The sequence below is a fragment of the Zootoca vivipara genome, chromosome Z2 (genome assembly GCF_965207765.1).
Source record: "Zootoca vivipara chromosome Z2, rZooViv2.hap1.1, whole genome shotgun sequence".
NCBI lineage: Eukaryota > Metazoa > Chordata > Lepidosauria > Squamata > Lacertidae > Zootoca > Zootoca vivipara.
Window position 1 is genome coordinate 13,877,401 of NC_142585.1, and position 72,089 is coordinate 13,949,489.

The 72,089-nt window shown below is 43.8% G+C and overlaps 1 long non-coding RNA gene across 3 annotated transcripts; it reads right to left on the minus strand.

Moving 5' to 3' along the window:
• Nucleotides 1-11,575: 11,575 nt before the first annotated feature.
• Nucleotides 11,576-45,742, minus strand: LOC148686567 (uncharacterized). Of its 3 annotated transcripts, none has more exons than XR_015948786.1 (3): nucleotides 45,372-45,742; nucleotides 20,070-20,227; nucleotides 11,576-13,281 (listed from the first exon to the last, which is right to left on the minus strand). It is a non-coding gene; the product is annotated as an uncharacterized LOC148686567 (long non-coding RNA). The 3 variants fall into 3 exon arrangements; XR_015948784.1 differs by lacking the exon at nucleotides 45,372-45,742 and adding an exon at nucleotides 24,429-24,595; XR_015948785.1 differs by lacking the exon at nucleotides 45,372-45,742 and adding an exon at nucleotides 21,959-22,057.
• Nucleotides 45,743-72,089: the final 26,347 nt, after the last annotated feature.

The following is a 72,089-nucleotide window of genomic DNA, read 5'->3' on the forward strand; positions in this document are numbered from 1 at the left end:
ACCTAAACTTTGAAGAATGAAGACTCTAGTATCTTTCACTCCAGCAAAACTTTAAAAAGGCACCACTGGGACAGCAATTTTCCATTGGAAGGTACCAGAAAACAAGGGCAGCTCCTGGGGAAAAGGGTCAGTTTGAGTGTATGCCTTAGAGTGGCCCTGCATTATTGGCTTAGCTGTTACCTGTTATTTTGTGCTTAGCAGCTTGCTTATGAAACACTCCAAACTACTGCATAATAAGGTATTATCTGAATGCTTGCCACCAAATTATAGCAGGCTTTTCACAGCAGCAAGTCAGCAAAAAAAAACCTGTGGGTTTTTGAAAGTACAACACCAGGAGGGAATGGTATTCACCCAGCATGGGATATGCTTGATCAATTCCTAGCCGTCTAACACCTTCTGCCAAGGTTACCCAAAAGGAACAGCAAGCCAATGAGATTTGCAACAGCTTGTCTGCAGTACCAGTTGCACCATAGTTATACTCACCCCTCCTGGCAAGTTTCATCTTAATATATTAATAGAACAAATGCCTTCTGCACAATGTGTATCGTCTGCAGCAATATTGGCCCAACCTGCCACCAGCCGACAATTAAAAACACAGCAAACCTGCAAGATCAGCTTACTGTCATCTTCACATTGTGGAGAGATCTATGTTTTGTGCTTCATCAGCTCTTTTGCTAATTAATGGCGTTCTGACTATTCTGCAAAACTAAATTGATGGTTTTGTTTGCAAAGCATTGGAGGAATCTGATTTGTCATGTAAACAAGGTTTGTGCAATGGCAGATTTTCATCTGGCTAAGTATCTGTATTCAAATACGTATCCTCTTGAATAGACTCAGGACAGCATAGAGAGGTTCCTTCTTGGGGAGCTTCTGGCAAGAGATGTTTGGTCTGGGACCTGGAACTCTACCTCCTTTCAGGAAGACTCAGAGCCAAATGACACATGGCATTAGAAATGTGGTTTAATATTGCAGGTGTCTTTCCTAAAAATGCAAATGGGACCTATCAGAGACTCTCTTCAGGATTTGGGCTGTGGTGGTAGGGAGTGAGTGCTATGGTACACACACACACACAGAGAGAGAGAGAGAGAGAGAGAGAGAGACACACAGACACACACACACACACACACACACACACACACACACACACACACACACACACTTCCTCTAAAACTGCTACTGAATGCAACCTCTCTGCTCTCAACCTTTTCATGTTTAGGAGCTCCTTTGCGCTAAGCACACAAAATCTGAGGATGGAAAAGGCCTACCCAGTTATTTGGGGTGGAGACAGAAATGTCATTCATACTCAGAGACTTTGGATGCTTTTGTTTACACGTGTCCTGGCTAATTACCTGAAGTAGGTTCTAGTCTTTTTTTTGGTCTTCACATACCATTATCCTATTTTCACTCTGCAACAGGAATTTTGGGCAGTGCACCAGATCTGATTGAATCTCATATCCATAGTTGAATCGGGCTGAATATAACCTACTTCCCCCCAACTCTGACCACGCAACCATACAAGACCCCTGAATTGTTTCAGGACTCTGATCTGGGATTGGGGTCACTCCAAAGCACTGAATCGAGCCTCAAATTGGAAAGCAGGCTACATGCATTGCCCTAGGGGAATTAGCTTGCCATCCATGCTCTCTGAAACCCATGCTGTTCATCAGCCAGGAAGATCGGCACCTTTTAATTTGTCTCAGTTATATGGATTGACACATCTATCTACCCCCCCCCACTGTTCCGTAGTTTTCCAGTCTTCAGATCATTTCGCCACATTTCCACATCAGTTTGCCATAAAAACCCCCAACAACAATCCACATGAAAATCTACCAGCATTTTAGTGCAATGTTCTCCTAATTCACAATTTTTTATAAGGATTTTTTTTCAAAGCTGTTTTCCCTGATATGATGCATGTTGCATGCTTTCCCCCACTAATACACATTTTTATATCACTTTAATTTCATACATGTAAAATTTGGACAAGGGCAGAATTTGATGGACAGCTGCCTCCATCAGAAGCTTACCTAGGCTCCCCTGTCTTCTTGACATGGTGCTGTATGGATGCTCTTGAAGTCAGGAGAGACCATGGACCAGAAACTAAAAAAGAACCAGTGAATTCCTCCACTGCCACCAGGAACAGGTCTGCTCTGCTCCCCCCTCCCCCCCTTCAGTCCATCTGTCTGCCTTCCTTCCTCCACCCACTTGCCACCTTCCCTTCTGCCTCCTTCCTCCTTCCCTTCTTCCTCTTGCACCCTCTTCCTTCTCACCCTCTTTCTCCATCTTCCTTCCCTCCAAGCCCCGCTGGGGGCTCCAATCACACTAATAGTGCCATTGGCCAGCTGGGGAGGGGCCCCTACAGGGCTTGTGCAACAGCCCATGCTAGTGGCTGGATTCCTCCACTCAGCCACCCAGAGTCGCGGAGGAGTGGCCTGGGGAGCAGACAGACAGGTGGCAAGTTTCTAGCCACTCGCAGGCATGATCTTTGTGGGCCACCTCTGAACTGTGCCTTTCATGGAGGCCAACTTGGCCAACTCCTAGGCATTCCCCATGGCCCTGTTTTCAGTTTGCATATTACTCTGGAAAGTTCGGATTCAATAGGATCTCAATAAAATCCAAATTTCTCCCTATCACTTCTGAAACAACCTACCTTAAGAGCAAATCCACATTTAGGATTGTGTCAACACAACCACCAACATTCCCAAGATGAAAATAGCTACATTTCTCACACAAACCCTGCTCCACCATTTTTCTCCCCTTCCCCACTGCAGAGCATTTTCTATCAGAAGGCGGTGAGACAAAAGTCCTGATAAAATCCTCAATCCTGATTTTATTTTATTCTTTGATTAAAGAAAAACACACGCCAACACATAAATTTAAGAAAGGGGCAAGATTAGATGTGGGAACACAAAACATTTTTTTAAAATATAAAAAATCAAGAGTCCTTTCTTCTTGCCCAAGGTGGCCCTGCCCTCTGCTTGGCCCATCAGAGCTTGCACATCACACCACACAGGGCTGGGCCTCAGAGGCCAGAACCTCTCCTCTTTGCCTGCTTTCCAGCCAGGGGTGGGGGAAGGGGTGTGTCTTCCGCCCCAGGTGCCACCACTGAGGGGGGTGACAAAATGCCAGGTGGCACTCACCATGGGGTCTGCAGCACGCCCGAGCTACGTGTCTCTCCTGGGAGAGATGTGGTGGCTTGGGCCCACACAGGCTCCACGCTGCCCAAATGGTCTGCTCCCAGCTGTAGGGTGTCTGAGTGGGAGGAGGCAGGCAGACTCCGGAGGTCCCACAGTACGCCCCGCCCTCGCCCTGCCCCACCCCTATGGATGGCTTGCTCCGCCCCCACCCTGCCCTTATGGATGGCTCACCCCGCCCCTGGGTGCACTGCCCCAGGCACCCGAGCGGCTGCTTCCACTGCTGTCTCCAGCAGCTGTTGCAAGCTGCCCAAGGGGGGAGGCTAGCAGTGGTGGCTATGGAGAGGCAATGGGATGTTCCGCTGCCACTACCTCTGCTGCCATCACTCAGGGCAAGCACCAGCTCATCTTCTTCCCTGAGCTCAGTGGCAGTAGCACTGGTGGGGAAAATAGGGACACTCTGGGATTAAAACAGAAGCTGGGGTGGCTTTTCGTAGGTAAAAAGGTAAAGGACCCCTGGAAGGTTAAGTCCAGTCAAAGGCAACTATGGGGTGTAGCACTCATCTTGCTTTTCAAGCCGTTTGTCCACAGGCAGCTTTCCAGATCATGTGGCCAGCAGGACTAAACTGCTTCTGGTGCAACAGAAACCAGAGATCACAGAAACGCCGTATACCTTCCTGCCGCAGCGCTACCTATTTATCTACTTGAACTGATTAGCTTTTGAACTGCTAGGTTAGCAGAAGCTGGGACAGAGGCAAAGGGAGCTCACACCAGAACTGTCCCTGGAAATTGGGGCATTTGGAGGGTATGCTTGTCTGCATCTTCGAATGGTGTAAGAACTGGCAATATGGAACCAGATACAAGGGAAATAAGACTGCAGTCCTAATCTAACATACCCCATTGAGTTCAATGGGACTTACTTCTATATAGTGGACATGGTTAAGATTGCACTGTAAAAACATTAGTGGAAACCAACTACAGTCTTCTGGGAAAACACGTTCACTTTTAAAATCAAATCTTCCCAGGCAAGATAACAGGTTTCTAATGGCCTAATTAGTTTTATAGCCAGTGTCCTTCTCCCCAGCCCCCCCCCCTTTTGAAAAAGTAATGAGCCAGATAGAAAATTGGTGCCCTTCCGGGTTGAGAAAGAGTGATTGTCAAAGAACAGGCCTTAAAACCCAGAGAGAGTCAGTCACATTGACAGCTCACTCTATTCACTGTAATATTTCAAGTTGTGAGGTGCACACTGGATCTGAATAACACCTTAATAACCAGCGGAGAAAAGAAGAATGTTTTAAACCAGGTTTTGATAATTAAATAAATTAGACACTGCTATTTTGTCTCAGATCAGTGACATCCCATGATTATGTGTGACAAACTGGGAATGTGTGCTACTGAATTAAATTCATTTTAGCGATCATAACAGTTAACAATGGATGAAAACAGTATTTTTTTTTGTATTTTTCCTCTCTCTTTCTCATATGTAATACTAAAAAAAATCTTTCCAAGTGATCAGTCCCAAACAAGGAACAGACAAAATAACTCTTAACTCATTGATCTGGAACATTGCCACCTAGTGACCAAAGGTGAAACATACACATGTAAAAGCTAATTGTGAAAGTGTAATAAAGTGACAACTTGGTCTGCATTTAGAGAGCAATTTATTCCATTTCCCCCTACATTTCCTTATGCAATTTCCACATTTTATGTGGTTTCACACAAAAGCAGAAAGCACTTCAGGAAAGCGAGTGAAATCTAGCATGAAGTTTAGTGCTCATTTCCATGTTAGTGTTTGCTTTCAGGGTGGGGTGGGAGAAGTGGCAGAATCTATTTGCCACCCTGCTAACCTAGACAATCACTGGACTTCTGGATTGGATTTTCATTTGTGCAAATCTGGGACAGTATCATGGTGAACAGTTCTTTCCTGCCATTTAAAATATAGCGTGACATGGTGTTATATCAATGAAAAAGCCACAGTTCCATACAGAGACGTCTTTCCTATTGGGCTTACTAGCGCCTTGCGCCAGGGCGCTGGCCTCTCAGGGGCGCCCCAGCGAGTGGGGGAGCTGCGCGGCTTTCGCAGCGGCCTCCTCTTTCCCTGCACCCGTCAGCTGCGCTTTGCCAACTGTATGGCTGGTGGGCGTGCAGCTTCCTTCCCAAGCCTCCGCGGGAGGAGAGCGATCCTTGCAGAGGCTTAGGATGGAAGCTGTGCCCCACCAACTATATGGCTGGATGGTGTGTGGCACTTTCTTTCTTTCTTTCTTTCTCTCTCTCTCTCTCTCTCTCTCTCTCTCTCTCTCTCTCTCTCTCTCTCTCTCTCTCTTTCGCCCACCCGCGCTGTGGGAAGAGGGAGGCAGGCGATGGCTAGGGGGAAGCGGAGTGCGAGGAAGGAAGGAAGGAAGGAAGGAAGGAAGGAAGGAAGGAGGAGGAGAAGAAGAAGAAGAAGAAGAAGAAGAAGAAGAAGAAGAAGAAGAAGAAGAAGAAGAAGAAGAAGAAGAAGAAGAAGAAGAAGAAGAAGAAGAAGAAGAAGAAGAAGAAGAAGAAGAAAGAGAGGCGCCCCCCACTTGCCCCTTTTGTTCCTCGGCCATGGAGCCTCCGGGCTGGGTTTGCAGCCCTGCTTGCAGGGTCCCATTGCCCGTCCTGTTCAGCTACATCTAGCCCAAGTCATGAGTAGCAGCAGCAGCTGCCCTAGTTTCTCTCTCTACCTGGAATCGTACCCTGTGTTTAATGTAATGGGCAACTCCATCCTGGGGAGGGGAACCCTCCTCCCTTCGCTCTTCCTCCTCCTCCTCCTCCTCCTCCTCCTCCTCCTCCTCCTCTTCTTCTTCTTCTTCTTCTTCTTCTTCTTCTTCTTCTTCTTCTTCTTCTTCTTCTTCTTCTTCTTCTTCGGTGGGCTCCTTCTCCACCCCCCGTCCCACACCAACAAGGTCCCTAGGGGTTGTAAAGCAAAATGGCAAAGTCCTCTTCTGAACAGTGGTTCCGAACTATGAATCAACTGGTCCCTGTCAATCTCCCAGTAGCATCTCAATCTCATTGCAGTTCTCTGTTATCATGCAAAAAGGAGAGCAATCTCCCCAATAGTTAAGAAGATAGTTATTGCCATGTAAGCTTCCTTAAGTGTTTATGGATTTCTCTTCCTGCTGGTTCAAATGAGCCCATGTCATGCATAAACGGGAGTGGATCTGACGAGCAATCGTGATAGCTGGTGTTTCCACGGATGGATAAAAATCTATTGGCTTCATTTTACTCATGTTTGTCAGCATTGAAATGATTTCTAATATGCATGCCACACAGATACACAGAACAAGAGGCTTCAGCTGATGAGAATAACTTCAGATGGAAATGAAACAGCACTGTCACACAGCCAAGAAGGCAGTAGAGTTCCAGATAATACCAGTCTTCAGCATTGAAGGAGAGCCACTGATGCATATAATGTTGAGGAGAAGACAGTTTTTAGTATACAAGAAGCTAAGACAAGTGCATGAAAGCCTGAGAGAGCTGTTAACAAGGCTGTGTGTACCAGAGAGACGCAAAGTTTGGAACATGGGGAACTGCCATATACAGTGTAACTGCCTTATACAGCTAATACAGTGTATTAGCTCAGAACTGTCTGTCATGACTGGCAAAGAGTCTCAAGGGTTACTGACAGTCCCCATGGAAATTGATCCACATTTTAGTCTGCATTTATCATAAATACTTTTTTTTTTTTGCAAAAAATATATAAAATTCCTCTAATATAATTCTGTTGTTGTTGTTGTTGTTGTTGTTGTTGTTGTTGTTGTTGTTGTTGTTGTTGTTTCCAGAGCCGTCTTGAGCTCATCCGGAGCCCTGGTGCAGGGATCCCTCAGGCGCCCCACCCCCACCCCACCCTCTTTAAAAAAAAAGGAAAAAGGAAAGCTCTCACCTTCCCTGGAGGCGCTCGCGCCGAAAGGCCTTGGGACTTCCCGGAGCCCTCCTGCTGGCAGCGGAGGCCAGATGGGTGCGCCAAGGAGCCAGCGGGGAGAGCCTCCCTGGCACAGCGTATGGGCCTGGTGTGCCGGGCGGCGGAGGGAGCCTCACGGTAGCTCCCGCACCTCACAGCGGGGCCGCGCTGTGCCGGAGGCCGCCTAGCGGCTTCCCATGGCCCTGTCTGTCTCCCATGGGGCCGGAGATGCCGGCTTGAGTGGGGGAGGGGGTGACGCTGCTCCGCGTGGCCTTCCTCCCTTCTCCCAGCAGGCAATAAACCAAGTTGCAATCTACTACCCAGTATCAAAAACTGGCTGTGATTTACCCATTGCCATTGGAGGGGTGAGGTAGGGGGGGAGTTTAAGGGGGGGGGAGGAAAAATACTCAAACTGGAGGGATGAGGGGTATGTGTGGGGAAGGAGGTTGCTAAGAGGATGCGGGAGGGGGAAGTTTGAGTGGGAGGGAAGGAAAGGGAGGCAAAAGTTCTCTCCCCCTACCCAAGCCAGCCCCACCCTCTCTCTCTTCCCTGCCTGCGCGTAATTGGCACAGCAACACAAGGACACAGCAGCAGCAGAGCATGGAGAGGAGGGCTGGAGCCTGCGTGCAGTGTGAGTGCCCCCTTTCCCCAGCTCGGGAATGCGGCACCTGCACTGCCTTGCCTGGACCTCGCTTGGGGTTGCTTGGGGTTGGGCTTGGGACAGGGGGAAAGGAGGGAAGGTGAGGGAAGATCAACCTGCCCAATATAGTTCCCCCACCACATGTCCCCTCCCATACTGCCCCTCTGCGTGCTGGGGGAGAGTAGCCAACTTCGAAGTCTCCCTATTCCGGAGTCACATTCCGAGGAGCTGCCCAACTCCACTTTGTGCCAAGGAAAGAGGCGCTTCCCAGCAGAGGGAAGGGAAGGGAAGGAAGTGAGAAGGGAAGGGAAGGAAGTGGCAGCAGTCACTGCTGGGGACAAACCACTTGCTCAAAATGGAAGTGTGCACTCAAATCGGAGGACGTTCGTCTTCCGAAAAAAAGTTTGAAAACCAGAACACTCATTTCCAGGTTTGAAGTGTTCAGGTTTCAAGTAGTTTGAGAACTAAGCTGTTTGAAAACTGAGGTACCATTGTAATTGGTATTTTTTGTTTATTTTCCCCTTTCCTCCTTCCTCTCCTTCTTCGCCCATGCTCAATCCAAATATTCTCTTCATTGTTCTTGAAGTAAAATGAATGCTTACAAGAATATTGGAATAAAATAAATTCAACTGAAGAAAATAAATTGCTTGGTGATAGTATTCCATTTTTTCCTTAGTTCCAGTAGTTGATAAACACACACACACACAAACAAACAAACAAACAAACAACCTGCTTGTTGATTAGTAGAAACTCTTCTTTGGTAAGTTTCCCAAACTTTCTGTAACAAAACAGATAGCTTTTCACTCTGTTTCTGTTCAAGTTGTCAGGCACTACTGACTGACTGACTTTTCAAGGTCTGTGTTTTTAATGCTGTTTGTATTATTGTTGTGATCATTATTTTATTATTTGAAGGACATGTTTAATTATTATTTTGATTGCTGGAGTTTTGGTAGCCACCTTAGGAAGGTGAAAAGCAGACAGAATTGCTAATAGAAATAGATTGCAGCCAGTAATTTTTTACTCAGAGTAGAACCATTGAAATTCATGAACTTCACAAAGTTAGTCATGTTTGTTAATTTCCATTAACCCAATAAACACAATCTGTACCCTGCCTTTTCATTTAAAAGAAAAGAAAAATCTTTACAATATGGCTTCTAAAGAAAACAGAGTAAAACATTAGAATGACATAGCATTACAAATTCAGTCAAACCAATAAAAACAGAATTCAGTTTCAAATGATAAAACAATAAAACTGCCTACTGATGAAAGGACAGATCGTGAAGCTGAGGCTCCAATACTTTGGCTACCTCATGAGAAGAGAAGACTCCCTGGAAAAGACCTTGATGTTGGGAAAGATGGAGGGCACTAGGAGAAGGGGACGACAGAGGACGAGATGGTTGGACAGTGTTCTCGAAGCTACGAACATGAGTTTGACCAAACTGCGGGAGGCAGTGGAAGACAGGAGTGCCTGGCGTGCTATGGTCCATGGGGTCACGAAGAGTCGGACACGACTAAACGACTAAACAACAACAACAACAACAACAACTGATGAAATCTAAAACAACTGTATAATCAACCTCAGGATTGACTTGGCCTGAGCAAACAAAATAAGCTGGAACCTATTCTGATACACCAAAAGCATCCATAAAAGGTGTTTGGAAAAGGTATCCTGAAACTGAACTGTAGATCAGTGGTAGAGCATCTGCTTTGCATGCAGAAGGTCCCAGGTTTAATCTCCAGCATATTCAGGAAAGCCTGGGAGAGAACCCTGTCTGAAATCCTGGAGAGCTCCTGCCAATCAGAACAGACAATAGTGGGGCAGATGGACCAATGTTGTAACTCAGTACAAGGCAGCTTTCTGTGTTCCCATATGTATAAAGATGTTTCAGTAGCTCTGAGTAGAATGGTGAAAATGAGATCTCAAACCTCTGCAAGGTTTATCCCATGTTTTATATATGCAGCCCAGGAGAGAGCACAGTTAAGAAGAGAAAGTGAGCGAGCTGGTGGGGAGAAATGTGAAGGATTAGAGATGAAGCCCCGGCTAGTATCTTTAAGTAGTGACGCTTTTAAGATGCTCTTCAAAGCAACGTTCCGTGGGCTGCGAGAATGCAGCATAAAGATAAACTGCCTATCAATAGCATAGCATGGAGAGGCAAAAAAAAAATTAAAAATAATAATTGACAAGTAACTTGGTAGAGTGGATTATAAATAGCAGGAGGTAGTGGGGGTGCACAGAGTGATTCCAACTACTGGGTAAGTCAGATATTAGCAACACAAAGGAAGAGAGGCATTGTTATACTAGAAAAAGTGAATAACCCTGCAAGATGGAGGGCTGTGCTTATTGACCAACAACAGAAACAAAATCCTGCATCATCCCAAACTGGCTCCTACTGACTTGCCTTCCCCCCTCCTTTAAATCCATAAAGAGTTTTAACAAACCAGTGCATAGACACTATTCTTGTTTTGATTTTGTAAGCTGTCTAAAAACTTCAGGTGCCTCCAAACTGTTACTATTTTTGCAGAAGGAATCCAAGGGCATGCTGGGCTCGTGCAATTAAAGTGGCTTAAAATTGTCACCCTAGCACAACTGTACCACTTTAAAGAGAGAGATACTTTTTGCAGTTTTGAAACTGGGAGCGGAGAAATACACCAGAACATAGCAGCAACGGAAACTCTTTTACTTTGAGTAATGCCATTGGTCTATCTAGATGCAGCACTTAAGGGTTTCAAGTAGGTAGAACATAGTTATCATAGCTAGCAGCTATTGATGGCCTTTTCTTCTATGAATCTGATAAAGCTAACATAGAGTAAGATAAAGTCCTGGCACCCAGCTCATTGAGAAATGGAGTCCCTTAAGATGCATTGGTGTCATGTAACACAAGAAATTGCTGAACCATACATATAATTGGAGACATTTGAAAGTTTTTATATAATTGTCCTCCTTATCAAATAGGTCTGTGAAATGTCTTATGTCGTCTTGAATTACTTTGCTTTCACTTTACAGTCTTTGTTAAAAAGCCAGTACCCAAATAACTCTCTCTCTCTCTCTCTCTCTCTCTCTCTCTCTCTCTCTCTCACACACACACACACACACACACACACACACACAGAGAGAGAGAGAGAGAGAGAGAGAGAGAGAGAGAGAGAGAGAGAGAGAGAGAGAGAGAGAGAGAGAGATGTTTGTCTAATCCTTTAAAGCCATCATTTGGACTGCAGAACAGCCACCTATTTATTCCACAACAGATCCTTTAGGCTGTGGCCCACCATACTAGTCTCATGCCTTCCTTCTAGGATGTGCGGACAATGCACGGTAATGCATTAGTGTATGTTTTATTTTATTTCATTTCATTATTTCATTTCATTGGTAGATTTCAGAGTGAATTGAAGAAAGCTCCCAATTGTCTTCTTGCTGGCAGGATAGCTTTTCTGAGATGCGGAACAGAGTGATTAATGTTTCTGCAGCAGACCATCCACTGTAGATCTGTTTGTTCAATAATTAGTTTACCATTTGTGGAGGCTGTTTGCAAAGAATGCATTTTGAAAGAAGCATAAATTATATCCAGTCAAAGACAGACACCCAACTTGAGTCTACAATAAATGCCCTTAAGTTCTGTTCTTTTTCTTTTAATGAAGCATTAAATAGGAAAAGAGAGTCGTCATTTTTTTCTGCCACAGCATGCTGCCAACATTTTACTTTACACACAAAGGAATATACCATACAATTATATAAAAATAATGTGTAACTGCTTCACATACAGCACTATCAAAATCTATCAGGCCTTTCCCCCTTGCTGTGAAAATATTACTGCCCTCTTCCTGCACAAAAGATCCTGTGGAGCCTTTGTTTCTCTCCACCCCCACCCTTACCCCACCCTGCTTCCCTGCCCATCTTAAATAAAATGCTTGAGATCTCAAGAGTGATTGGAACCCAGTGGAAATCAGAGAAGCTTTTACATATGAACTGCATTTTTAATTATGACTTGATGGGACTTTTTTTTAAAAAACAACAACAACAACAACAACAACAACAACAACAACAACACCCCTGCAGTGAGGAGAAAGAAAACCAGACAATATTTAACCTGGGCTTTACAATTCCAGAGAGAACAATGTCATGCAGTGTCAGGAATGGGGAGAAGAAAGAAATAGGGAAAAAAGCTACAAAGGGTGAAAGGCACAGAGAGAGATGGAGACAGGGACTGTTCAAGAGAGATTTTTAAATGTAGCTAATTCATGTTTCCTAAAAGCAGTTCCCAATTCGCATTGCACATTTTCTGGGAGAGGAGAAAACAGTACCTGATTCATGTTACAAACCTCTGGCATGGACCAGAAAGGGATGAAATGTTATGGACAGTAACAGAATCTCAGTCTGCAGGGCTGCAATGAACCTCATATTAAAATAATGAAGAGCTCCTTCTTGTTGGAATAGACCAGGAGTAGTCAATCTTTTTATACCTACCACCCACTAATGCATCTTTCTTGATGGTAAAATTTCCTTACCACCCACCAGTGCTCGATGGAAGGAGGATTCAACTTGTTCCATAGAACCGCTGAAACACCCACTAGGAGGGACCAGGTTGACAACCCCTGAGGTAGACAATATTGAATGAGATTTCAAGGTTGAAGTAAACGAATGCCCAACTAAGAATGAAACTTAATATAGCAAGATATTTATTCTCAATGTTGTATTTGTGGGGGAAATCAGGAAATAAGATATTGCACATTAGAGGAGTCCCTCTTGATATGCAGGGCTTGGGCAAACCAGTGCCAATGTTAATAGATCAAATGAATGGGAATGCAAGTTTTAGGCCTGATTCTGGGGTATGGCTGTGCACTGGATTTGGCTGAGCCCCGAGCCAATTTGGAAGGATTGGGCCATTGGTTGAGCCAGCCATGGATAATTGCAGGTCAGGTTAGATGGTCCAGAGTGATCCAGGGCTGTCAGGGTATCAGGCAGGAAGAAGAGGCAGGCATTGGATGGGGAAACCCACAAAAAAGAAAAGGGAAAAAAAGGCTGAGATCTACATAATCACTGACTGTGTCTTTTTGGGAGATGGTAGGAGCTCACTGTCACCTGATTCAGGATTTCCTGCAGAGAAACAGCTTGAGAAGGAGCACCATACAGAATTTAACCCCCCTGTTCTTGTTTGGGTGTGGAGAAGGTTCAGCATTTCCTTGCCCTAATTAAAACTGTAATAAAACATAGCCCTGCCCCAAACTGATGTGGGGCCATTTATGGAGTGGGGTGAGTTGTCCCTGGGTTGGCCCAGGGTAGTTCAGGCTGATTGAGGTGCCCATATAGTGGCCATAGGGCAGATCAGAAGGCTTTGCACAGCCCTAATGGTAAGCCATCTTTCAAGACAGATGCTACAGACTCTTCTGATCCAGTGTGGAATCTGAAGGGATGTACTGTCCAATCCTTGTGTGATTGTTTCAAATCAAGACCTAACCAAGATTAAAGGCATACCAAGAAGCAGAGGAACTGGCATGTTGTTCCAGCAACTGTCTGGAGCCACCTCAGAGCACAAATGATTGAACATCTTGATGTTCGGTTGATGCCAGCATGAATGGGACCTGGCCAGGCACGTCTGTGAAGATGAAAACATAATGGGTCAGTGCTTCTGGTTGTTAACCCACCCAGGAATGGCTGTGGGAAGGATTCCTGCATTGCAGGGGGTTGGACTAGAGGACCCTTTGAGTCTGTGATTCCATGAAAACCTGTTTGACGGATGTTACTCTCCCCTGATACACTGGTGACTATTCTAGGTACAAATGCTGCCTGCTCTGGTTCAGGCTCCCCACCCCTACCCCACCCCTGCGTGACCAACAGTCTTATCTCACCTGATGAAGCCTTGCATGTGAACCATGAGGAGTGGAAACACTGTTTTGGCGTACTTTATCTTTGTAAAATACAGGTGTACTTCTCTGGGATAGTCAAATCTTGCTGTGCCCATTTAAAACAGTTACACCATGGGGAAATTGCTTCTAGGTACTAGGGGTGTGTGTGCATGAATGTGTGAAGGGTGCTTAAACGACAGTGCAGCCTCAACCATGTGAGAGACCTGACTGGGACTTTCCCATCCAATCTGTATTCTCAGGGGGAGCAAGAATGCACACCAGTGCTAGCTGGTGGCCATTGTGACTGATGGGATGGATGGAATAGAAGCCAACAGGTGCAGCCAACAGGTAGAGTCAACTAATTCTAGCTTTGACCTCATCCTCCACTTCGTTGAGTTCTACAAAGGCCAGGTATCTTCAACTTTTTAAGACCCCAAACCCCATTTTAACCCAAACAAGCATTTTAGGATGCATTTGTTAATATTTTACCATACTATATTTGCATGGTAGTAGTGCTCCTGTTGTGACCCACCTTAGATCAGGACACAGCTCACTAAAGACTAAGGAGGACAAGGAGGACAGGATGTAAGTAATAAGGCAGGCAGGTGGGTCCTGGCTAGTATTGCAGGAGAGGTGTTCAATTCACACTAACAAATCAGTCTGTACAGGTACTAATCCTATAGGAAACAACCATGTGAATAGTCCCACAAATGTAACCAGAATGTTCATATGGAACCTGAGGATACATGGGGAAGAAGCTCAAGGAAGCAACCTCCATATGGATCATTGTGCAAAAAGGACCTAATTCAGAAGAAGGGCTAAGGACAAAAATCTATGTGGTCTGGATTTAAAGGTAAAACTCAGAAGCTGAACCAACGGCTAATATTCACTCTACAAATAAAACAACACCAGCAAAGCAAGACAATGACTGTAAAAGTAATTGTACTAAATAATGAAGAACCAATAAAGAAGGCATTTTAATATCAACAAGCATTTATTAAAAATAAAATAACAGTTCTGGCGATGGAATCTGGGAATAGGAGATGGAGATCATATTTATTAGAATCTCAACCTTGCTTTGGTTGTTGTTAGCAAGGAGAGCTGTGGTTGCCATAACAATATGATAAAACTCCATTTTTGTAATCAGCAATCATCCAATTGTATCCACCATTCTGCCCTTTAAACTTAGAAGTTAAACAGCAGTTGTGTTTGTCCAATAAATCTTGCTATAAAGCACACATAAAGGTGATGGCAAATGCTAGGTGAAGTATATCATAGCTGAGAAACTGAGTGTCCTTCACTCCATTACCATGACAATTTCCCTGTTTGAAATGTTTTCACTCTGACCATTAATGAACATGAATTTATTCTGGGACAATTATACTGCTTTTTTTAAGAGAGAGGGAGGGAGGGAGGGAGGAAGAGAAGAGAGGAGAAGAGAAGAAAAATAGAATGGCAGGGATTTGTTTAGAGGAACAAAGGTTCATGGAAGGCAAGTAAATCCAAACACATCTGCAGTGGGTTTAAAATGTCAAGGACGGTTGGTACTATAAATGAAACACCATTTTGGAACATGGAGTGTGCAAGGCACAGCTGAAGAATTAGGATCGACCAACAGCAGAATGTTGTGATTTACTTTTTGCTAAACTGCTCCATTTCAGACTGCAAAAGGGAGCATGTATGCTGCCTTCCACTACCCCCCCCCCAAAAAAACAGAACACTTTCCTGCATATAAGCAAACAATTCAAAGTTGGGAAAGGGAAAATTCATATATGCTACACCAGGCATCCCCAAACTTCGGCCCTCCAGATGTTTTGGACTGCAATTCCCATCTTCCCTGATCACTGGTCCTATTAGCTAGGGATCATAGGAGTTGTAGGGCAAAACATCTGGAGGGCCACAGTTTGGGGGTGCCTGTGCTACAACCTGCCTTGGTTCCTTCCCCCAATCTGCAGAAAGCTGTATTTTTCATGGTAAATGATTGAGGAAGGCTTCCAACCTGTGGTACAATATTGGCAGTGGTACAATTCAGGCAGAGATGCACTATAGTCATACCTTGGTTATTGAATGGAATCTATTCCAGAAGTCTGTTTGACTTCCAAAAACGTTTGACAACCAAAGCTCAGCTTCCAATTGGCTGCAGGAGCTTCCTGCACTCAATCAGAAGCCGTGGAAGCCACATTGGACATTCAGCTTGCAAAGAACATTAGAACACTCACTTCCGGGTTTGCAGCGTTTAGAAGCCAAAACGTTCAAGTCGCAAGGTGTTCGGGATCCAAGGTATGACTGTATACATATAAGGCATGCAGCGCTGGTGCTAGGGCTTTTTGCGCCCTAGGCTAAATCACCTTCAGGCGCCTCCCCCCGGCACATGCGTCATGACGCCGCTGACGCCGCTGCGTCCCCTCCATAGGTGGAAGGGCGCTGAGCTCTCATTTTGGCTCGCACGCCTCCTGGCTATGGAGGGGACGCTGTGAGCTCTTCAGCGGCCGCGGCAGCAAGTGAGCGGCGGCGGCGGCAGCAACAGCGGCTATAGCTGAAGGCTTCGGCTACGGGCGCTGCCGCCGCCGCCCACCCGTTGCTCCCGGCGCTGGCAGCAGCGCGGGCAGGCGGCGGGCAGGCGGCCGGCGGGCTCGACAGTGCCCCCTCCATTTCGGCGCCCTAGGCCATGGACTACTTTGCCTAAATGGAGGCGCCGGCCCTGAAGGCATGGAACACCTATGTTTCTCCAAATGTTGTTGGTTAGTAGTTATAGATGCTAGGAATAGTAGCCAAATAACAGGTTCTGCAACCCTGAACTACATGATTCTCCTGATTTGAGTAGCACAGCTCTAATCTGGGATTAATATATAGTGGTCTGTACTGTGTTGTACTACAGACGCACGCACACACTAAACCGGATCAAAACCACAACACTGGAAAGCTTTAATTGTTACTCAGCAAGCTTAATAAAATTGCCCTTTTGGTCTCTTCTATGTCATATAGCAATGATTGTGATGATGACATTGATGATGTGGGGATACTGAGGTTGAAAAAAATGGTGCAATGGGCCAGATCTAGTTAGGCACTCATAAGAACATAAGCAAATCCCACCTGAATCAGTCCAAACGTCATTCCAGTTTAGCATCCTGTTTTATGCAGTAGCCAGTCAGATACCTATGGGGGGCCCACAAGCAGGACATGAAGAAAAAATGCTCTTTCCCAACCTCCTGTCGCTTCTCAGAACATGTTGCCCTTTTCAATGGAGGTAGCATTTAGCCATGATTACCAGGAGTCACTGACAGCCTTATCCTCCATAAATTTGTTTAACTCCTTTACCAGGATGCCTTACAGAAGCAAATTCCATAGTTTAATCATGTTCTCTGTGAGGGCAAACTGCCTTTTACCCAAATCTCCTAGCATTCACTTTAAATGGAATCTAACATCATGAAAGAGGGAGAGTGAAACATTACTTTTCTCTGTGTGATGTGCACTAGGAGCTATAGCCCTGCTTGTTTTGCTCGCCACCCTTGCTTACCCTGTCTTTCCAGCCCTGCAACTCTTCATCAAACCCATTCCTTTATACCTCGCCAAACCCTCCTCACTTTACACTTCGTGAACCCCATTGCCCAGGCAAAGCCCCCTTACAGCTTGTCCAAACTGCATCCCCTTACAGCTCTCCCAAACCATGTCTCTCTCCCCATAGAGATCACCCCCAACAGAGACTACCCTTCTCAGTTTGCCCAAACGTCAGCCCTAGGAACAGCCAGGATACATTTTTGGAAAGCAATGTACGCCAATATGAAATGTTTTTGCATGTTGTTGTTGTTTTACTGATATATACATTCATTCACTTTCCCCTGGTATATGCATGTTTGTACATATTACTTGGGTGGAGGACTGCATTGCACAATTTGGAAAAGTGTGAATTTTGAAGGATGACTTTGTTTCAGTTTATGTATTGTTTTAGAATGTGTAAATTTAGAAAGTTTGCCTGTAAATATGAATTGAATTTCCCTCTCATTCCTTCTCCAGATACCTGATTTTGTCCCTGCTGGTATCCGAAGTCCAACGTTACTTGGGCCAGAGTGTTAGAGGAGCAAGCAGTGAAAGGGAGGTTAGGACCCTGAAATTCCCCACTCTCCACACACTCTGACATTGAAGCTCTGTCCCTAGTGTCAGAGGCATAGATTCAGTCTTTTCTATGACCCTTGAGATGCCCATAGTAATGCACCCTAAGGCTACTGAATGAGTTCTGCTTTTAGATTAGATTTAAACCAGGGGCCTCATGTGCAAAACCAGCACATTATGCCATCTTCCACAGAATATGGACCCCTTGCATTTATTATGAAATTCATTAAAGGCCAAAGCCTAGCATTTTCTACTTTACTGTTCCTTCTAAACATTGCAGGGTGGGGGATGATAACTTTAGCATCTGAAACTTCAAAGTATAAACAGCTGAAGGTATACATAAGGCAATTATTTTCAGAAAATGCAGTAAAAGAAGAAAATCAATGTCTTCTTTTCTAATAGTAACATCTCATAATGTCAAGGGTCAGGTTTTCATCTCAGTTCATTAGATGTAGATCTCATCATACCATGATGTATTTATCTTTAAAAAGTAATGCCCTTTTGATTATGTGTCATGGATAAAATCTTATCTTTGTCTTGGAAGCATGAGAGTAATGGTGACTGCTTTATAGCCCCCTGATCCTTGGCAGTAGTTCATCCAATTACCTGATGGTGATTAAGATGGGTCATTTTCTTGGGCTCCTCTACCACCATTTTAACTAAGAGCCATAACTTGCAAACATCTAGTGGAGTCATTGCCTTTCAGACGCAGCTATAATTCGGAAGTTGAGCTGTATCGCTCGGGATGTTTGAATATCTCTGTTCATTGCTTGTAATAAGTTTTCTGGAGAGAAATGACCTTATCAAAAAGAAGCTGCCATCTGCCTATAGCACGGCTGTGCTGAAACCTGTCCCCTAATTTCTCATAGATTTTCTCTCTTCCCCCCCCCCCCTCCACAAACAAGTTTCTGGGGCTTTTCTCCCTCATTTGCAGAGCAATTAAACCTTTCTTTAAAATCTCATAATTTTGTTGGGTGAGGAATTGAAATTACTTTATTATTCTGACAATCTGGGTTTCTGTCAGCTGAGGATCTACCTGGTGGCAGCTGCTATAAATGGCCATTTCAATTTTGCACAATGACCCCAACATAGCAGCATAATTCAAAAGGTAAGGTAAAGAACCTTTGGACGGTTAAGTCCATTCAAAGGCGACTATGGGGTGCCAAGCACATCTTGCTTTTCAGGCTGAGGGAGCTGGCATTTGTCCACAGACAAATGTGGCAGCCTGACTAAACCACTTCTGGTGCAACAGAACACCGTGATGGAAGGCAGAGTGCACGGAAATGCCATTAACCTTTCCGCCACAGAGGTACCTATTTATCCACTTCTACTGGTGTGCTTTTGAACTCCTAGATTGGCAGGAGCTGGGACAGGGCAATGGGAGCTCACTCCATCACATGGATTCAAATCACCAACCTTCCGATTGGGAAGCCCAGTGGTTTAGACCAGTGGTCCTCAACCTTGGGCCTCCAGATGTTTTGAGACTACAATTCCTATCATCCCTGTCCACTAGTCCTGCTAGCTAGGGATCATGAGAGTTGTAGGCCAAAAACATCTGGAGGCCCAAGGTTGAGGACCACTGGTTTAGACCACAGTGCCACCCATGCCCCATGTAGTAGTCTAAGGCAGGCCAGTCTGCCAAGAGGATCCTCAAACTGTGGGACATGCCTTGGTTGCCTTCAAGCTTCCCAGAGACAAGTTGTTGGCCACTTTGAAGAACAGAATCACTGGACCCAATAGATCCATAGTCTGACCCAATAGGGCTCTTCCTAAGAGTCATCACTACAAACATCTTGGGAGAATGGAGTACAAAACATTGCAAAATACACCTTTCTAATGGAAATTGATACTTTTGTGCTATCCTCCTGAAAGTAAGTGTTAGAAACAGAACAGCAACCTGAATGGAAGCATAAAGTTGCCACTGTACTTTGCTATTTGCACTCCTTCTTGGAACTGGTCATATAATACTTAGTAAATAATTCATTCCACCACATTATTCTTCTCACTGCGCACCCATGTTGCAAGAAGCTGCGTGAGTATTCCCCCACCCCTGTGTGTGAAATCGTTTCTTAAATAATTGATACCACATCGTTATATATTTCTGTAAATAAAACACTGGCCTGTGTGTATTTTTACCTTTACTTCAGTGCTTTATTTTAACCATGCCATGGTAAGGATTATTTTCTTCTTATCCAGCCTCTGTGAGATTCTGCAGTTAGACACAGTCTTTTATAGTTAAGGGGGGGGGAATCTTTTCCAAGCTGAGGTTAGCTTGCCTATTTTGGCAACTTCCCAAAGCTCACATGCCACCCTGTGACAAAGTTCTCTGTGTGACTTACAATAAATAAGCACAAAAAACAATGTAAATACAAAATTAACCATAAAAGCATAAAATCAAAAGCAAGAAATACAAGAAATCAAAACTCACATAGGAAACTGCCTTATTCGAAGCTGCCTTATTGGTGAATATAGCTCAGTATTGTCTGTACTGATTGGCACCAACTCTGTCATCGGCTTCACCCACGTAAAAATTGATAGCTGAAAGATTTAGAAGAAAAGATACGTCCAAATTCAGCACTCTTGCCCCTGAAATGGTAAATAAGAGCAAAACTGAAAAGGGAAGATCTGGCTTTCTCGAGCCCACATGTCTCAATAATAACAACAACAATAATAATAAATCAATGAGAAAATGTAATGAGTGGTTATAAGAATCAGAATACTGCTTTGTTTCATGTTTAGTTAAAACAATGTTTTACTCTCAATACTGTATTTATTAAGATGAATGCAAAATCTCAAGAGGAAAAGCAGTTAAGAATAAAACAGCTAGGAGTTCAATCACACCCACAAAAGGGTGCTGAAAGTTGGCCCTGTAATATTTCACTGTGGGGAAAATGATTAAGGGGAAATATGTTGGCAAGTTTCTAATATCTGAAAAAGATGACAAAACCAATAGGGGAATCAATTATCCGTCCTTAGACACCAGGAACAGACCGAGAACTTATGAGTTTCTGACTACAGAAAGGGAGGTGTAACTTAAACCTTTAGGATAGATGAGAACAGAATCAAATAACTGAAACAGAACTTCGTACATGTTGGGTGATCAAACTGCACATGCGCATGTCAAATGAACAGCAATCATGCTGATCGGTTGTTTGGTAAGGAAAGGAGGACATGGGTAACTTAATTTCAGTCTCCACTTGCCTTTCCATATAGCTGATTTTCTACACAGAGGCTTTGCTCTGGAAGTTGCCTTATACTGAGTCAGATAGTCCAGCTACCAGTAGTTTGGTATTATCTACACTGACTGCCAGTGACTCTTCAGGCTTTCAAGCAGAGGTCTTTCTCTGTCCTACATGGAGATGATGAGGATTGCATGAAAGGCAGATGCCCTGACCTTTCCAAGTAGCTTGATCATGGAATGAACCACACATAAAATATGTTTGTGTATGTATTTCCTTATCCAGCTGGCGCTGTGGGCTAAACCACTGAGCTTAGGGCTTGCTGATCAGAAGGTCGGCGGTTCGAATCCCTGTGACGGGGTGAGCTCCCGTTGCTTGGTCCCAGCTCCTGCCAACCTGGCAGTTCGAAAGCACATCAAAATGCAAGTAGATAAATAGGAACCGCTACAGCGGGAAGGTAAACGGCGTTTCCATGTGCTGCTCTGGTTCGCAAGAAGCGGCTTTGTCATGCTGGCCACATGACCTGGAAGCTATACGCCGGCTCCCTCTGCCAATAATGCGAGATGAGCGCGCAACCCCAGAGTCGGTCACAACTGGACCTAATGGTCAGGGGTCCCTTTACCTTTTTAAGCTTGTTTCATCACACATCTAGGTATGGTAGATTCTATAGGCCCTGTCTGTGAGAGGGTTGCATCATCATGCATGACATAAGCCCACCTCACCCCATTCTGCCCCTGCCCCACCACTGTTCCATCCCATCCCATGACCAAAAATTGTGTACTCGTTGGTGGTCACGTCCCAATCAAATGCACGCAAACTGGTAATGTAATCCAGTACAGAGTTTATCAGTACATGGATGGTATTCCATCTTCTACCTGGATTCTCCCAATGCCTCTCCGTTCAGCAGGTCATTTTCATACCACCATATAGATTCTGGGACACAAGGAAGGCAGGAATAGGGCAAGGGCAAACTGGCATGTTTCTTGAGAACAGTAAGGTGTTCTCAATAGAATAGTAACAGTGATGGGCACCAGTGCTGATAGGTATTTTCTACCTCCACGGTGGCACGCAGTATGATTTGGAATACTAGATGTTAGAGAACATAGCAGTGCAGATTTCTCTTGCACTTGGGTCTTACTTAATGGCTTCCCATAGGCATCCAGTTGACCACCGTGAGAACAGGATTCTGGACTAGATAAGCCACTGGCCTGATCCACCAAGGGTCTTCTTGGGTTCTAAGGAAAAACAGCATTTGAAGAAGCCTGTCCTCTCTTTCTCTCTCCGTGAAAAAGAGAAGCAAACATATTGCTTCTCCCCACAGTCACCATTTTTATTATGTCTGGAATCTACTGTTTCCTTCTCTCCCCCCCCCAAAAAAAATCCCATAATGTTTTGATGTTAGTTCAGTGCAAGTCTTTGAAAAATTAAAATATGTTCAGTGTCAAGCAGTTCTGTTTCCTGTCTGATCTTAGCAAGGTTATAAATCACTCTTCCCCCTGGATACAGCATGAATTTTAGTACCTGAATAAGCACACATTTTGCTTGTAATATGCAAAGTAGAAAAGTTGGTGGCGGCGGGGGGGGGGGGGAGGAGGAGTTGATGCTGCTGTACATTTCTCTTTTCTTTTCATTATGCAGTTTCTGAATGGTGTAAATCAAACCTGCCGTTTGCCCCCACACCTGGAATAAAGAGGCAAGACGCATGTCTTCGGCAATCTAAGGCCACATCTTTTAACATTAATGCAGGAGATCTGCAGGTTATGTCAGCTATGCAGAAATGCAGATAGGAGTGACCTTACGACCTCCGCTGCAATGTATTTTGATGCTAGGGAGGAACAGCATTTGATGCCCCTCCGTCCCTCAGAGCCATGGTGCAGAGTATCGAAAGTCAATCACAGGTAGGTAGCCGTGTTGGTCTGAGTCGAAGCAAAATAAAAAAATTCCTTCAGTAGCATCTTAAAGACCAACTAAGTTTATATTTTGGTATGAGCTTTCGTGTGCATGCACACTTCTTCAGATACCTTCTTCAGAAAGTCAATCAATTTATTTTGGCACAAGGCAGAAAATCCCCAAAAGCACTCCTCTTCCTCCCTGGCAGTAAAAGTAACTAACAATTGGTTGTCCTATTGACATACCCAAAACTACCTGCGTGAGGCAGCCACCTCAAACTCATTAAAGGTAGTTCCAGCCTGATCAAGTTTGGCTACAGATGAACCTGCCCGTAGTTGGAAGCAGTTTTTCGCCTGCTTCTGCTACAGCTTGCCACACCTATGGGGATGGAGATTCTCTTGACGCATGATCCTTGCCAAATTCCCAATATTCTGAGTGGGTGGACAATATATTAATAATGCCCCACCACCACCACCACCACCTGAGGTCACTAGAAACAGAGGACAGGATCACACTTCAAAATGACCTTAACAGATTAGACAACTGGGCCAAAGCAAACAAGATGAATTTTAACAGGGAGAAATGTAAAGTACTACACTTGGGCAAAAAAATAAAAATGAAAGTCACAAATACAGGATGGGTGACACCTGGCTTGAGAGCAGTACACGTGAAAAGGATCTAGGAGTCTTGGTAGACCACAAACTTGACATGAGTCAGCAGTGTGATGCAGCAGCTAAAAAAGCCAATGCAATTCTGGGCTGCATCAATAGGAGTATAGCATCTAGATCAAGGGAAGTAATAGTACCACTGTATTCTGCTCTGGTCAGACCTCACCTGGAGTACTGTGTCCAGTTCTGGGCACCACAGTTCAAGAAGGATACAGACAAGCTGGAACGTGTCCAGAAGAGGGCAACCAAAATGGTCAAAGGCCTGGAAACGATGCCTTATGAGGAATGGAAATTGGTCCTGTCCCAAAGAGGGGGGCAGATGGTTTAACCAAAAGCCTAAGCCAACACTCAATTTAAATTGTATTTAAATAAAGTTGTGGCCAAAACAATGCCAAAAACCCAAACCTAAAATATGTGTCTGTTGTGAGTTATTTGGGGGATTTCGGTCAGCCTCGTCACACAAATTAAAAAATGATGATTGTTATGATGATGCCTTCTTTCTTACTTCCAGTCCAAGGGGTGACATGTTTTGCAGGTTCTTCCTCCTTAGTCTCAGTGTTGCCCCATGTGGAACCCAGCAGGGAAGATGAGGGGCAAAATTAGAATTAGTTATATCTGCCTGCCATTGGTTCTGGTACCACCTACAGTTGTGCTCCCTGCTTTCCACCCCAAATGGGCATCAGCCAGCACTGCCTATTGGCTGGGATGCATTCATTTTGGAGCACATGCAAATCAAACCGGTTCATTAAATGCTATAAACACATCTTTGCCACACATACAGTTATCAAACTTGCATGGGTTCTCTCCACTGATGCTGCTGTTGGTTGGGTATTTTATTTTAGGTGGAGGTTTAATCACATACAACAAGGTTGGCTAAGGGAGAATAGGTGATGGTTTTTCAGTGCTGAAATTGGTGTGATTAACCTGCACTTGGTATGAAGCTTAAACTCAAGTGGCCCTTTTGAGCCCCCTTAATAGCAGTACGATTCTGTGAACTGGGAAAACCGGAAGACCAAAAAGCTAATTCAAACTGCCAGTCACTTTTCTCACCTCTGACTCCCATTTGGTTCCTTGCTGAGAGAAACACATTTATTTGAAGCTGCTCCTTGTTCTGGAGAGATTTGAGGAATTCTTGGACGTCCAAGCCGCAAAATGACATTCAGTAAGTTGCTCAACAGCAGAGCATCAGTGACAAGGTTGGTCCAGTAGAAGTTAAATCCTCCATAATTCAATGTGCAAAAATTAGGAAAGTGTTAATCCGCCCCCCTTCCCAATGAATTTTGTAAGAATATTTCTAAAAGTCACCACATCTGATTTTTTTTACTGGATTAGGGTTTCTCTTTCTCCAAATTACATGGTTTTATATTCAAATGGAACAAAATGTTCCACTGCTCCAATTATCTAGTCCCTCCCGCAACAGAACATTGTGGATGAGTAGCATGTAGGATTGCAGCATGGCTAGCCCAAGGCATTTGTTTCCTGAGTCAAAGGACATGAGGCCACCTCCACTGGCAGAGGAAGAGGAGTGCGGGGGAGCACATCGCCCCCGGCAGAATGATCCTGGTGGGGTGCCATTGCGGCAGCTCCCCACCCGTGCTGGGCACCACGCCCCCCCACAGGTGGAGCACCACACCCCTGGGACACACGTCGGCCCCTCCCCTGCCTGCTCTCCGCCCCCCAGTGCCAGAGCATGTAGCTCCACCACAGGCCACCTCATATCATTCTATGTACAAAAGCCCAGTAATTTGATGGCTGAATCTTAGTTCAATGTTGAAGACTAAAACTGAAACTAGGGGCAGCAGGAGTTCGGTAGGCGGCTTGGTATCTCACTTTGCCTAATGAAAGGGTAAGCCCTGATTTTGTACATGGCAGGCCCGGTATCAACAGTCAGCTCAACTATGCACTGGCTGAGAACTGCATGGACCCAGAAGGTCCCTTACCAGTCCAACTAGCAGAAAATGCAATGCCTCGACCTAGTTTCATAAAACTATAGATTGCATTTTGGGTAAACGAAGTTAGTGGACAGCCACCACACATGGGAGCCAATCTCTCTCTCCCTCTCCCTCTCCCTCTCCCCCCCCCCTCTTTCACACACACACACGGGCATCTGGGGACACAGTGGAAATGGTGGTGAGTTGTGCTGCTGTCGCATATAAAAAATGCATGTGGCTGCACTACACAACCCCATTGGAGGGACAACTCAAGGGGGGAATTGCTAGCACAGTGCTGGCACCCCCCTTTAGTTTTAATCATAATTTTTACTGCTGTCCAGGAAGACACAGATAAAAATGAAACACTGCACTAGCATTGTGATGCACTCATAAACGGTTGCATCAGATTTTTTTTTTCCATTGACCGTGTTTTGCCAATTTAAATATATGCAATTTGGACATATGCACCAATCTGCATGTATTAGATGTAGACAAGGCAGGTAATGCACAGTTTAACAATGGAACAAATAATTCAGAGGAGTATGGACTTTGTGGAGAGGCCAGGCACTCATCCATGGGGGATGACTTGGCTCTGGGTGTTCTAGATTTGATGCCTGAGAAGTTCAACTATAAATCCCACAGCGAACTGACCTGATCTGCATCTTCTGACCTAATGAGAAGATTGAAACTTAATTACCTTTCAGTTTTCACACTTCTTTTGTGATAAAGTTTTCAGCTCAAAAACATGCCCAAATTCATAGGGTAAAATACATTTATAAACATATGCATCAAGATAAATTCCATATTTAAATATGTATTTTGTGTTACATGCATTTTCTTCTCTATTTTGCCTTTCTGCTACTACTTCTCCTGCCAATGCCAACAGTCTTGTTCATGAGACAAAAATGGGCACAGCGGTGAACCCATAGAAAATCTGAAATGTTATAATTTAGTTTATTGTAGGGTTATCTTTCTAATTGGGGCAAAGTTGACTATGGAGAATCTTAACATTTGTTTTGTTTTTGCCTCTTATTACTGGCTCAGAACCTCTGACATCAGATGGGTTAAAAATATAACCCAATTAAACCAAATAGTTTGTGAATCAGTCTTTCAATATCTGCTGAACAAAACTTTTATGTGTAGTTAAGTGGTGGAATATTCCTCAGATGGTATTCTCCCACACAGAACTCTCATTTACAAATGATCCATCTTCCTGTTCAAAATAAATTATCTTCTCCTACTATTGTCTTGCTAAACCATTGTCTCTAGGGAAGGGCTAATTTGTGTTAGTGGAGTGGCTGTCTGGTAGAGTAAGAATAAGAAAAGATCTTAGCCTCTTCTCGCCGTACCTTCAAATCATCCTCCTATTTGTTGGCTGGGGCATCTGTCATGGAGAATATTAGGCTCTCTGAGACAAATGTCTCAGCCATTTGTTCAAGGTAATCACTTGTCCAGTCTAATTTTATCCAGATTGCAGCAATTCTGAATGAAAACTATTAGCCAGAGACAGAAAAGGTAATTGTTGTAGTGGAAAGTATGTCAAATTCGAGACTGAACCTGACAACAAGGTGGCCATTATTCGTACTGTGTTGAGTTGGGAGGGGGTAGATTTTAGCCTGGTGTGCGCAATAAAATACAAAATAGTGATTTCCCCCCCCCTTATGTAGCTTCACTCTTCAAACAGATAGCCTTCAAAGATACAAACATTTAGGTTTTAAACACAATAGATACAAAGCATAATTTAGAAACACATGGCACAAGCCAGCTAATGTGTATACTGCCTCCCCCCCCCCACTTTCTCTGCTCACATGTAACTGTCCTGAGACCCCTGGGTATAGGGTGGTATAAATTATAACAATAACAATGATAATAATAATGTAGAATACAGAATTCTGAGAGGCTTTTCGTGCACACTTTTTATGCAATACAGTCATACCTTGGGTTGAGTATGCTGCGGGTTACATACTTTCGGGTTGCATACTTCTGCCACGTGTGCATGCGCAGAAACATTCTGCGTGTTTCACGTGTGCACAGAACCGTGCTGCGCGCTGTGCGCATGTGCAGAAGTGCTCTCTCAGCACTCCGCGGATGCGCTAAAGCGCCACTCAGGCTGTGTACTTTTCAGGGTGCGAACGGCACCCCGAAATGGATTGAGTACGCATCCCGAGGTACCACTGTAGAACAATTTTCTTGTCCCTGCGTGGCAAAATGCTTCAAGCAAATTATAACCTCTATGGTTATTTTAAAGGCACAGTAACAAAGTTCTCCTTTGTCTGATTAAAGTCCCTCTAGTGGTATGTTGAGAGAGAGAGAGAGAGAGAGAGAGAGAGAGAGAGAGAGAGAGATTAGCATGAGGCATCCTGAAGCCTTATTCCTGTTTCTGCTGCTGCACTGAAAATGTCCCCTGCAGTTGCCTGTGTTGGAGAAAAGCAATTGCAATTCCTTTTCTTAAGCTTTTATTTAATGCTTGTATTCCTTTAAGCCACAAGAGGATACTGTCTGTCTAGCAATCTAGCCAGCACTCACTTGTAGCTTCTCTAAGTTAACTCCACCCCTAAAAGCTGAGCCATTTTGTTTGTTTATTTCTCTCCAGACAAAATGTCTGCTTTTTCTTTCTTTCAGTCCTTTTGCTCCTGTGAATTGTTCCTGCTTCTGCATGAACAAAGCCTTTGAACTCCAGAAACTGTAACTGATACTGTAATTACAATCCAATTCACACAAGCCACAAGCTGCTTCTCTGGGTGCCAATGAAAGGACTTCCTGCAGCCACCATTCTGCTCTTCATTATGCCCTGTGCTATCATCAACACAGAGTGTCACAGTTTCCTTTCTCTGTTAGAGAGGTCCACCAACAATCAGCAATGTAGGTTACTTCAGAACCCCAAGCCTGCTTCAGGGTTGTACAGGAGAGCTGGCAAGGGTGTTATCTCTGCAGGAATTGTCAGCAACTTAGTTTGCAGAATATATTGCTTGGGCACCTTATTTAATTAATTCTTTTGCACTCCCAAAGTTTACGCTGTCTCTCTTATTGTCCCCCACTCTGCCCCTACAGAGATGTGTAGTTTTTATCACTCACAGTCTCTGCTGAACAGTCATGGCTTCTCCCAAGCAATTCTGGAAACTGTTGTCCTTTATGGGTGTTAATAGTTGTTAGGAGACTGCTTTATCCCTCACACAGCTACAATTTCCAGAAGAGGAATTGATTGTTAAACCACTCTGAGAATTACAGTTCTGTGTGGGGAATAATAGTCTCCTAACAACTCTCAGCACCCTTAAAAACTACAGGACAGAGAACTATTCGTGCCTAAAAAGAAAAAAAAAAGTATCGTCATTCTTGATTGTCCTTTTACTAAACTGAAAAAATGTCTCAATGTGCTCTCCTGTCCTTCTAGGCTCTATGTTACCCATTTTGAGTTGGGGTGGGGAGAACTGTATTCAACATTCCAACAGATCTCTCGTGTGCAGCTGCATGATAGATTTATGTAAAGGCAGTAGGATACTGACAGTTTTATTTTCAGCCCCTTCAGACATCCCATCTCAGTTCCCTCTCAACACAAGTTCATTTACTGTTCACCCTTTCTTCTCTCCCCACGCTTGTCTCTAGAACACTGCCTAAAAACCCCATCTCCTCTTTATTGTGGCAGTATTCTCCCTTGGAGTCTTAGACCAGACTGACTTAGTTGCACCTACATCTCCTTGAAATTAATGAAGCTTAAGTCACAACTTCTTCCATTAATTTCAGTGGGACCCAAGGTAATCTAATTTAGTATGGATCTAACCCAGGGGTATATAAATTGTATATTGTACCCATAGGAATAGTTACAGGTAGGTAGCCGTGTTGATCTGCCGTAGTTGAAACAAAATAAAAAAAATTCCTTCCAGTAGCACCTTAGAGACCAACTAAGCTTTCGTGTGCATGCACACTTCTTCAGATACTGAGGAATAAATAGGAATACTGAGAGTTTAAAGAGAGAATAGTGATTTCTCCAAGCATGCCCCAGTTTGCACAGATTTTACACCTATATACGTCAGGGACACAGCCAGTTGCGGCATTTCAATACGTCGAATCTGTTGGCTTTTGTTTGTTATTTCCTTACTTGCAATAACAAAAAATAGAGAGAGATGAAATCAAAGAGGGACTTGACTCATAATGCTGTGATCTGCAAACATGAAACCAGACTTCATTAATACCCAAAAATGTATTCCAAGCATAAACCATTACATAAAATGACAGAAAGAGACTAAGAGGAAAAAATGAGGGGGGGGGCCTCATCTGAAGGTAAGCAGCTCTCAATTTACCTAATTATCTGTCTGGGCGAAAGAAACCTTTCAATTAAACTTAAGGGTTTGGAAGTAGATGAGAGAGAATTTTCAAGGGCAAAACATATCAGCTCATTTATCTTTAGAAAGGAAACAGATATAAGTGAAAAAAACTTGTCATAGTATTTTCCCCCTTTTACGTTTATTCCAGATTTACCGAGGCCACCACCATGTCATGTCCATCACAGATCATTAAGGGTTTTTATAATACCCCTAAATTTTATGAGCAAGGTGGATTATTGCAAGCGCAGTAACCCATTTTTAACTTTGTACTTTCTGAAATAAGGGTATTATCTGCAATCTATTTTTGATTGAATTTCAAGATTTCTATTATATATAAAAAAGCCTTACATCACTGAAACATGTATTATCAGCATTTCCCTGACCCCTTCTGCCCCTCTATTCTCGAGCAGGAGATTTGTTAGAAAATTCCCAAATAATTTTATGACATTTAGCAAATCATCTTGCTATTAAAGGGCACGTTTCTTTGTTTGGCAAGTAGGTGGATGAAACTGGCATTGAAAAGGGCACATTTCTCCAAAATATTTAGGCAATCATAATGAAAAGAGAGCAGAGCCAACACACACACATCCTTAAATGTGTAACAGCAAATTGTATAAAATGAGAAACAGACAGGTATAAGCTATCAGTCAAGCAACATACAGAGATGTTGAGCACGTCAGTGTAACAGCAGGTATTCTAAGATATGCTTCCCAAGATCCCTTGCAACAACCAGGAACATTTATTGGAGCAACTTGTGTGGTTTTTTGGGGAATGTTTTTAAAAATATTGACCCTGGATATGAGACACAACAATAAAACTGCCACTGAAATTTCTAAGACAAATCCTGACCTCTCTCACCAACAAAGAAACACGAACAAACAACAGAGAACCTGCACAAACGACGCTGACGCCGAACCCCTACACATATCAAGAAAAACAGAAACATCGGCAATCCACCACACCCAACTCCCCATCCCACCCACCTCTTTCCCCCCCTTCCTCATAATGTCTCATTCAACAAGTAAAATTGATGTGTAAAAATGATGCATGGAAAAATGAGACATTGCACTACCTTTGTAACCCAAAAAAATCTTTAATAAAAATAATTATGAAAGGCTGCCTAGGGTCATGTTCCTCAAATTTGGTTAGGGCAGTTTGGGATTTTCCTGGGAAGTTCATCTAGCCCTTTGCTCTTCACTTACATCATATGAGGTTTGCATGTCGAGGTCCCCAAGCCACCCTCAAATAAATCACACATCACACAGAAATTTAAATTTAAGGTTTTTGGCATAATTTTGGCCACAACTTTATTAAAATACAAATGTGAATGGTTGCTTAGGCATTGGTTCCAACTATCTGTCCCCGCTCGGGGACAGAACTGACATCCGCCCGCCCGTGGAAGTCAGTAAAGGGAAAACATTTTGGGGAGAGAATGGAGCTGGGCGTCAGACCCTTTGCCTCTCCCCTAATGCTTCCAGGGGCTCTTGCGTGGCCCTAACCCCTTGCCGGGGATATGGACAAAAGCATGGCGAGCCCCTGGATTCCTTTAACGGAATTCCCCGTGCAGCAGCAGCATTGGAGGGGCAGGCACAGCCACCCACTTCCCCTCCAGCAACCAATATTTTAACCAATGCCTAACTGCAACCTTACAAGTTGTGATGATTTGCTACACAATAGGCAAAAACCAAAAGGCACCAGCCAATCAGCAAAATGGAAAAATTCCGACCAGGCCCCTGCCCCAAAAGCAGATGACCCCATGACAGGCACAGCAAGGTCAAACGCAAAAGCCATAAGTATAGGGAGGGTGGGAATGTGATCCGATGCACACAGCGAAAAGAGGAAGCTCAACACTGCGTGCAGAGAATGTATAGCCTCTGGGCTGTCCATCAAAATTGGCAACATTGAAATCTCCCCAACAACCCAGAAGAACCCAATCACAGTCATGGCCATCTAAATGATCCTGCCCAGCAACAGAGGGGTGTCTTGTCAGACCCCACCGCAACACATGCTCTCCATGAAGGAGAACACACTTTGTCGGCACATTACACTGAGCACAGATAAAATCTGCTTCTACAAATGTACAAGTGTTTGTGTGAAAGTGTGTATATATGTTTATCTGTGTAGCTCTACTGTGGTGTGCATAGGTTGGCTGGTATCCGTATATCTCAGGAAACAGCAGTCATTGAATGTAATATATGAACAACACTATAGTCAAGATGTGTTTGTTCCATCAGGGATTTGAGTGTTCATTTGAGCAGATTTACTTACTTACTCACTCACTCACTCACTCACTCACTCACTCACTTACGGTACTACCCTTCATCTGTGGATCTCAGGGCAGTTCACAACATAAAAATTTATTAAACAGCACCTTTGTTGCAGACCTTTATCTGCTACACCTTCCTCTCTTTCTTTTTTTCTTGTCATGTCAACATTGTGTAACCAGTTACAGGGTGAATTCAGTACAGTACAGTGGGAGAAAAGGTTTTGGAACATTTTTATCCACCCTGGAATAGCTCATTCAATAGAGCATAAGACTCTTAATCTCAGGGTTGTGGGTTGGAGCCCCATGCTGGGCAAAAGATTCCTGCAGTGCAGGGGGTTGAACAGATTACCCATGTGGCTTCTTCCAACCCTATAGTTTAATGAGTCTATGATTTATACACACTTTTGCCAGCTGTGACCATTCACAATCCTGGCCACCAACCAAAGAATGTGATCTTGCTATTCTCTATGATTTAATGGGTTCTCCAATCATGGAGAACACGCGTTGCGGGAGGGGAATCAGGATGACCCTGGGTTGCTAGGCAGATTAGGCAAGATGGCCATGGGATGACTGGGCATTTTGGTGCTGTTTTTGGGTAGAAAGGATTGTTGCAGGTTGGTGTATGGGTCAGCCCCTAGCCTATAAAAACCCACTGTGTGCCTATATTGCTTTCACTTTTGCCAAGCGCTTCGGATCTCCTGCCCGGTCACCTCCTTTTTTAAGGGTGTTTTGCGAATTGACATTGCTGTGCCGGTCATGGGGTCGCCTGTCTTGGGATAGGGGCCCGGTAGGAATTTTGCCATCTGGCTGATTGGCTGTTGCCATTTGGTTTTTGCCTACTGCATAGCAAATTGTCACAACTTGTAAGGTTGGCAGTTAGGCATTGGTTAAAATTGGTTGGTAAGAGATTGGCTGGAAAGGGGAGTATGGAAAGGCTGGAAAGTTACGCTAAATTGCTGCTGCTTATAGAGGTATTCCGTTAAAAGAATCCTGGGGGTTGAAGGGTTCTCTTCAGTACCCCATTAGGGGATTGGGCCTAACACAGAGCAAATTGAGCCTCGGGGAACATTCGATGGAGGACAAAAGAAGGGCCTGAGGTACCCGGCTCCGTCCTCCCTCAGGGAATGTTTTCCTACTGACTTCCACAAAATGCCTAGAGGAAGTCAGTGCAGAATCTGTCCCAGGGTGGGGGACAGATGGGTTAACCAATGCCTAAGCAACCACTCACATTTGATTGTAATTTAATAAAGTTGTGGCCAAAATCAGGGCCGGCCCTACGGCCAGGCTGGGTGGCGCACGGCGCCGGCCCGCCAGGGGGGTGCACCGCAGCTGTGCCCGCCCACCCGCTGGCCGCTCTTCCGTGCAGCAGCGCCCTCGGCAGTAGCGATGCACGCTGAGCCCGCCTGCCCATCGTGCAGCAGCGGCCTCTGCAGCCGCGCTGCACCTGCCCGCCCGCCAGCCGCACTGGGAAACAGGGCAGGGGAGCGCCAGAGGGATCCGTCGCACCACGGCGCCAGGACGCCAGAGGTGCTTAAGACGGCCCTGGCCAAAATAATGCCAAAAGCCTTAAACTTAATTAACGTGTGTGTGTGAATTTATTGGGGGGAATCCGGTGACCTCAACGCGCAATGTTTATCCTGGGTTGAAAGACAGAGAAATGAATAATAAAGGTAAAGGACCCCTGATAGTTAAGTCCAGTCACGAATGACTCTGGGGTTGTGGCGCTCATCTCGCTTTACTGACCGAGGGAACCGACGTTTGTCCACAGACAGTTTTTCTGGGTCATGTGGCCAGAATGACTAAGCTGCTTCTGGCAAACCAGAGCAGCGCACGGAAATGCCGTTTACCTTCCCGCTGGAGCAGTACCTATTTATCTACTTGCACTTTGACATGCTTTTGAACTGCTAGGTTGGCAGGAGCTGAGACCGAGCAACGGGAGCTCACCCCGTCGTGGGGATTCGAACCGCCGACCTTCTGATTGGCAAGCCCTAGGCTCAGTGGTTTAGACCACAGTTCAACTTGAAAAATAAAGTTAAGAAGACTGAGTTCACTTGAGTCTTGATGATGTATCAAAATCAGAGGTTTTTGCCTGGAGACAATTGATGAATGAAACAGCAACAGCAGCAGCAGCAGCAGCAACAACAACAACAACAGCCTTGCGCAATCATTCTAGTTGGTCTCAAGGGCTACAAACAAGTGGAAGGGAAGGAAGCACACCTACTTTTTACTGTACTCCTCATGGAATGCACAAAAACAAACAAATTTGCACAGGGTGGAGTGGGAGTGGGACAGGATAGCATATGAATGCTGCTTTTGTATCTAGAGATGGCACCTCTAGTTTCAACATGTGTTCTTTTTCTTTGTGTGTTATAGTAGAACATAACAACAACAAAAACCGTGTTCTGTTAGTTCTCTAATGCTTCCTCACCCCACCCGCCCCCGCACACCATTGTAATATGAAAAACCACCCCAATTAATGTTTGCTGAGATTCTAGGCCCCTCCAGGCTAGTTGGTTGTGTGTGTGTGCTCAGCAACATGTCATCGATCAACTGTATCAATTTCTGTTCCAGATTAATTAACCCTGAGTGTTCTCTGAAAAGAAATCAACAATGAGTAATACATAATCACATTGCTTGACTTTAAATATTCTTTGAAAGAAAGGGGGCTGGCAGGCAGTGCACAAGTTTTTATATTCAAATGATGGGTTGCTAATGCCAAGGTCCATCTAAGCCTGTCACAGATGATATCTCAGAAAGGATTCTTATTTTATTCTTCATTATTATTATTTTTGCAAAAAGGGATTTGATGTCTTCAGAGGTTGCACTTTTAACTTTCTTTGAAAACAACTTAATTAAAAAACCTTTGCATTAAAAATAGAGCTGTCAGATAAATCCTTGTTAAAATAGTTTCCAGGAGATAAATAATTAATGAATTTCTCCTCTCCCCCCCCCTCGCCCCCCGAGAACTCATCATCAACCATGAAATAAACTTCACAGTTTACTATAAAAATGATCAGAGAGGGATTAGGTAAGTATTCAATTTACTGGAAAACTGTTACAGTATATCTCTGAGACAGAGAAAGCAAGCAGACAATGTGACTATGGATGTAATGAATCCGAACAGTGATAGAAATTCAGTGAGTGTAGCATCATTAATGTTAATTTAGTGAATGTTAAAATCACCAAGGGGAACAAATTTGCCAGCATTAAAGCTGATAATGGATAAATAATCGAAAGAATTTTATACTAAACATGACTTGGAACGGGGCTGTTCTATCTTTCCCCTAGCTCCCTGTTCTCTGTGATCCACTATTAAATGAAACAATATATAGCAATATGGATTTTTTTGCCCTCTCCCCCCAGAAAAACCCTTAGAGAAAAATGTTTTCCATACCCACTTGATTGACTTGATTTCTAGCAGTAAATTTGTGTTGTAAAATGTATTTTAAAAAGAAAAGGAAATGCACAGAGAACATTTCAAAGGCTGTATCTCTACCAGCTTATTTCTTTCACACCCCCAGGGAGGCAGAAAGAGGGGAAAGGATGGAAATGATGGATGAACAAGGAGGTATAGCTCCGAATGCAGGGTGGAGGAGGCAACTAATACTGGAGACTGCCACCTTCATGCCCTGCTTGGAAACAGCTGTAACTGTTGAAAATGGTTACTGGACCATTGATTGATCCATGAGGACCAGGAATGGGGGGGGGGTGGCTCACTCCAGATGTTTGCTGGGATTCAGCCCCCATCACATCTGATTACTGGCCGTGCTGGCTGGGTCTCATTCCATTCTTCAGAGTGCAACTCCTCCTCCAGTCTTTCTCAAAAGGACAACCACAATGAAAACTGTCTAGCTAGGACAAGGATGATTTATTTATTTTATTGCTTTTATATCCCACCTTTCCTATGATGAGGTCAAGGTGGCATGGATGGTTTTCTCTCCCCCCCCCCCATTTAGTACTCATAAGAAATTAGGCGTGGTTGCATCACTGGGAGCATCATATTATGGTGCTGCACTAGCACGTATTTCCCTTCTTAGTAACCAATCAGGTATGAGGAGTCAGGAAAGCAGTGCAGCCCCACCCTGCTCTACCCCACCCCACTCACTGCTATGTTATTTCAGGCCATTTGGTTAATGCAATGTGTGTGCTTACAAAGGAAGGAAGGTAGGAAGCGGGGCTTGGCCCAATGGTAGTGTGGCTGATGAAATCATCGCTATAGCCCCTCTTGTCTCTGGAGCCCAACACTAGAGGTTGTCTCCAAGGACCCAGTGAGAGCCATTGTAGTGTAGTGGTTAGAGTGCTCATTAAAGACCTGGAACACCGGACTTGAAATCCCCATCCAGCCATGGAGCCCACCAGATGGCCTTCAAACACTCACTGTTTCTCACCTTAGCATGCCCTTATTGTGAGGATAAAATGGGTGAGAGCAAACAATATATGCCACCTTTTCAGGAAAGGTAAAATATAAATGCCTTAATGGATTTTTGTCATGGGTGACCTTACTAGAGAGACTGGAATAGGTAATTGTGCTCTGAAGAATGAGGATTTTAGCCTCTGGCACTAAGGCTGCAATCCTATGCATACTTAAAGGTAAAGGGACCCCTGACCATTAGGCACAGTCGTGGATGACTCTGGGGTTGCGGTGCACATCTCGCTTTATTGGCCGAGGGAGCCGGCATACAGCTTCCGGGTCATGTGACCAGCATGACTAGGCCACTTCTGGTGAACCAGAGAAGCGCACGGAAACTCCGTTTACCTTCCCGCCGGAGTGGTACCTACTTGCACTTGACGTGCTTTCAAACTGCTAGGTTGGCAGGAGCTGGGACCGACCAACGCGAGCTCACCCTTTCGTGGGGATTCAAACCGCCGACCTTCTGATTGGCAAGCCCTAGGCTCTGTGGTTTAACCCACAGCACCACCCGCATACTTACATAGGAGTAAATCCTGTTGAATCCAGTGAGACTTACTTCTGAGTAAACATACATATGATAGCACTGTAGATATACAGTATACTTTAAGCAGGGAATAGCCAATAAGCAAAAATTAGGACAAAGTAGGTGCAGTGATTTACCGGAGACAGGGACCAGAAAACAAAAACTGTTACTGTAAATGAATTCCACTGGATTAGATTTGGACTTTCCCTCCAGCACTACTGTTGTAACACTCAACCATCTCTACTGGATTAAAGAGCAAATATTACCAAAAGCTCCAGTGAAACATTTGGTAACCAGTGGCTACAATTAAAAGCAAAGGGATTTTCCCATTTTATGAGCACAGAAGATTACTACAAAATGCCGTGGTAAGGAATCAACCAGTTAGAAGTTGTGCATGGCTCAAGGTTAAAGAAGCAATAAATTCCACACCCGTAATATCTCACCTGTTTGACTGAGGGTATTCTGCAATTCTGCGCAGTAAGAAGAGAAAAGAAAACACGGTTGCCTCACTTGTCACCATATAACATTTTTCAGAGAGAATTTCTCCATTAACAGCAGTGGAGACCTAAAGTCTGAAGGACAACAACCAAGTATTCCAAAGGAATACAGGAACCTTGCTTATATTGAGTCAGACAACTGCCCCAAAGTTTCAGGCAGGAGGTATTTCCCCGATCTGCCTGGAATTATCTGGGATTGAAACTGGGATTTTCTGCATTCAAAGCAGAGGCTCTACCAATTCCATTTTATAACTCCGTTTCCCCCCCCCCCCACAACAACAACTGAGGCTAGAACAGCACACTCTCACATTACTAACATTTCTCTCTCTCACACACACACCCTTTTACAAGCTAACGCATATAATGTAAAGGTTGCTCTGCATGCTGACTGATTGTGTGCCCCTTAACACCTGAAACGCCCCCCCCCCACTCATTTTCCACACTGGTCTCACATCCCTTATATAAAAGAATCTCAGTTAGCTTCCCCTATGGACCTGTAATATGCCCACAATACGGGCAATAAGGTCTGTAATATGGGAATACTAATAGGCTTAGTGAGTTATTAGAAGGATTCATAAAGTAATATAGATGAAATTCTCTGAGCACTGAGGTAAAGCACTATATAAATATTGGATATAATTCCAGGTATCATTATGTTATTATCGCTCTCCCTCCCTCCCTCCCCCCCATCTTTCTCTCTAGTAGACTGCTGCAGTAATCTGGCATTATTCCTTGACAAGCCAGTAGGTGACAGTAGAAGGCAGTGATAGGGCCCATTCCCTTGGCTTGCCCTGTGGTTTCTCTGGGGTATCTTTTCAAACATGGAGATGGAATGCTATCGGGTTGCCTGAGCAGTGACAGAGACATGGGTGTCGAAAAGAATAGAAGAAACTCTCTGTTGCTTCAACTGTAAGGTAATCGCTCTTTCAGGATCAAAACAACATATACACCCTGCCAAAAGGTTTAGAAAGTGCCATTCCAAGCTGAAAAGGTGGGAGATGCTTTTAGTTCACACTTCATTTATGATATCTTGACTTGTCAGACAGGGGCATACCCAGGATCAAAACTAGGGGGCGGGGCAAAGCCATGGCCGTTAGGTTGTAACATTTCAGCATGGAAAAGGTGAATGAAACCAAAATTTTATTATAGATAAGGAAAAACGGGAGGGGAAACAAAAATTAAAACACAACTACCAATGCAGCAGAAAAGAAAGATAGGAAGAAGAGGGGTGGGGATGTAGATATTTGCTTAGATGTCAAAAATAAATTTAAATGAAGCACCAGGGGGAACAGGGCCGTCTTAAGCATATCCGGCGCCGTGGTGCAAAGATCTCTTTCCCATTGTTGCCGACCTTTCTTTTTTGGGGGGGAACCCCAAGGTTCCCCAGAGTTGTTGACTTTTTTCGGGAGCTGACACCACGCTTACACTTTATCTCTGCTTGGGAAAAGAAAACAGGAAACATAAACAAACCTCAGTCAGTAAAGCATGAGACTCTTAATCTCAGGGTTGTGGTTTCAAGCCCCATGTTGGGCAAAAGATTCCTGCATTTCAGGGGGTTGGACTAGATGACCCTGGTGGTTCCCTTCCAACTCTGTGAATGGTTCTGTTGTATCTGAAGGGTTGTTCACAGGGAAGATGGAACAAACTTGTTTTGTGAGATATGCTTGCGCTGTGATTCCTGCACTGGAGGGGGTTGGTCTAGAGGACCCTCGGGGGTCCGTTCCAACCGTCCAGTTCTAAAGATAGTGGCTCGCAAAAGGCACCTTTTGTTTATTTGAAACCAAAGAATGTTATGGATTTTCAAGATGCAAATTTAATCCCTGCCCCCAGGCAAATCTACTGTACTTGGGGTGCAAATTGGATTTGAGTTCACAGCTCCTTCTTTTATGTGGCTGGGCACAGGAGGAGGTGCTGCTAAAAAGATATATTAAAAAGCAAAACTTTTGAGGCCATTTATCGTAATAATTTTCACAACTTGCCAGACGGAAGTGAACTAAAGGCTGGGAGGCTTTGAGGTTATCCACATGTATGGGGGTTGGGGCTAGCTCTGGAGAACATATGTTCAAGCAGAGAGAGCCTGCCCCCCCCCGTTCGCCGCCGCTGGAAGCGGGAAGTGATGACACCTATTGGTATGGTCAACGCTTCCCCAAATACCCCAATCTTGTTGCCGCAAGGGGGTGAGGTCTCTGCCTCACGCCCCTCCCTCTAGGAAAACCGCCAAAGAATTCCGCCCAAGGCCTGAAACTGCCAAAGTTGTGAGGTATTGCTACCGGAAAGGCAAAACCTGCCAATGCAGGAAAAATCCTTTTCAACCTGCAAAAGAAACTTGAATGAGGGTGTGGAGGGTGGGAGAAGTAAGATTTAAATTCTATTGTGTGAGCTGGAAAGTCCCTCCCCTTACCTGGCCATCCCCTGGCAACACCTCTCCAGGCAGGATTGGACGCTAGGCCAGGGTAGGCGGAGACCCCTGGCATCCTACCTGGGAAGGCGGTGCCAGACCTGAACTTCCAGGGAGCGCCCTCTGGGATTAGGGGGCTGCGCGTGTCCACACAAAGGTCGCCCCCCCCATTTGATGTGTGGAGTGGTCATTTATGAGACACAGCAGGAAAAGACCTGCATGGGACATTCCACACAGCTGGAGAGGCAAAGGTTAAGTCCAAGGTTTATTGCTTTTATTTAAATAATTCAAGTTACTGAAAAAGAAAAACCCACTACTAGGCAAAAATAAGGAGGAAGGAACAGAAGCTTTTTGATGGATAAATGATCATTATCATCAGGCTTTTTTGAGGCATAGGTAGCTGATTCATGACCATAACCAACCCTTTGGGGACTGTCAATACATTACTCTTAAGACTCAACAGAGTATACTTACAGATATCATGGTTTTTCATGGAAGCAACCTGTCTCAATTTAGTTTTCCTTAGATGCATCTTTAACTAGAGACAGGAAGGTGCCTACACTTTGATTTCAGCAGACATATTTATGGCTAATGCAGTCATACTTGTAAAAGAAGAAAACTCTAGAGAGAGAAGGAGGTGGAGGGAGAGGAAGTTACAGTGTTTAACTGAAACCCTCATAAAATATATACCAGGAGAGCACAAAACCTTAGCACTTTTCCTCCTATATTGCTAATGTTGATGGGCACACTTACATTCTATAGCAGAGATAACCAATCTGGTGCTTTCCTATTGCTGATAGATTCCAACTTCCATCTGGCTCTGTAAGCATGGCCAACAGCTAGTGTAGTGATGGCAGAAGTTGCAGAAAGTAGTGGCCAGTGTGGTGATACAGGTGGGGCATTGCTTTCTCCTGGTTTCTCATAGCATGGGGAGCTCATAATTGTATGATGCAGCTTGGTGCAGCCAATCTGCTACTCTTGTAGCTATGCACCTGCACATCAATAAGCTCCCTCTGGTAAGTGCCAGTGGCACTTTGTGTTTGGAAGTTGGGAGAACAGTTGTGCCCTGCCACCAACCAGTTGCTACGGTACTGGTTGCAAGATGCAGCTGGCATGGCTCACGCTGGCTAAATGTGTTCTGCAGTTCTTTCTAGTAAAGACACACAAAAACATATTTAGTAGAACTTTAAACATTCATGAGTCAACCAAAGAAATGTGCAGATCAAACAAGGCAATCTTCTGTAGATTAGTTGTACACTGGTAGCTTCATACAGAACAAAGGAACTGCCCAGCTTAGGGATGCAGCAGGAATCTATTTTAAACAGATTTACGAGCAGGGCTTGGTGGTTCTGACCCAATCGAGTGTTGCCTGCACTAGATTGCTTCTTGTCAGAACCCAACAAAATATGTGCAAATTTATACCAAAAATGTGGGATGTGTCAGTCAACTCCAACATTCCAAGAAGGACCAACTGTCATCTCTGTGTCTGTTTGTTTGGACCGTTAGAGAGTTAAGCTTCTGCTGCTGATAGATGCTATGAAGGAGTAGTTAAGACTCACTAATATGTAACATGGGACCCAGGTGGCGCTGTGGTTAAACCACTGAGCCTAGGGCTTGCTGATCAGAAGGTCGGCGGTTCGAATCCCTGTGACGGGGTGAGCTCCTGTTGCTTGGTCCCAGCTCCTGCCAACCTAGCAGTTCGAAAGCACGCCCAAAAGTGCAAGTAGATAAATAGGAACCGCCACAGCGGGAAGGTAAACGGCGCTTCCATGTGCTGCTCTGGTTTGCCAGAAGCGGCTTAGTCATGCTGGCCACATGACCTGGAAGCTATACGCCGGCTCCCTCGGCCAATAATGAGAGATGAGCGCACAACCCCAGAGTTGGTCACGACTGGACCTAATGGTCAGGGGTCCCTTTACCTTTACCTTTACCTAATATGTAACATATGGTTTATTTTGTAACCTAAGTATGAATCTGACAGTAAACTAGTTTGTTTTATTATAACACAGATTCATGTGTATTGTTTTAAAGAGGGATAAAAGGGATTCACAATTAAGAAAGACTCTAACGAGTCAGCAAGCCGTTTTGCTGCTGTGCAGACCTCAGTAGGGAAACGCTTGACTCTGAAACTAAACTAAACGTTCCTGCAAAAAAATACATATATGTATACAGTACTATCCACAAAAGAGTGAAGTCCATGTTGTACTATGTTCTGCAGGATAATTCTAAAAACATATATTAAATAGATTTACACAATTTCATGCATTTTCATATGAATATGTAAATGCTCTAGTTACTTTAGGAACCATGAAGTGTATATGCATTTCATATGCAAATAATGGTATGTGTATAATAATGTTTATAATAGTGCATGTAATTTGAAAGAATTCATCATGTTTTTAAGTGGGTATTGCTTCTTGTAGAGATTAAGAAGTGAGACAAGAATTGGCAGGGGATCCTGTGTGGATAAGCTTGACTCCAGGAGTTTCAGAAAATTCCATCCCTAGCCCAGCTGGATCAAAGCAAAGGATTATCTAGTCTGACATTCATTGTTCAGAGGTGGTCAGCCAGATGCTTCTTGAAAATTCAGAAATGGAAGGTTAATGCATTTTCCTTTGATTTATCCCCAGGATCCGATACTCAAAAGGTATATTTGCTAGGAATATAGTTTTCCCATTTATTTCAGTGGGACCCAAGTTCAAGTAACTTGGTTTTTTTGTGGAACTACTAATGTTGGGGAAGATAATCAATTACATTTGCATTTAAAGGTAAATCTATCAGATTCAAACTTTCTGAAAGAGTGCGAGAACCAAGATATAACTTTCCTTCAAAATTTGCATCATCTAAGTTTCGTGATGCAGTTCCCTAGCCAATGGGGGGGGGGTTGGGGGGAGTGGTGGAGGGAAGCCTATGTTAGGGAAAGTTTATACAAGTGAAAAAATACAAAATATGGTACATAATATGAAGATAGATAGCAAAAATGTGTACATTCATTGAAAGGTTGTTGAAAAATGTGCTTAATAGCAAGAATTGGCACTAAAATTCATTTTAAAAAATTCATGAAAAAAGTACAAATTCCTGCAGAAATGTCTTGAATGAAATCTAAGATGGGGAAAATGAGAAACTGGATGAGTAAAAAATGTCAGATCCTTCTATCCTCAGTGGCTGCTCAAGCATCTCATTTGGCAGCTGTGGCTAGTAAAGAATAGGACAGATCTAGGCTGCTAACTGGAGCATCTTCTCATTTAGTACCATAGCTGCCAAGTTTCCCCTTTTCTCGCGAGGAAGCCTATTCAGCATAAGGGAAAATCCCTTTAAAAAGGGATAACTTGGCAGCTATGTTTAGTACCTCCCTCAAAAGAGCTGCACTGAGTGACAATATAATGCCAGCCATCCAAAGTTTAAGTTTTCATTCGTACTTATAAAGTCCTAAATAACTTGGGAGCAAGAATCCTCAAGAACTTGGGAGCAAGAAACTCCAAGGAGCACCTTCTTCCTAAAGGACCTGTTTGAACATTTAGGTTTGCATTTAAAGGTGAAACCCTCCAGTGAAACCCTCCTGTAGGTGCAAAACCTATAGATGATCTTTCTGGCAGAGGTAAATGCTTCCCCACTAAAGCAAGGAAGGCACCAGCCCAGGGATTATTTTGGCATCTGCTAATAATTTATTTATTTTCTCAGATATTTGCTGGACATCAGGATGCTATCACTGGCCCCCAGCTGGTTGCCCAGGAAAGTATAAAGACAAGGAAAAGTTTCTTACAGTCCTTTTTATTTCAGACTTTACAGAGAGAGGCTATAGAACCCAGCCTCTTTGATAATGGCATTGTCCTGAATGAATCTCCACATTTGTCTCGCCCCCTTCCTCATTCATCATCATCATCACCTCCTCTACGGGTGCCACTAAATGCCCTGTCTTTAAGCTCTTTGCTCTCCTACTATTAAGGCTCACCGGGTTCTGGGAGATGGTGGGTCTGGAATACTTTCTAATGACAGCATGTCAGCCAGCTGCTGCTCCGGCTCTGCTTGTTCCTCTTCTCCCACTACTTCCCAACTTCTCCCTTCATCTGCCTCAGAGCTGTAACCTTTCACAAACAACTGTTGTAACTCTATACTGTCTTCCTCTTCCTCCTCCCTGAAAGGATCAGGATGGGGAGGTGGTCTCTACCACTACTACTCCTCTGCCCAGCCCCTGACACATAGTCACCAGTAGACTGTAATAACATAATATGTAACATAATATGCCTAATTTTGGTAGCTACTTTGTCCTGTAAGACAATTTTAATGCACTTTTCATGTATTGTCAAATACTGGGACCTTCTGTATGCAAAGCAGATGCTCTGCTACTGAGTATGACCCATTCCCTATTGCTTGGCCCCAGAATCATAATACAGTTTGTACTACTTCTGAACATTGCATTCCTACCCTTAGTTAACTATAACAGTCAGTGCAATGGGCAGACTTTTTGTGGACAAGATTTACATAATGGCCACTGATTTGATCTTTTTCTGAAGTCATTTATGCTAATGTTCCTCCTAACATCCTGAAGCAGCTCTTCCCATCAATTTATAATGTGTTGCATAAAGCAATTCCTTTTGTCCATCCTCTTGAAACTAATGCTTGTCAATTACGTTTGATGATCTACATAGGTTCATTATTATTATTATCAATCCCATTTACAACTGTAGCATTAAGGATGTTATTTATATATGCTACTATACCTGACTCCTCCCTTCGTTTTGTTCTTGAAGATGGAAAATATATTAGTCCTGAAAGGAGGAACAACAGGGCCAGACAACTGACCATTCAGCTATAACATATAGTGTCAGGTGTGAGGCAGGTGGGCATGGTTTGGAGGAAAGAGTCATGTGGTCCAAATAGGAACCCATAGTGGGTCTAATAAAGCCCATGGGACAGAGATTCCCATTCCTGAACTGTGAGCACTCAGGGAAGAGAGATGTGTTGAAGTGAATAACAGCTACCATGACTTAATGCAGAAATGGGGAACCTGTAGTCCTTCAGATGTTGTTGTAGTCCATCTCTTATCAGCAGTTATCAATGGTTAGAGATGTTGGCAGCTGTAGACAAGCAACATCTGGAAGGAAACAGGTTGCCCACCTATGCCCTAATGAGAGTTAAGATTTTGAACATAGGGGGTGCCCCACTCCAACCTATGCTATATTTCATAGCCGATAGAAGTAGCCACAATTTTAATTGCATGCCATTTTATGTAAGCCACTCCTAATGCATACATACCCCAAAAAGGTGGGTTCAAAAAAAAAAAAAACAAGAACAAACAACTGACTGATATCCCAACAGGACTGGAATTTGAATTATTTCTTAGACATAAGTCTAATATTGACCCCAGATCACACTAGATGGGGGCCTCACATAGTATTATACATGCAAAATAAGAAAGAGGTCATGTTGTATGAAGAACTGTTACTCCTTTCTGCTACTATTCATTGTGGATGCATAGAACTCAGTATCTCTGTGGATGCAGGTTTAGGGAAGTTTTTAATGTTTGATGTTTTATGGTGTTTTTAATATTCTGTTGGGAGCTACCTGGAGTGGCTGGGAAAACCCAGCCAGATGGGCAGGGTATAAATAATAACATTATAATAATAATTATTATTCATAGTCACCTTTTTCAACTGCTGGACTTTTGCTCAAAGAACACTGGTTCTTGAAGTACGTCTAAGTCTTTGTCTTTGATGGAGAAAGAGCTATGGAGCTATTTAGGATGGTTGCAGACTTGGGTAAGCTGTTGGGAAACAACAGAAAACAGTGAATACAGTGAATGCTCCCAGACCCTCCAAAGCAGGTCCCAAGATTCTAAGGTTCCCACAGAAAAGTCATTTATCCTGCAAATGGTGGGGTGGGGTGCAAACCAAGTTTCTTCTAACACTGCCTCTCACCTTGGCTGCTATGTACAAATCAAGGCTGCTGGTGTCATTTGGGCAGTGAGGTCTTTGCTCAGCTATGCCACCTTCTGGAGCCAGATGTGCTTGGAATTCATCAATGGGCCCACATCCAAATGGTTAGCATTTATTTTATTCTCAGTATTATTTAATGCTTTGCAGACATCATCACCATCATTTATATATAGGACAGTTTGCAACAGAAAAACACAAAATACATAACATAATACCGGTAGCAAAAAAAAATAAAAAATCAATACCCCCGGACAGAGTTGAAAGGCCATAGATTGTTTAATCAGCCAAAGGTCTGGTTGAAGAAGAACACTGAAGAGGACTTAGATGCTTTTAGATAAGAACATAAGAAGAGCTCTGCATTCTGTTATCACAGTAGCCAATGAGATGCCCTTTCAAAGTCCACAAGCAAAACCTCAGTGCAGCAGCACTCTCTCCATTTGTGATTCTCAGCAACTGGTATTTCAAGGCGCTCTCTCTCTCTCTCTCTCTCTCTCTCTCTCTCTCTCTCTCTCTCTCTCTCTCTCTCTCTCTGCCTCCAACATTGGGGATAAAGCGCTTTATATCATATAATATAAAGCGGATTGTGGTAGGGCTGTTAAGAAATTTAGCTTAGGGTTTGGTTTGTGTAAGGCCACAGCTCATGCTGAGTAATGGGGGGCGTGTGTATGCAAATTCCTTGGATCTGATTGGTTGTTGGGGCCCCTCTTAAAGCTGCGTCCACCATTTTCTGGTCACATTTTTGCCTGGCGTTTGAACCCCTCCCACCCGCCCTTTCTTTCTTGCAGGTTAGCACGACATTGCTATTGCCTTCGGGGCCGCCTGTATTCAGGGGTCAGTAGGAATTTTTCCAATTGGCTGATTGGCTGTGCCTCTTGGTTTTCGCCTACTGCGCTAGCAAATTGTCACAACTTGTTAGGTTGGCGGTTAGGCTTTTGGTTGGTTAATCGGTTGGTAGAGGGGGTGGCACACGGATGCCTACCCTCACCTCCGTTTGCTCCATATAGAAGTATTCCGTTAAAGGAATCTCGGGGCTTACACTCTTGTCCTTACCATCCCGCCATTGGCGGGAATGGTGGGCCCAATTTTAAGAGCAAGAGCCTTGAGGAACATTCTTGGTGAAGGTGAGGAGGGAATGACTGGGCGCAGCCACCTCCTCACTCCCAGGTATGTTTACTTGACTTCCATGCGGAAGTCGGAGCAGGAACTGTCCAAGCGGACAGTGGTGAGTCCTGTCCTATGGTGACAGCTGATGTGAGTCCTGCCACGTGGGCAGATGAGGTGAGTCCTGTCCAATGGTGACAGCTGATGTGAGTCCTGCCACGTGGGGCAGATGAGGTGAGTCCTGTCCTAAGGGGACAGCTGATTGAGTCCTGTCCTGGATGGACAGATGGGGATAGTCCTTCTTTAGGAAGGACGAGTGAATAACCAAAAGCCTAAGCCAACACTCGGATTAAAATTGTGTATTTAATAAAGTTGTGGCCCTAAATTATTTGCCAAAAACCAAACCATAATTCTGTTGTCAGTTGTGAGTTATTTAAGGTAATTTTCTGGGAAGCCTCGACACACAACTTTATGCTCCATACATTTGTCTTTTAAAGCCATCCAAGTTGATGGCCATCACTAGTGGATGGAATGGTTAAGTAATTTTCTTCTCTGGGATTCTATGAGTCTGAGTATTGTATCACAATATCCATACACCCCATTTTTTCCTCTTATGCATGAACAGTCACTTTCTCCCATAACCAGATCCTGGTAAAATTGTCCTTTTTTCACCCACCCACCCTTTTTCTACTTTTGGGGATAGCTGGCTATTGTTTTGTTTGTATGAGCCACTAGACTTACTGGAAGCACGTTCCTCTAATATAATGTGTTTATGTTGGCCATTTCCCCAATATATGCATTTATTTCCATACATCCCTCTAATATAAAACTTCCATACACATTTTGGGTAGCAGAACTGCATTGCAAAATTCAAAGACCTACAGATTTCAAATGGTAGTTGCATTTCAGTTTTCATATTGTTCTGGGAAGTGCAAAGCTTCTATGGGACCTCTAAAAGGACTGCAAAATGAATCTATCTGCTCCTTATGATATTGGGGGTGGAGGTTCTATTGCTATATTGGTGAGGTCTGGGGACTGGACTACCATCTCCTTAGTGGGGGAAGTGGGGTTTTGCTCCATGCAGGTGGATATGTGTAATGGGAGTATCATTGGAATAAATAAGACAAGGGTAATCATCCCTATTGTCAGCTGTGTATTGTTTGATAGCACCAGTACCCTTTATTAACTGTGGCCATTGCAAAACAGGGGGGGGGGGTGGACTTACAGTATAGCAATCACTGAACAATGTGCAAAGTTTTGGGGGGAAATCACACTAGCTACACAATTTTCAATGCAAAAGAAAAACCGAAATAATCAGATGGTAGGCTGGCCTATACATTAGATGAGATGCCCCCATAGCAGCTATTCACATTTTGTGCAGCAAAATTATTGCTAACCTCTTGTGCTGCTATTGCAGAGAAGGGCTACCATAGTCATGAGTCACATATTTGTCTGTCTCCATTAAAAACTAACACAGTATCATAGCCTCCCCTGTGTTACAATACCATCTGTTTCCCTTAATCATTACTTCCTTCTTTAAGATACAAAATAGACTTGGGGTTCCAAAGTTTTTCTTGGCACTTGTGACTTACTTAGAGAGAATTTGCCCATGTGCTTTACTCACATATGTAGTGCATGATACAGCTAGCGAATTGGGGGGGGGGGTAGGAGGTGTTGGAGAGAAAGTGGGTACATCCTGTAGCCTAGTAAATCACTGTATACCCTGGGCTTCTAGGATGCCTGTGTGTAAAGAATTCTTTGGTGGTGACAGTAACAGCTTAGCCTCACCTGCAGGCAGAATGCCATGGAGAATTCACGACACTTTAACAGGCACATTATACAGCCATGGAAAGATTAGATGATGAACTGGCTGTAAAGCAGAAGGAAAGAAGGATAAAAGAAAAGAAAGCAATGGAAAGGGAAAGGAAAGACAAGATCAGGGATGCCTGTGAGCTACACAGCCTTCCACATTTACCATGCTGCTAGCATACACCAGATAATCTATTACCCATCACTATCATCTCCATGACCCTGGATAAAGTACTGCATATCCTACAATTGAGTAGGATGAAGGTAATTCTGCCACCGTACGTTGTGCCACGGAGTTCACGCTGTGAGTGGGATCTCAGAACAGAAGCTACTTGTCAATGTGCCAATGCAAAATTTATGATATATTTTTAATGTAAGCTATGCCATCTCCAATGAGAGGGGATCTACTTCATGATACCTTACTCTGCTTTGTATGGGTCCAGTTGCTGGCTTTTCCAGTTAAAGGGATCTCATGAAGTAGGTAATTGGTAAGATCTCCACCAAGCTGCTGCCAACTATAGCAGACAATATTTGGTTAAGATAGACAATTAGTCCATCTTGCTATAAAGGAGCATTTCTGTGACTTCCTGAAAGTTTCAGAAGATAATGGCAATTGCATTACTAGCTATGCATCTGAAATTTTTATGGCTTCATTTGAGCCAATGTTCACCATTGTTTCCTCTTGTAGGGATGCAGGTGGTGCTGTGGTCTAAACCACTGAGCCTAAGACTTGCTAATTGGAAGGTCGGTGGTTCGAATCCCCACAACGAGGTGAGCTCCTGCCAACCTAGCATGACCCAGAAAAACTGTCTGTCTGTGTGTAGGCTAGACTGGCAGTGCCCCCAATGTAATTACTTGATGAGTCTTCAACTTCCACAACATTGTTAAATGGTAGAACAATGTTGCTATGATTGTAGGTTGCTTGAAGGCAGGACACATTTTTGGTGGCTCAGTGTTGAATGATTGGTCCTCTGCATATGCTTAAACATTCTGTTTTGTCATTCAGCTGTTTCTCAGCTGAGCTCTAGCAGTGAATGCAAGTTCAGGGGATAAACAATGGTGGAAAAGTAAAATAAAGGGACCCCTGACCATTAGGTCCAGTCGCCGATGACTCTGGGGTTGCGGCGCTCATCTCACTTTACTGGCCGAGGGAGCCGGCGTTTGTTTGCAGATAGCTTTCAGGTCATGTGTCCAGCATGACAAAGCCACTTCTGGTGAACCAGAGCAGCGCACGGAAATGCCGCTTACCTTCCCACTGGAGTGGTACCTATTTATCTACTTGCACTTGATGTGCTTTTGAACTGCTAGGTTGGCAGGAGCAGGGACTGAGCAACAGGAGCTCATCCCGTCGCAGGGATTCAAACTGTCGACCTTCTGATCAGCAAGCCCTAGGCTCTGTGGTTTAGACCACAATGCCACCCACTGTATACTCCTTGATATATGTTGTTGTTGTTGTTTAGTCATTTAGTCGTGTCTGACTCTTCGTGACCCCATGGACCAGAGCACGCCAGGCACTCCTGTCTTCCACTGCCTCCCACAGTTTGGTCAGACTCATGTTCGTAGTTTCAAGAACACTGTCCAACCATCTCGTCCTCTGTCGTCCCCTTCTCCTAGTGCCCTCAATCTTTCCCAATATCAGGGTCATTTCCAGGGAGAATTCTCTTCTTATGAGGTGCCCAAAGTATTGGAGCCTCAGCTTCACGACCTGTCCTTCCAGTGAGCACTCGGGGCTGATTTCCTTCAGAATGGATAGGTTTGATCTTCTTGCAGTCCATGGGACTCTCAAGAGTCTCCTCCAGCACCATAATTCAAAAGCATCAATTCTTTGGTGATCAGCCTTCTTTATGGTCCAGCTCTCACTTCCATACATCACTACTTGGTATATGGAACTGCCTTATTTCCAGGTGGGGCTTCAAAGAAATAGAGAATCACTAATTGCCTCATTACTAACAAAAAAACCCCTCTCTAATTTACTTACCAAGTTGATCCATCTGTATTTTAGTGTCTACACATTATTAGCAACCAAAACATATAAGCTGAATAATTAAGAACAGTTATTTTTAACATCAGACACTTCTACTTGCTTATAATGAATACTTTCTTCTTGTATAAATAACTTCTGCTCAATCCCCTCTTTCCCCCTTAAGCACCTTACTAAGCTCACAGTAGCTGAAGGAGGATTTGTTTTAGGACAATTCCAGCAAAACAGTGGGGACAATGGAGGGGATTCTACCTTAGAAGAAGAGTTTGGATTTGATATCCCGCTTTATCACTACCCGAAGGAGTCTCAAAGCGGCTAACAATCTCCTTTCCCCTCCCCCCCCACAACAGACACCCTGTGAGGTGGGTGGGGCTGAGAGACTTCAAAGAAGTGTGACTAGCCCAAGGTCACCCAGCAGCTGCATGTGGAGGAGCAGAGACGCGAACCCGGCTTCCCAGATTATGAGTCTACCGCTCTTTAACCACTACACCACACTGGCTCTCCAGTGTAATCCAGAGGAAAGCATAGTTAGCAAGTGAGATGAATTGAGCTTTAAGAACAACCACTTAAGGGTGGAGAATTGACCACCACTGAATACTTTTTAACTAGAAATGTTCCTCCCCTGCAGACACCAGCCTTGCACGGCTTGCTTTATATTGCATTAGAACCCTAAAATCCACAAACTTGTGCCACGTGCAAAATACATGCACTTATGATGAAAGAACATGGTACCTCTGAGCTGCTATGTATAGAGCACTGGAATTTGTTTTGAGCAGCAACCCGAACTCACAGCCCTTTCATGTACAAATCCATTTGTTGTTTCTTAATTTAAAATTCATTTTGTTGTTTCTGTTGTTAAACAACTGAGAATCAGAAATCTTTGCTGACCTGCTCAAGATCACTCGGACACTTACCAGTAGATCTAGATCTACCTAGCATAGAGGTTGCAGGGCAGGCCATGTGACATTCACAGCTCTGGCCTCTCCCCATACCTCAGCATCTGCCACCTGGGGCAGCTGTCTCATGCTGCCTCATCTTAGGACTAGCCCTGGAATACTCCACCATAGCTATATAGCCCTATCTCTCCTGGAAGCTTTTCTTCACTGGCAACACTCAACACTTCAGTCCCGTTTCTATCCCCACCCCTGCTCCAAACTGCAAAGTGTTTAATAAGCTTTAAGACACATTCAGGTTTAACTCATTTCTTAGGAGTCCCCAGGGCTTTTTTCAACTGCAGCTCACAGGAGCTCAGTTCTGGCACTTCTCAGGTAGGCAACATTGGCGTTCTAAGAAAACAAATGAGAAGTTCATGGTGAGTTCTGGCACCTCTTTTTCTAGGAAAAATAGCATTGCTTAGGACAAATAATTCCCACCAAACATGCAAAAAAGTAGGAACAGGACTTGGAATTAAGAACATCATTCCTCTGAGTAACTCTGCAGCACAAAGATTTGCTTTGAGCACCATAATTGAACCAATTTCACAGTCCTTCTATACAAAAAGAACCATTCCTGATTACCACAAGCTTTGTTCATACTTAGCAGTTCTAAGATGGATTCTGGAAAGTGGAGAGACTAATTTTGTTCACTGCAAGGGCCTAGCAAGGAACCTCTGAAATGGACCTGTACCAGTGTGGCACAACTGTGGGAATATCAGACCAGGAACTGGGAGATGCAGGTGCTTCAAGATCACATTCAGCTACAAAGGTGTCCTCGGGACTATCATTACCTCTTATTTTATGCTATCTTAAAGGGTTATCACAGGCTTGGGGAATCTCTCTACCTGGCTCTCAGAACTCTCCCCGGACCACACCCTTTCCTCAGTCACACCCCTCACCAACACTTCTTCGTCCCTTCCTTGAGTGACCTTACCTAGATAGAATCTGTGCTTGAACTCTGCCCAGGGCCGGTGCTAGGGTTTTTTGCGCCCTAGGCAATATCACCTTCTGCCCCCCTCCATTTCCTAGAGTTGTTGACCTTTTTTAGAAAAAATAAAAGTGGAATAAAAAATAAAATAAAAATAGAAAATAGAAAAATAAAAAATAAAAAATAGAAAAATAAAAATAGAAAATAGAAGAAATAGAAAATAGAAAATAGAAAAATAGAAAATAAAAAGAAAAAAACAGCTGAGAGGTGCAGCGAGGTGGCCCCAGGCTTGCGCTCCCCGCATGCCTCCGGAGCATGCACATGCCTTGGGATAGCGGCCTGAAGCCGCTCAACAGCTGACAGGTGTGGAGGAGGCAGCCCCAGGCAGCACTGGGGGCGGCGGGCAGCAGGCAGGCTGGCCAGTGCCCCCTCCATTTTGGCCCCTAGGCAGCTGCCTAGTTCGCCTTAATGGACACGCCGGCCCTGACTCTGTCAATGCTTCTTGCTTGCTTTAATGGAGGACAGAGAGGGGTATGCAAGTCTGTATAAAAGCTAGCCTACTGTACAAAGGTATAACTTTAATTAATTTCACCAGGAACTTTTTCCTCTGGCTCTGCCTGTCACTGGCATATAACCTCTGGGAAATTCTCCCAAAGGAAATGCACCCCCCCCTGGGCTCAAAGCAGTTCCTCAGCCCAAATCAATACCTCAGGCCATTAATTTTAGTGTGCCCTGCTACTTGGCAATTGCTTCCTATTGTACATCCTTTAAATATTCATGTAAGCTATTATTTGCATTGCGCTGTGTGTCCCAGATTTTCCCCACCCACCAAAAAAAAAATCATATTACTCATTCAGTACTTAGAAGATTGACCCAAGGTGCCTACTTTAAACACACAGTGATATTGATTGTGAAAATACACTAAGAAAATTATGTGGTTTATATGCATGCATTACATCTCCTGAGTCATCCTAAAGCTTATAATTTAAACCCCAGTGTTTCAGGTAAAAAAATAATGAAATGAAATGAAATGAAAATGAAATGAAATTGCTTTGCTAAGTAACACAGCTTTGATTTCAGCTTTAAACCAAGTCTTGTCATGCAACCAAAAAGAAAAGGATGAAAGGTCTCACTCATATCAAATGTACAGTCATGCATTACAGAAAAATTGTACTCCATCCAAATACATCATGCCACTGGCCGAAGATTGTTTTACAAAAGACTTCTCTTGCATTATGTCAACAATTCAGTATGCTGTATCAATGGAAGATGGCAATAAATGAGCAAGTAGCTGTCAATTTTCAGAGAGCTTTTTGCCATATCTGGGTCCCCCTCCCTTTCATTATGCCTAGTTCTCTAGATGACAAGGGACGAAGATGGACCTTTTTCAAAAAAGGGAAGAGATAAATGTAACCTGAAAGAGGTGATAAAATGGCTTTGTAATGTGTTGCCTTGCAACACAGCCAACTTTTCTTGATTCAAGTTACCGTGTTTCCAAAGATGAATCAGCCAGGTGCAAGGAAGATGCCATGACTAATAAATTGGCAGCTTTCACAAAGCCTAATTTGAGGCAAGGGCCCACCAGGAGTATCTCTACTCTTGCTAACCAGTAGCCAATTATTAAGACAGTGCACCAAACCACATATGCTAGCCTCATGTGCACACATTGATTATGCCTTTGTGGTGTCCAGCCATATGGCACTGGCAGGAAAGGATTCTGGGCTTGTACAACTGCGCAGTGTGCTTGAGAAGAGGCAGCCAATCAAGATTTCCATCCCTGGTGGCAGAGCAATAATAAGACATTTATAGTTGCAGAGAGGGGTGGGGCAATAACCTAGCCACCAGGGATTCCACACATATGGTGGATGTGTGGACTTCTATGTGGACTTCGCTTCTCGGCCTTTTGGCTAAGATCAAGTGTACTATGTCCACATTAGATGAGGGCCAGCACCTAAAATTTCTGGAGGGCTGTTTGGAAATAAAGTCAAGGCACTGAATTTTTCCTCTATCAAGCTGTTAATTCTTGTTCCCATAGGTGCCACTTGTTCCACTCTCAGTTTTTACCTGAGTCAAGAAGGAACTGGTGTTATTTTCCCAGGGGGCTGTGTATGACCCAGGGCATTATAATTGCTGGCCATTATCTATACCTAAATGCTATCATAATTATTGTGATTATTAAGCAAGCTTGCAGAATGAGATACATTTTTATGCAACACTATTTATTTATGATAAGAAAAAAGGGAAGGAAAGTAACTTGAAAAGTAATGGCTATGAGCAAATATTTGTAGCGGATTTTCTTTCTGGCTTCCCTGTGAAGATCAGCAGTAATTCCAGAGACAGCAATGGAGGGGTAACAGTGTTAAAAAGGATGCAAATGACAGACCCACCAGGGCTTCTTTGTCTCCCAGGCCTATCGCGGTATCAATAATTAGGATAGTATCCGTGCTGCAGGGTTGTCTGCCTAGTTGCTGAACAATTAGAGAAAATGGCTCTTGAAATTGCAAGTACTTTGTTTCTGAGATATCTGTATCCTCTAGAAAAAAAGGGGGGAGGTTCTTAGGCTAATTCACTTAATATGTAATTATAACCCAATCAGCCTTGATGTTCCCAATATGACGTCCATGGAATATCTAGTTTTCACACTGTTATTATGACACATAATTTATTTTTGTGATGGCACCACAAGCAATATGACATCTGGCAGCCTTCCAAGCATATTAATGTGGGGATTCTGTAGTCATCTGTAGAAGAATAGCTTCACATTTTTAAAAAATAAATAAATAAAGAGCATTAATCCATTGATCAACATGATTAACCAATTATGAGCATTATTGCAGCCATTTAGACTCCAGCAATATAAGGGGAAAAGAACTTTTAGTGTTGGTCTATGTACTGCAATTGTGTCCGAACTCATTGGACCCCATCTTTCCTATGCACTTAAAGCAGCAGCATCCCACTTTAAGCAGTCATGGCTTCACCCAAAGAATCCTGGCAACTGAAGTTTGTTAAGGGTACTGACAGTTGATGGGAAAGCCCAACAAATCACAGAGCTAAAATTCTCAGTGTTCCCTGGGGAGATGGCTTGACTGCTAAATGATTCTGAGAATCATGTGATGATCATCATGTCTTTTGAATGCTCAGATAGGGCTACTATTAATCAACTTCTGGGAGTCAGGAACCTTTGCAGATCTACTACAAACCACTCAGAGATCTGTTAGTAGATCCCAACCAACCTTTCAAAGTTCAGATGAAAGAGCAGAAAGCATATCCATGCCTGCTGTCATTACCTTTATTTGCACACAATTCTCACATTCTGATTTTTGTGCATTCCTCAGGAAGTTGGAATGTGGCCCCTAAGCATATACTGTGTTGGCATTCCTTTCCAACATTATCCTCAAGTTGCTAATATTGTGTATGCATGTGTGATGGAGTAAACCAAGAGGTGTTTGCAATCAGAGCAGATCACCTGCAAACATTTCCTATACTCATGGGGGGTGGGGGTGCTCTTCTGAACAGCCCAAGGGAAAGATCAATAATGGTTTTCAAGCTTCCTCATCTTCACCTGAATGTATAGAGTGTTCAGTGTGTTCTAGGTGACTAAGCTCAAGCAAGGCAACACTAACATGAATGAAATTATTGCCCCAGGGAAGGAGATAGTTGAGGAACAAGTGCTGTTCCCTTCTAGCTTATTATCTTACACTTCTGACAGATGATGTGGAGATAGCAGAATAGGGTTGTGTCACTGGCTGCAGCCAATGGTCTGGGGATTGTTATATGATTTTACAGTTTATTTATATGGTGCCTTTCAGCCATAAAAGGAACCCAAGGCAGCTTACACAGAAATGTGAATACAAGTTCAAAACAAAATCTTAATCCAAAAGTATCCAAAGCCAAATACATTCTTGTTCCAGGGTTTCTGCATCCCAGTCAAAGAAAGTGCACCAGAAACTTCTGCAGTGGGGCATGTTTACCATGATAGCCACACAAGGGGTTTCCTTGCCAGCTGGGCCAATATGGAAAAGGGTCTCTGAAGACAGAAAGTTCAAAGACAATTTCTGTATGTCATTTCCAGTCCAAATATGCCAATTTTCACCAGATGTAACCATTTTTCAGTGACAGTGCAGTTCTACCGAAGCATTCTTGTAAATATGATATTTTTTTAAAAAAGATACATAAGAAAGAATTCAGGAGTTTGCTTGTGGTTCCCCCCCCCCAAAAAAAGTTTTGGAATCCATAAATGTGAAAATAGTGAGCAAAACTGGCAGGGTGGAAAAACTCCCCATAGATCAAGCAATACAGACGAGCAACATTTTTACAAACTAAACTAGTCTCTGCTCTACAATAGGTTACCCCTTGCCTCCAGCTGTCTCCGTTATCTTTAGATGTAATTGAGAATTATGGTACAGAGGAGGAATGCAGACATTTCCTTTTTATTTCAGTGAATTAGACAGTTCAATGAAATATGGTAAAGCTAACCACATTCAAAGGCTTTTCAGCTCTAATGGAAAGAGCCAATGAAGCCCTATCCTGCACATATATTGGGGTGGTGCTGTGGTCTAAACCACTGAGCCTATTGGGCTTGCTGATCAGAAGGTCGGCAGTTTGAATCCCCGCCACGGATTCAAACCTAGCAGTTTGAAAGCACACCAAAAAAGTGCAAGTAGATAAATAGGTACTGCTCCGGCGGGAAGGTAACCGGTGTTTCTGTGCTCTGGTTTCGGTATTCTGTTGCGCCAGAAGTGGCTGAGTCATCATGCTGGCCACATGGCCTGGAAAAACTGTCTGTGGACAAACGCCAGCTCCCTCGGCCTGTAAAGCAAGATGAGCGCTGCAACCCCAGAGTCATCTGTGACTGGACTTAATGGTCAGGGGTCCTTTACCTTTTTAAAAAATAAATAAATAAACCCTTTTTGAGCATGAGAGCTGCATTATTTTCTGGTCAACTTCCCCAAGTCACATGTCAGTGGTGGATGGGGCCAGAGGCAGAAGTGAAATGTTCTGAAGTCTAGAATCTATACGTCTCTTATTCCTGTCCCACACCCTCCAACTTTTATCCGATGCAAATAGCGACGTCCCATTCCATAATGATAATTTTACTACCCCACACATCTTACTGGGTTGCCCCAACCACTCTGGGCACCAACCAACATCTATAAAATCATAATAAAACATTAAACATTAACAAACTTCCCTCTACAGGATTGCTTTCAGAGGGCTTGGGGTCGGATAACTCCTTACCCTACAACATTTCTCCAATGAAAATAGGGACATCCTAAGGAAAAGTGGGACATTACATTATCAAATCAGAAACTGACTTCTCTAAATTAGGGATGTCTCTGGAAAGTTGGGACACTTCTAGATTCTGCTTTCCCTATCTCCATCTGGACAGGCAAGAGGCATTATCAACATTCAAGGACACATTCCAGCAAGGCAAAAACACTCCAGCAAGGCAAAAACACTCCAGGGACTAAGCAGAGAGGCCTAGAGGATCACATTTATCCCCCAGGCCTCAGGTTCACCACCCCTGGAACTGAGGTCTGATCCACATGATGCTTAGCTGCCAAGTATCCCATTTTTCGCGGGAAACCCCCAGATTTTATTTTATTTTTAAACATAATTTTTATTGTTTTTACAAATTACAAAGAATGGTACATACATGAACACCTTTTCCACCTTCTTCCCACCCCCCCCATGGGTCCTCCCCTGCCACAGAAGTATCCCACGCAGGTGAACAGTCAGAAGTGGTCCATTTTATGATTGGATTTCTGTCCTCCTCCCCCTCCCCTGCCCCCGAAGCCCCCCCCCCTGCCACCAGGAAGCTCCAGCGAACCAGGGCAGTACGCAGGAGGTCATCCATCCAACCATCTATTGTCATACCAAAAAAAAGAGAATACAAAAAGAGAAAAAGAGAAAAAAGAGAAGAAAAAAATGACAAAAAAGAAAAAAGATAAAAAAAATTCATCATAATTGTTAAATTCATAATTGTTAAACCATATTTTGTGGGCTTCCCCACCCTCCCCCCTTCCCCGGTTTTCCTCCCTTATTTATCATCTTCAACAGTTTCATAGTTTCATATTTTATAACATACACCTTTATAGCTTATACCACTTTTAAACTAACTATTATCATTTTCACCTAATGTCCAATCACTGAAAAATCAAACTCCCATTTTTTCTTCCCGTGCCTAATTTTTATCTCCTCTATAGGCCTCCATATTTTCACCTTTTTCCAGAATCAATTCACTTTTTAAACCTATAACTATTCCCAATCTAACCTTACACCCCCGAGTACCGGCTCCACCCCACCAATCCAGCAAGTTCCATAGTCAGCAGTCCAGTTATAATCCTATTAACCCATCCTTACAATCACAACTTCACTTTCCCTTCACCCCACCCCCTGTTTACAGTCTTTTGCCATCCAGGCCTCCATATCAGACCCCTGAGCTTCTTCTCTTCTCTGCTTAATTTTTCCTTCTTCCCTGTGGTCCTTCTGGAGTTCCAGTAAATCCAATCGTGCCCCCCTCGAAGGGGAGGCACTCCATCCGACTTTTTGTAGAATAAAAACATCATTTTTTTCCTGGTGGGCTTCATTTTGTGTTATATTATCACAGTCCTCATCCTCCTCTTTTCCTTCCAAGTCACAGTCTCCATCATTGTCATTCTCTCTCTCATCTTCTTCAGTTTCAATAGCTTCATCCTCTATGAAATCATATTCTGCCATCACCATCCGGAATTGTTGCTGTAACTCTCGCTGTTGTGTCTCCTCTTGACATAGTTCTATTCTTACTTCCCACATTAAGGTCAAAACAGTCCGCTGAAACTCAGGCGAGTACCTTTTTGTTGACATAGTTCAATCCTGTCAAGGTCAAAACTTATCACATGGGGTGGAATATGATCGCAGTTTATCCTCTCGACTCCATTTTAACAAGCTGGCTGCATTCTTCAAGTCTTTTTTAAAAAATAAAGTTCGAACTCACATTTCAAAAGCATATAGACCAAAAAGGAGTTTCCAAAAAGTCCAGAAATAAAGATAGAAATAAAATTTGACTATAAATCCTGATCAGCTCACTGGGTTGTCTGGGCTGCCGGCTCCCGAGGAAAAGAAAGGTCTTTCTTAGTCTTAACCTCTTTCTGCAGGGCATTCACAACCACAGTCTCTCTCCCCTTTTACCCTGCATTTAGGGGAGATTCTCTTTGATGCCTTTGAGGGATCCTTTTAAGTTAAGATCTTCTGTTTACGGCTTCGGGTTTCTGTTTACTGTCTCTTATGTTACCGTGGGGGGGGGGGTGGCTTCCTCTTTCCCCCCTCTCTCCCAGGTCCAAATTATTGCCTTAATTTAAATTCCAAACAATCCAAATTACTCACAGTCTATTCATTTGCTGAATATTCTTGGAAGAATTGGCCACCTCCACTTCCCAGACACGCAGCTTCGCGCTCTCAGAGCAGCAGTGTCAGCCTGTCCGCCGCGGTTCACCTCCTCGCTCTCGGGGGCTTAAACAAAGCCGATCCGGGGAGGAGAGAGCCCGCTTTTGGCGCCGCCAGGCAAAATCCGTCCCCAAAAAGCTCGATTTGGGGCTTTTAAGGAGGTTTCGCTTCGCTGGAGCGATTCCCTCCACCTCTGAAGCGCCGAGGTCCGCTCCGCTGAGCGGACCCCCGTCTGAGCAAGATGGCGCGGTCAACCGGAAGCCGGAAACCCCCAGATTTTAATCTGTTTCCCGCTGTTCTCCCGAACAGAGAAAAATCCCGGAAATCCCACGGATTTCCTACCTGCCAGGGAGCCTCCATTTTGGGTGCCGCTCTTCCCATGTGTGGGCACCGGAAATTGGGCAGAGCGGCACCGGAAGTCGCTTCTACGCATGCCCGGCGGCCGTCACCAAGATGGCCGCTGGGCATACATAGAAGCGACTTCCGGTGCTGCTCTGCCCAATTTACGGTGCTCACACATGGGAAGAGTGGCCCCGGAAGTCGCTTCTACGCAACTTCTGGTGCTGCACCGCTGCTGATCCCACATTTTTCAGTGGGAGACTTGGCAGGTATGCAGAGTGACATACCCACCCAGCATGGAAGGAACAGCCCCAAATCCTCTCCTCTTGCCACTACCAGCAACAGCAGCCTACCATTAGGCAGTCACTTTGGGTCGATTTGTGATACAATTATATAAATATATAAATCCCTTCTTTGGAGTCACTTTCTTTGGTTATCCACTGGTGGAAATTCCCCTCCACCTCTGATTGCAGCAAAGCATCAGCCAGCAATTCCTTGTAGTGAAGCATTTCACCAACCTCTACAGGTAGTATGAGTGACATAGACAGAAAAGGTGAATGTGTTTGAATGGCTACTGAGAAGACTTACGTTGTGACCCTTCATAAGGGTGTCAGGATTTATTTTGTTGCAACCTAACCTGCCTGATTCCACAATGACAGGGAGAACCCTTATTAACCCTGGATAGTGTATTCCAACTCTCTTCCATCCTATCAGGGGATTTTCTTTTTTTCTTTTTTCTATGAAAAGCTAATTTGAACAGGCAGGCAAGGTCTCCATAAAAACTTCATATTGAGGAATGTGCCACTGTTTCCCCTGTTATCTTTTCAGACAATTACCAGAGCAATAAAACATGCTTATCTGATGGGGAAAGTGATTTTTATTTATCCCCCCCCCCTTAGGTACCAACATCTGTGTGGAACAACCAAAGCTAGCCTCAGCAGTAACTGAAAATGAGGAGATATTAAGGAGACGACAGTAGAAGTCATTTTACATTGTATGCACAATGAACAAAATAGACTTCTAGACTGCACCATTTCCTTTTGCAAGTATAGAGTCACGTTTGTAATGGGGTTGGAGGCTAGCAAATAAAAACAAAGGTTTTTTTGCTTAAAGGCAGGGAGGTTTTCAGATGGGGGGGGGACTCAAGTTACAAGAAAGGAGGTTCTGATTAAACATCAGGAGGAACTTTCTGACAGTACGAGCTCTTTGACCGTGGAATGGACTCCCTCAGGAGGTTGTGGACTCTCCTTCCCTGGAGGTTTTTAAGCAGAGGTTGGATGGACATCTGTCATGGATGCTTTAGCTCAGATTCCTGCATTGCCCCGGGGGGGGGCGCTATATGACCCTTGGGGTCCCTTCCAATTCTATGATGCTATGACTTGGAAGTGTGAATTTCAGCCCCATCTGCACTGTTCATTTAAAATAGCTCCATACCACTTTAAGCAGCCATTGCCCCCCTCCCCCAACGAATCCAGAGAACAGTGCCGGTAGTTTGTTAAAGTTTCTGTGATTTGTTAGAAGACTCTAATTCCCCTCAGAAACCTACAATTATCACAGTGGTTTAACAATCAATCCCTCTTCCCATGGAGCTCTGGAAGTTGAAGCTCTATGGGGGGGGGGGGGAATACCGGTAAGGGTCTCTTCATAACTCTGAACATCTCACTTCCTAGGAATCTTTGGAGGAACATTTAAAGTGGTATTATACTGCTTTAAATGCATTGTGGTATGATAGTGATAGCCCCCCCCAAAGTAGTATTTATTGATGTTTTTTATTGAGTTTACTGCTTTTCTGTTGTGTACCACCATGCTGTATTTTATGAAAGTGTGGAATATAAAAATTTAAATAAACAAATTTCACCTCCTTCTCGCCAATTTGCCATTTTGACAATTTGAACTAGAGGTAACACAGTGCATACAGTTGGCAATTGCATGAACTGCTTTTAATAAAGAAAGAAAAATAAAACATCCAGATTAGTTTTACAGTCCCAGTCTGAATTGCTTCCTTACCCATGTCTACTATTTGCATCAAAAACAAAGCTCTCATTGCAACCAACTGGAAGCTTCCTTCCTAATTCAAATAGCAGTTGTGGCTCAAGAAAGCATTGCCAGTAAATGGTTAAAGACACTAGAAGAAGCAGGTATGACTCCTGTAGTAGGAGAGGTGATGGTTCACTGGACTTGGGTTAACATAGCTCATCTGCAACTGTATTCAGCATAGGAGCCAACTGCTAGGGGCCGTGGGGGCTTTGGCCCTCACAATAAAATATTTCAGGGAATCGGTTCCCCCAAAAGTTGATGGGTATGCCCATTCAAATGGTGTGTGTGCACTGCACCATGTGATTATGTGGCATGGGGCTTACCTGGGCTCCCAAAGTATTTTATTCAAGTTGGCACCCCTAGTATTCAGCCCAATCCCATGTGCATTCAGCAGTGAGATTTTGTCTCTCCATCCTACAATCATCATCTGAGACCCTTCTTCACATGTCTCCTCCGCAAGAAATCCATAGGTAGGCACCTCCAGTATGGGCCTTTTCTCTGGTGGCTCCCAGCTTGTGTAATGCTCTTCCCAGGAAAGCTCGTCTGGCACCTTTGTTACGTATTTTTAGGTGCCAGGAAAAAGCATTCCTCTTATCCCAGGCTTTTGGCTAATTAAACAATCTGTGGCCCTTTAAACTGGGGTGGGGGTATTGTTTTTGTCTGTTACTATATGCACTTTGTGTTTGTTTGTTTTTATTGTAAACTGCCCTGTGATCATCGGATGAAGCGTGGTATAGAAATTTAATAATTAATAATAATAATAATAATACATGTGCCTTGCTCTTTAAATGAACATAAGTACCCTTTATATTGTTTTCAACCTTCCTAGCTAAATTCCAGGACCAGCATCATGAGAAACATTACTGCAGGGGGTTCCCAGCCACTGTAGGACATGTTTCGGTGGACATGTTTTGGTTTTGATTACTATGGGCGCCACCACTTCTGCTCAATTCTCTCACACCCACCCACTCCACAAAGACACAGAAAGGGAGAACACATGAATGCACACATTTCCCTGTTTGAAGGAATCTTGGGGTGAAAGTCAGATTCCAAAGAATTACCGGTAATCAGAGTCTTGAAAATTACATGGAGCTGAGAGATGAAGTCTCTCCCCACTCCATCTCTCTGTCCTATGTAGCTTTCCAAGGGAAGGTAACCCCCTCACCACATCAGTCTCAAAGGCTTCAAAGGCACCAAGTGAAAAAACTCAAGGGCATCCCTACACCCTTGGGTGCCACTTAGGCACCCTCTTTGCCTTAGTGCAAAGAGTAGAGAAAGGGAGAGAATGAGCAGAATCAGAAAGCAGCAGCAAGGACTTCAAAATTTGATCCAAGCATGAGCAATCCGTTGCATGAGTGATGACAATACTGGCCAACAGTTTCCTGCATGGTATTTTCATTCTATATTTCAAAGACTGTGAGCTATATATCTTTTAGGAAAGCAGTGCTCTGATTTATAACAAAAAAGCTCTTTCTCCACAAGTCCTGAATTATTCAGCTTCTGCCAGATGGAAATTTCAGGTTGTTGTTCTTTTCCCTTCCCTTCCCCGCCCCCCAGGATAATATCTTTGACCGTTATATTGCCAGTTTCTTGAGGGGGTTATATTAAATATCCTTCTGTCTCCTGTCATATTTAAAGAGATGGGGGGGCATTAATCATAATTGAGCTGCAGTGTGGGTGCTTCTTGGTCTTGGTAAAAGTGTTCCCTTTCCTATCACAACTGAAGACACATAAAAAGGCCTGGATATAACAACCCATTGATTCTGATGACTACCGTTTAACTTAGTACTTCACAAGTTACCTGTACATTAACTTTGCCCCTCTCATACTCCTCAATTGTACTGGGACATCCTCTCTCTTTTTTTCACATGAGAGCACGGCATCCATTTTTGGTGCCACAACCTTGTCTCAAAAAAAGCACATTTTTGAAGTCGAAATCTCATGCGGCACCCCCCAAAACGTGCAAGAGCACAGCCCTGGAAAAGTGTGTCCTTTGGGGCCATGATCTTATGCGGGTCACATGACTCACACAAGAGTGTGACCCTGGAAGACACATAGCCAAGTTTTTTGCACGACCCAGGTGGAGGGTATACCCTCTGGTCATGAACTGGGAGACATTGGAGGCTGCTGCCCATTGGGAATCGTGGAGTGGATACGTAGAAGTCAACAGTAGGTGGAGCTGGAGCAAATGGCTGGCAAGGCCAGAGTCAATACTAGGCAAATCCAACTGGTTTTGTACCCATCCTCTTCCTTGCTGAATTCTACAAAGGCCCGGTGAGACTAAGGTGGAGATAGCAGCTGATAACCAGTGTCATCCCCTCAACTAGTTGTAGACGACTGAGCTTGTCACAGTGGACCAGCCTCCACTGTTGGGACACAATCTATTAAATGGTTAATAGATTTGCTCTGGGTTGCGGAACAAATTGCACCATTATCAAAACATAACGTAGTTCCTGCTGGTTTTTTTATACTGTAATATAACAGATCTGCAGGAAACATCTCTGCATATATTTAATTAAAGATCTCTCTCACTTCATGGATTAACTCATCTGTTATTGGTATCACATGGAGAGCTAGTCCTCGTTTCTACACATACTCCTCTTTTCTTTTGCTCCTTATGTTGCCGTTATTTGGTCAACTAGATATTTAGGAATGCCTAATATCCATTTAAAAGTTTGGCAGCTGAAAGTTTCACACTAATGGCTTCCCAGAAGACTCAGTACATTTTTTTTAAATACTTCTTCATGCAGCACATAGCTAAACTATGGAACTTGCTGCTACACAAGGCAGTGATGGCTACCAAATTGGATGGCTTTAAAATATAATTAGACAAATTCAAGGAAGATAAACCTCTCAGTGGCTACTAGCTATGATGGCTGTCCTCTGCTATCCAGATCACAGGTAGAATGCTTCTGAATACTGCTTGCTGGAAACCTCAGGAGGCAACAGTGTTGTTGCATTCAGGTCCTGATTATGGTTGACCACTGTGAGAAGAACAGGATGCTGGAAAAGATCGACCATTGGCTTGATCCCAGTTTGTGCAGATACCTACACACAATGGTTCCCCTAATGAAGACATCCATGTCAGGTGTGAAGCTGGGAAACCTTATATTGAAGGGGCAGTAGGGTCATGTCACTGGTCCCATCGGCTGTACAGCTCCCCCAGTTTCAATGTCCATTCCCTGAACATAGACACCTACATTAGGGAATCCTCTGCATGTACCTAGATTTGAGCTCAAGCTAGTGCTAACGTCCACATGGCTAGGCTTTCCTGATGCCTCAGTGTATGGCCTTCTGCACTAATGAATCCTAATCATGTAGTTTGTGCCCATGCCTATGGAGAACTATGCAACACTGAGGCCAGCGATACAGACTCATTGCTTCTTCCTGCATATAATTCCTGAAGGAAGTCTAATTAAGATAGAAGTGGAAAGAAGTGGACTACAGGACAGGGTGATCATAGGAATCTGCCTTCTACAGAAACAAACCATTGGTCCATCTAGCTCAGTATTGTTTACGTTGTCTAGCAGTAGCTCTCCAGGGATTCAGACAGATGTTTCTCTGGGATTGAAGCTGGAACCTTTTGTGTGGTGTAGTGGTTAGAGTGTCTGTTTAGGACACTGGGTGACCTTAGGCCAGTTACTGCCTCTGAGCCAAACCTACTGCACAGGATTGTTGTGGGTATTAAATAAGGAGAGGAGAGAGGGCCATGCAAACCACAATAAGCTCACTAGAGAAAAAGATAGGATATAAATGCAATAAATAAAAGGCCAAAGGAAACGTTCTCATCCAGGCTTCCTCAACCTCTGTCCTCCAGATGTTTTGAGACTACAATTCCCAGCATCTCTGACCACTGGTCCTGCTAGCTAGGGATCATGGGAGTTGTAGGCCAGAAACATCTGGAGGGCAGAGGTTGAGGAAGCCTGCTCTTATCCCTTGTTATAATGGTATTAGAGTTTTAGAGAGAACTGTTGCAAAACTTTTAAACAAGGAAACATTTTGCAAATTGTTTGCTACTGCTTAAAAACACCCCAAGTCTAGGACCAAACATAAAACAGCCAGCCCCAAAGCATTCCTACTTTCATTACTGGTCTGAAAAGTTACTCGTGATTTTAACAATCTCCAGAGGATTTGACTTGGAGAAGGATTCAGTGCTTCATTTGTACTGTTTTATAATTAAACCCAAGTCCTTTCAGCCTTCATACTGATTCACTGAGCCATAAGTTCTGATGGTGTGAAGCAATACATTGTGATGTGATTCACTGTACAATTCTAATATATTTTTGAGTTGACCACCCAAACCTGGGAGGCCTTTAGAGCCAATTCACGTGTGTGGAGGATTGTCATGCACATGGCTAAATGAGATCTCTTTCCCCTGCTTCCTCAATTAGTTTAGATTTGTGATACATGCTTCTCATAGATGCATTCACATTATGGAGACCAGAAAAACAATACACCTCCATGGCTGGCTGGTTTTCCACTCCATTAAAATCATCACATTACTTTCTTAACTTTCCCAACTCCTTATCAATCTTTATTCCCCTCGTTTAAGTTCAAACATTGCCCAGCTTACTCATAAAAGTAGCCTCTTATGAGCAAATTGAGTTGGTTGCCAGTCTGGCAGTGAGTTCCATTAAGTTTAATGCCTTTAGCTATATTTTCATTACTGTTATAAATACTGTACATATTTGATGCAGCTGTTCTATAAAAGGGCCATGAAGACAGCATTCTGTTTATTATGTGCAACTTTTGGTATCTTCCATTTCCCCCTCGTTCCTTCCTACTTCCCTTCTCGCTATAATTTGTGATATATACTGAATTGTTTGAATCAAAGTTCAATGTTTGGAACAGGATGTCTGGTTGTTGAAGTTTTTGCACAGCTGTGTTGGGTTGCCAATAACTTATTGGACCATTTGGTGTTAGGAAGAGAATTCAGGATTAATCAAACAATGCACTGAGAAGTGCAGTAATTTAAGAAAGTAATAACTTTGTGAGTCCAGAGATTCTATCAGAGTGTGTATCTCTGTGTGAGTCACTGCCTTGACCTTCCTTCACTTCTTCCTTCCAAACAGCCTCAGTTTGTGGGGGGAAAGTGCTGTAATTCCACTGCATCTCTGCCCCAGGTTTGATTTGACAAATCAACCAATATAGAGATTCTTCAGGATTACCCATTCAGGCAGCATATTCTGAGGGAACTGCCCTTAGGCCCTAGACCAGGGGTGGAGAATGTTTCTCAGTTCTGAAGCTTTCTTTTGAGCAAATTCCCAGAGACATAGCTGCCAAGTTTTCCCTTTTCCCTTTTTTCCCTTAAAAAAAAGGGATAACTTGGCAGCTATGCCCAGAGACCACATGTTGTTGGTAGGCACAGACAACAACCCTCCCATTTCTGTTCTCCACCCTGGAAAGTAAGAGGCATTAAGGGTTATAATACAGGGGGTGCTGATTTTTTGAAATTAAAAACACCAGCACTCATGACAAGCCTCCAATATAGGTTACAACGGAAGTGAACAGGGTTCTAACTAGATGTGATGATCAGTGTATCACTTTCCATCACCTGATGAGTTTGTCCTTTAATTACAGGTTCATTTCTCTCCCTCAATTTTGACTGTGGGGAGTGGGGAGGTGAGATTTAACTCTTCTCTAAGCTCTGCCTCTACTGCCAGAGGCATTATGCCTCTGAATACCTGGGAATCACAGGTGGCCAGAGTTGTGCTCATATCCAGTTTGCAGGCTTCCATTGGGCATCTGGCTAGCCACTGTGAGAACAGGATGCTGGAACAGATGGGCCTTTGGCCTGATCCAATAGGCTTGTCTTATGATCTTTTGCAATCCCTCAGGTGAGAGGTGGGGTGGAAGACCTGGGGAAAGAGTTTTCACTGGGCAATGTGGATTGCGTGTCGAGGTACCAAGACTTCCCACCAATAACTCACACTTCACATGGAATTTAAGTTTAAGGTTTTTGGCATTAATTTTGGCCACAACTTTATTTAAATACAACTGATGTGAGTGGTTGCTTAGGCATTGGTTCCCATGCCATCTGTCTCCCACATGGGACAGATCTGACTCCCCTAGTGTACTGGGGAAGTCAGGATAGGTAAGCACCCTCTGAGAGAGGCTGGGGCAGGGCCACCAAGCCCTTGACCTCTCCCCCAGATGCTCCCCGGGGCTCATGCACGGTCCTAGCCCCTACCAGGGGTACGGACAAACATTTGGAGCCCCAGGATTCCTTTAACGGAATACCCCTAAAGGCAGCAGCAATTTTGAGGGGAAGGCCCAGCCAAATCCGTACCCCTCCACCATCCAATTTGAACCAATGCCTAACCACCAACCTTACAAGTTGTGACATTTTGTTATGTAGTAGGCAAAAACCACAAGGCACCAGCCAATCAGCCAAGTGGCAAAATTCCTACTAGGCCCCCACAGCAATACGGACGACCCCATGACAGGCACAGCAATGTCAAGCTCAACAAAAAAAACCCCACCCCTAAATATAGGGAGGGCGGGAGATCCGTTGCAAGCACCCAAAAGCGCAAGCACAAGCTGCTTGCTCCAATATATAGGTTGTGGCTGTCAATCAAAAATTCCAACATAACATTCTCCCCAGTAACAATAACCTCAGTGGCCATCCAAAGTGACCCGCCCCACTGACCAGGGTACGTCTCGTTAAACCGTCCGCAACCCATGCTCTCCTTAAGGGGAGAACCTGCTATGTGATAATGGGCCCTCTTAGAGTGTGCTAGCTATTGAGGGGCTGAGGTTGGCTTGTTAGGCTAAGTACTTATGACCTCTTTCAAGCAAATAGATTGTATGGAGAAATATTGAGAGTCCCACAATGGGACAGCCTGTCTCAGTGTTTGTGGGAAGGTACAAGCCTGGCTGGAGGAGGGAGTGCCAAATAAGGGATTGTGATACTTGCAGCCCAGGGTTGGATTTAGGTTTGATGAGGCCCTAAGCTGCTGAAGGTAATGGGGCCCTTTATATGTCCAGCTGTCCTTTGTCAACAACAAACTGCCTCTGTTTTGTGTGTGTGTTTAATATATGCTATATGGTAATTTATGGACCTAATAGGTATCTAAAGCCATTTGCACATAACAAAATATGTATTTTATTAAAGTAATTGTTGAACTGAAATACAATTAAGAAGAAGTATATTAATAGTGAAATTTGGGGGGAGGACGAGAGTGGGGCCCTAAGCTATAGCTTGTTTAGCTTAAATGTAAATCCAGCACCGTTGCAGCCTATGCCCCTAACCTAGCTCCCACTTGCTATTGATACAGCTGGATGCTTCACCAAAATTTTATTGTTGTTAAGTGCTAGGCCAATTTACCAAAAGACCCGCTAATATTTAGTTGTGGATGAATGGGCCATCTTGGCATGTTTTAATGAGACTTGGGTGGTGCAGACCTAACTCAGTTCTGCCTTCCTGGGTACTTGGTACAGTACCAAGCCAATGTCTGATCAACGTCTAGGGTTGCCATATTTCAAAAAAGTAAAATTCCAGACACCCTAAAGTTGTTGAGCTTTTTTAAGGAAACTGCCAAAATTCTTGAGCTTTATGGTATTTTTTTGGGGGGGGGGTGTGTGTGCCATACATCCAGGTTTTCCCTGGCATTTTGTAGATTTGACAAAATCCCCCCATGCCATTTTTACACCCGAAAACCAGAACATGTCAAGAATTTTCCTGACGTATGGAAAGCCTATCCAAGTCCTCAGTGCTATGCCTGGCCCAATATTATGGACCCATTTCTGCTTGATATTGAATGGAAATGTGGTGAAAATTAGAAAAATGAGGAACTGAACTTGAAAGATTTGTCCATTCTTATCTATTATCTTGGTATTGACTAGATCAAACAGAAACTACTCTCACATCACATCAGTTAAGCAACACATGAAAAACTACAGTGGTACCTCGACTTCCGAATGCCTCGACTTCCAAAGATTTCAACTTACGAAGTTGGCAAACCCGGAAGTCTTTTCGAAGCGTGTGCATTCTGTGCATGTGCAGAAGCACAAAATCGCGCTTTGCGCATGCGCAAAATGGATGCTTTGACATCCGAAGGTTTCGACTTACGAAGAGCACCGTGGAATGGATCGCCTTCGTAAGTCGAGGTACCACTGTATAGTGCAATTTTTCCACAAATCATTACATGACCATTCTAGGGACTTCTTAAAAAAATATTGAGCAGAAACAACCTGGGCAGTTTATTTTTCTAAATACTCATTTGGAACATTCATTTCCAACTCTTTGATCACATGAGCTTGTTGCATTTTTTAAATATCTTTATTTTTACAGTTTAAAAAGTGTGATACAGAAAGAGATCAGCTAATAGCTGCTTTATTTTCTATCACAGCAGAACAAATGCCGCCCCTCGATTCCCACTAATAGAGGGTGGCTTATAAAGCCTTAGTAGATGATACTCTTCATAAATAATTTCTAGGCTTCTTCATTTATTTAGAATCAACTATACACCTTCCTATTTCCTGTTAGTGCCAAGGCCAGTGAGTACGCGAAGTGAAACTGAATATTCAGTACTCCAAATGCATATTCTCATTCATTCACTGGTTGATATTATTTTTTCTGACCTAGTTAACTCGTGTGAAAACATACTGGCAAATATTGCTTAGAACACAGCTGTTTCTGGCTTTTCTAATCTTCCAGCACCACAAGCGATCATAGCCTTATCAAGTCGAGAGCTCAACCAAATTTTGGGCTGGGGGTGGTATGTAAAGGCTTGAGTTTTAAAATTTACATTTAGATGTCAAAGATCTCTACATTTACCTTTTGAATCTGGTTTTATTTTGTTAGCTTCTCTTATGAGAAACTCTTTTGATCGTCACTGGGTTTCTCTCCCCTTTGGTGACTCTGTGATGTATGCACCTTAGTATGGATGCTGAAATGTTGGAGCTGTTTTGTACTAATAAATAGGTTTGAAAACTACACAAAATCTGGTCTTAAATACAACAATGTATGCTGAAGTGCATGACTCCAGGGCTAGTGGTCTGGAGTCAAGAAAGAATGCGAGGATTTCTAATCTATGAGCAGTTGTCTGTGACTAAGTGATGAGATGTTCATATATTAAGGACCCAGGGTAAAGAAAGCAGTTTATAGCAGGTGTGGAGAACATCGGTCCCAATGACTGAATGAACCCTCTAAGTCAGGCATGGGCAAACTCGGCCCTCCAGATGTTTTGGGACTACAACTCCCATCATCCCTAGCTAACAGGACCAGTTGTCAGGGATGATGGGAGTTGTAGTCCCAAAACATCTGGAGGGCCGAGTTTGCCTATGCCTGCTCTAAGTCTTTCTTCCTGGCCCTCGAGTGTTTTTATCTGGCTAGAATGTTTCCTTGAACTCTTCCCTGGATGGTAGATTAGGTGGATGTGTGTAGAAACTAACCTATTGTACAAAGGTAATATTTATATTTATTTCCCCACTTGCCATATCCTGCCCCTGCAATGTATAAGGTTGCCCATAAGGGAATGAGACTCTGAGGCTGAAATGGATTCCCCCACCTCAGCTTTATAGGACTAGGTCAGGCATAGGCAAACTCGGCCCTCCAGATGTTTTGGGACTACAACTCCCATCATCCCTGACCACTGGTCCTGTTAGCTAGGGCTGATGGGAGTTGTAGTCCCAACACATCTGGAGGGCCGAGTTTGCCTATGTCTGGACTAGGTGGAACTCTATAAACTTGTTGCATTACCACTCTCTGAGCATCTGCAATGATGTTGCAGCAGTGCATCAGAAATCTGTTGGTGTAATGTGAACAAGGAGTTAAATTACGCAGTGCGTGGTCTTGAGGAGCACATTCTGTATGTCTGGGTGTTCTGAGAAAAGAGTGTCAGGTACACCGGTTTAGCATAGCAACACCA